This window comes from Magnolia sinica, chromosome 8 (genome assembly GCF_029962835.1).
Source record: "Magnolia sinica isolate HGM2019 chromosome 8, MsV1, whole genome shotgun sequence".
Taxonomy (NCBI): domain Eukaryota; kingdom Viridiplantae; phylum Streptophyta; class Magnoliopsida; order Magnoliales; family Magnoliaceae; genus Magnolia; species Magnolia sinica.
Genome location: NC_080580.1, coordinates 19416649 through 19488737, shown reverse-complemented (window position 1 = coordinate 19488737; position 72089 = coordinate 19416649). Strand labels below are relative to the sequence as shown.

The 72089-nt window shown below is 38.8% G+C and overlaps 4 long non-coding RNA genes across 5 annotated transcripts; all 4 read right to left on the bottom strand.

The window, feature by feature from the left end:
- Positions 1 to 43218: 43218 nt before the first annotated feature.
- On the bottom strand, positions 43219 to 45191 carry LOC131253033 (uncharacterized). Its single transcript, XR_009174797.1, has 4 exons — positions 45110 to 45191; positions 44476 to 45004; positions 44259 to 44369; positions 43219 to 43337 (listed from the first exon to the last, which is right to left on the bottom strand). It is a non-coding gene; the product is annotated as an uncharacterized LOC131253033 (long non-coding RNA).
- Positions 45192 to 45790: 599 nt separating this feature from the next.
- Positions 45791 to 49502, bottom strand: LOC131253035 (uncharacterized). Of its 2 annotated transcripts, XR_009174800.1 has the most exons (3): positions 48665 to 49502; positions 47593 to 47723; positions 45791 to 47451 (listed from the first exon to the last, which is right to left on the bottom strand). It is a non-coding gene; the product is annotated as an uncharacterized LOC131253035 (long non-coding RNA). The 2 variants fall into 2 exon arrangements; XR_009174799.1 differs by lacking the exon at positions 48665 to 49502 and having other exon boundaries at positions 47593 to 47927.
- A 10178-nt stretch (positions 49503 to 59680) lies between these two features.
- Positions 59681 to 60054, bottom strand: LOC131253036 (uncharacterized). The gene is made up of 2 exons (XR_009174801.1): positions 59994 to 60054; positions 59681 to 59876 (listed from the first exon to the last, which is right to left on the bottom strand). It is a non-coding gene; the product is annotated as an uncharacterized LOC131253036 (long non-coding RNA).
- A 6922-nt stretch (positions 60055 to 66976) lies between these two features.
- LOC131253034 (uncharacterized) lies at positions 66977 to 67812 on the bottom strand. Its single transcript, XR_009174798.1, has 3 exons — positions 67680 to 67812; positions 67383 to 67581; positions 66977 to 67126 (listed from the first exon to the last, which is right to left on the bottom strand). It is a non-coding gene; the product is annotated as an uncharacterized LOC131253034 (long non-coding RNA).
- Between the last annotated feature and the right edge of the window lie 4277 nt (positions 67813 to 72089).

Below are 72089 nucleotides of genomic sequence, written 5' to 3'. Positions count from 1 at the left end.
TTAGCGATGGATCCCAGATTTCAGAGTAACGTAGCGCTCACTAATCTACACGTTTAGAGCCATGCAGATACAATTTAAAGTGATTGATGTGAATTTCACAAGCAATCGAGTAAAGCGCTAATTACCCCAAAAATAACTACTTAAGGAAAGATTAGCACAAAAATTCCAAGGTCATTACAATCCACCCCCCTTAAAGAAAAATTTCGTCCTCGAAATTCATACCTTCATATAATCCTCGAGGATCAGAGGGTAGGTCTTTCTGACCTCAGCTTCAGATTCCCAAGTAGCCTCTTCCACACCATGATGCATCCATAGCACCTTCACAAGAGGGATAACCTTGCTACGCAATACCTGCTCCTTCCTATCGAGAATACGCGTCGGTCGCAGTACATAAGTGGCATCCTCACTCAACTGCACTTGCTCCCAACTGATAATATGCGAAGGATCAGGAACGTACTTCTTCAGCATGGAGACATGAAATACGTTATGCACGCCCGCAAGAGGTGTGGGCAAAGCAAGGCGGTATGCTACCGCTCCCACTCGATCCAGAACTTGAAATGGACCAATAAATCTCGGCATCAGCTTTCCCTTCTTACCGAACCGCAAAACTCCCTTCATAGGAGAGACCTTCAGAAAAACATGGTCTCCCACTACAAACTCAAGCGGTCGACGCCTCGTATCAGCATAACTCTTCTGCCTGCTCTGCGCTGCCAGAAGTCGACGTCGAATGATGTCAACCTTCTCTGAAGTCACCTGCACCAACTCTGGGCTAAGCAAACTACGCTCACCAATTTCTGCCCAACAATGTGGTGCTCTGCACGGGCGACCATACAACGCCTCATAAGGAGCCATGCCGATACTCGCCTGGAAACTATTATTATACGCGAACTTTGCATACTGAAGACAATCATCCCAACTGTCTTTGAAATCCAAAACACAAGCTCGCAACATATCCTCCAGGACTTGATTCACGCGCTTCGTCTGCCCATCTGCTTATGCGGATGAAACGCGGTCTTGAACTTCGCCACACCCATCGCTTCTGGATACGAGTCCGTAAGATAGATGTAAAACGCGTGTCTCTATCGACACAATCTCCAGGGGAACTCCATGCACACGCACTTCTCCTCGATATACAACCTAGCCAACTCGTCTGCAGAGTAAGTGACTCGATCGGTAAGAAATGCGCCGACTTCGTTAATCGATCGACGATCACCCAAATAGAGTCAAATCCCTTTCTCGTCCTCGGCAACCCGTAAATAAAATCCATAGAGATGAAATCCCACTTCCATTCACTATGGGCATGGGGCAACAACCCAGGAGGTCGGCGATGCTCGCCCTTGGCTCGCACGTGAGACAACGAGAAATAAATTCAACAATCTTGACCTTCATATTGTCCCACCAATAAGACCTCCTCATATCCTGATACATCTTCGTGCTACCTGGATGCATCGCAAGTTTAGAACTATGGGCTAACTCGAGAACCTCACGTCTCAAGTCAGGGATGTCAGGAACACATAACCGGCCACGAAAACGTAGGCCCCCATCAGAACTAACACTCCAGTCGGAGTTCTCATCTGTACCAACCCGCTGCCTCATCTTCACCAAAAGCTCATCATCTGCCTGAGCTGCAACGATCTTCTCGTCGATAACGGGCTGTACACGAATGTGTGCGATAACCTCATACGACTCAACTACCATAAGCTTCTGCTCAAAATCGCGCATGAACTCCAACATATCCCACTTTGCCATCATCAACGGAGCCGCAAACTCCAAAGCCTTCTTGCGACTCAACGCATCTGCCACAAGGTTCGCCTTGCCAGGATGGTAAGAAACATCGAACTTGAAGTCCTTCAATGTTTCCATCCATCTGCACTGCCTCATATTCAAATCACGCTGTGTGAAAATATACTTAAGGCTCTTGTGGTCGCAAAAGAGCTCGAACTCCTCACCATAGAGGTAATGTCTCCAAAGCTTTAATGCGAATATGACAGCTGCTAATTCCAGGTTGTGCGTAGGGTAATTCTCTTCGTGTTTCATCAACTGACGCGAAGCATAAGCAATCACCCTGTCCTTCTGCATAAGGACACAACCCAGACCAACGCGAGAGGCGTCAGTATATATAACATACTTAACCCCTTGCTCTGGCAATACTAGCACAGGGGCAGACGTCAACTTGTCCTTCAGCTCCTGAAAAGCTAACTCCGCCTGCTCACTCCAAGCAAACTTCAAATCCTTCCGTGTCAGCTACGACAACGGTCTGGCAATCTTCAAGAAGTCCTGAATAAAGCGTCGATAGTAGCCTGCAAGACCCAGAAAACTCCTCACCTTAGTAACAGAACCAGGCTGCTTCCAGTCCTGCACTGCAGCTACCTTGGCAAGGTCGACAGCTATTCCTTCCTTGGACACCACATATCCCAGGAACTTGACTTCCTCTCTCCAGAAATCACACTTCTTGAACTGTGCGAAAAGCTGATACTTCCTAAGAGTATCCAAAACCGCTCTTAAGTGTTCCTCGTGCTCTGCCCGGCTCGCCGAATAAATCAAAATGTCATCAATGAAGACAATGACGAATCGAAACAGGAATGGTCGAAACACCCTATTCATCAGATCCATGAACACGGCCGATGCGTTCGTCAGACCGAACGACATCACAAGGAACTCATAATGACCGAAGCTAGTCCTAAAAGCGGTCTTCTGCACGTCTCCATCCTTGACGCGCAACTGATGATACCCTGACTGCAGATCAACCTTCGAAAAGTACTGTGCCCCCTTTAACTGATCAAATAGATCATCAATCCTGGGCAAAGGGTACTTATTCTTCACAGTTACCAGATTCAGCCTGCGATAATCAATACACAATCGCAAGGAACCATCCTTCTTCTTCACAAACAGAACAGGTGCTCCCCAAGGAGACACACTGGGCCGAATAAAACCCAATTCCAACAAACCATCTATCTGCTTTCTCAACTCCTCCATTTCACTCGGAGGCATCCGATAGGTGGGTAAAGAAATGTGCGCTGCACCAGGCATAAGATCGATAGCAAAATCAATCTCACGCTGAGGAGGTAATCCAGGAATCGACTCAAACACATCTTCAAACTCCTAAACTACCGGCATACTAACCAACGCCAATTCGGCCGAATTCTCCAACAGAGAAGAATAAAAATCAATACGAAGAGGGTAACTGACCTGAACTGGGAAAGTAACAGTCTCGCCCTCAGGTCCATGGATCGTCACTGATCTCGCTTCACAATCAATCTCAGCTCGCATCCTCGTGAGCCAATCCATACCCATAATAACATCGTAGTGATAAAGCGGTGCGACTAGCAAAGCCAACAACATACATTCCATTAATCAAAATCGTCGCAATACAAGTAGTGCAGCAATACATGAATCACAACTAGGAAAGCATGAAAACAACAACACCCAACACTTCATCAACCACACCAACTACAACCACCACAAACAACTACAACAACTACAACAATTACAACACTCCAACTACAAGCCAACAACGACTACACACAGAAAGAAAATACAAACAAAGCAAAAGACGGCCACGACGACAGCTACTCGTCGGAATCAGGAGATGGAGGCGGAACACCCTTATCCTGCAAGCAACACAGGATAGACTTCAGAGTTCGAGACATCTTCTTAAACTTATGTTTAACAAGGCCTCGAAGATCAACAATATCCTGGCGTAAAGCAGTTTGCCCTTCTTCAAGCCGTGTAAGACGGGCATCTCTGGCAATCTGCTCTGCACCCTGCTCTGGCGCCACAGGAGGAGAGCTATCACTTGAATCCTGTGCCTCATCTCCTTCCTCGTCTTGCTCTGTTTCTTCCTCAGACTCCGCACCACCTTCAGCATAACTCTCTTCATCATCGCTCTCAGACTCAGCCTCACCCTCTAAGGCAAGCCGACCAGAACCAACCTCCATCAGCTTGAGAGTCCTCAGATTGATATGACGAACAGGAACCGGCTTCTCAGCTCCAAGCCTATAGCCAAACTCATGTGCGATCTTGCAAATGAGGCGGCCAAAGGGAAGCGACTCGGTCCTTCTACTCGAACGAGCAATGAGAATAATCTGGCGCAGGACGTACGTCGGCACACACAACTTCGCTTCCTGCCCCACCTGATATAGAAAATCCACCATCAGGCATGTACACTCGCTGCGATTGCTCCACCTTGGATACACATTGAACATAAAGATGTGGTGAAGCAAACGGAAGTCATCTGTCATGTGAGAAGCCAAAAGACTCCTATTCGACTGCCATTCGACCAGACGACTACACAAGAATCGGGTGCGACGATCCCTCTCGCGCACACTATCCACATTCTTCTCGCTGGCATGCACTTCCCCAAGTGGCACCTTCAAGAGTCGGGATATCAAAGCAACATTGACAATCCCCACTCGACCGCTACCACAAGGAATCTTAAACTGCAGAGGCTCCAGCGAAGGCTCCAGAATATTGGCATAGAAGGCCCGAACAGTGCTAGCATGGCGCGATACTCGCCTTCAAACAAGGGACCCCAACCGGCCCCTTCTAGGCACTCCAACAAGAAAAACTCACCAAAGAGCTGCGGGTCAACATGAGCCTCAAAAAGGACTCTACGCCCTTCATAGACTCCATGTGACAACTCCGCCAATAAAGTCCTGCTAACGGGAGCTCGAGGATCAAGGTCTCGCTTCGTCTGGAACTCGCGTGTGGCGGACGTGCTAGCGGCAGCACCTCTCGGCCTCCGTGCACGGGTTGGGCGGCTCGGCTCGGCCCGGCTTCATCCACGGGCGCTCTCTTCTTCCCCATCAAGGAAAGAAGGGAAGAAATGGAAAAAATGGCCGTCACAATCTCAAAGAGGGCCATGCGAAATGAGAGATAGAGAGAAATAGGAAGATGGTGAAGCTTCCACACAACTATTAGCCAAATAGGGAATGAAAGAGCTCAAATGAAAAGGAAAGAAGAGAAATCAGTAATGGGAAGGAAGATTTGAAGATGGGGTGATGGATTTGCACGAAAAATGGAGGAAGATGAAGATTGGGGAAAGATTTGAGAGGATTTGGAGAGGTTTTTGAAGAAAATGAGAGCTTGGGAGTGGGATTTGTGAAGGAAGTAGGTAAAAGAAAGGGGTAATAAGGTGAAACTGTGGAGAGGTGGGCCACATTAGGCCTAGGGATGATCGGCCCGCGTCGGCCCGGCCTGCCTGGCCCGACGACCGGCGATCCCTCGCCGAACCGGCAATGGCATCACCGGTCTCTGGACAGATCGGCGATGCCTCGCCGTTTTGGCGAGTCCCTCCTGGTCCCCCTTGGTCCAAAATGAGTGGTCCCCCCTGGGTCCCACAGAAAATGCCCCGATTGGCCCCTTGCGTAGGTTGAAGCCTATCGGGTCATTCTGACAGAAATCTGATTCAAATCCTAGAAGGTTTAAAGGTGAAAAAAATGGAAGATAGACCGTCTAAACTCCTTAATAGAGGGTCTAGGGAAGGTTTCGAGCCACTGTGTGTGATCAGGTAGGAGTACAGACTCGATCTCGGCGAAGGTTTTCAGGAAACTTTCGCCGATAGAAGCTACGGAGCACAAGCACAAAAGCGATGATAGACCCGCACCCAAATACACTAAAGTGGCGACAACGTGCGGTGTGTGACCATAACCCAGGTCCGGTTTAATCCAGATCATGCTCTGATACCAACTTGTAACGCCCTGAAATTCGGGGGTCGAGCATAACTCAGCTCCCGAGTTCCAAAACATCACTTATGCAACATAATTAATGAAGGATGTATGTTGACTGTATTAGTGCATAAAACATGGAATAGATTAAGCCAAAACACAGATATGATTCAGGGATAAGTGAATAACGCAAGCGGAAGACTTATAGTAAAATATGTGTACAAGTGTAAATCCCTGAATTATATATACAAGCCAGATCATATGGAAGTGTTATGTAACAAAATTATAAGTATCAATTACATCATTTCAGTTCCCAAAAATAATAATCCCAGAGATCCCGCGCAACAGACCGAGGCTCGTTAGAACCCGTCTGAAAACTGCATATAGGAGAAGGCAGCCTCGTCGTCATCCAGCTCCCGCTCTGCCTCAGACGCCGCATCCACATCTTCAACATCAGGGCCTAAGACAGAGTCTCGTGGGTGTGCAACACCGCCCCAGAAATGTGGGAGTGAGTGATCAACTCAGTGGAACAATAAGGCACTGGTTAACATGTTATCAGTTCAATCAAACAGTAATGATAAAGCAGGACAATTAAATAAATCCTAAGTACTCTTGTTAATGCAGGTATGAATGCGATATGATGCGTGCCCTCACGCGTACACCCTCAGCGTCTTCATCTTACATTACGCATGACATCGCCTCAAAGTGCGCCACATCTACAAAGCACATGCAAATGCGGTGCATGGATATGATTACTAAGTTGTTATTAGTCCATTTCACACAACAGGATTGGGAAGCTAAGATACCTTCCTCATATCACCATCCAAACAGTGATCCATACTAGGGTCGTCAATCCTAGACATCTCGTATGATCATATAATTGAGGTCGTAGCGAAGGGCTCGTCACCAATCAATGCACGCCTTTCATGCCCTTACTACCACAGATCGGCTCGTCACCTCCTTGTGGTATCCAGGTATGCTCGAGGTCACTACAAAGGGCTCGTCACCAATCAATGTAGGCCGACAGCACGAATATAGTGTCCCATACCACCATAATCGGCTCACAAGTTTGGTTGCTCACTGGTCACTACGGGGAGGCTCGTCACCCCAGCGTAGGCCGACAGCTCGACCACGGTGTCCCATACCACCATGTCCGGCTCATGAGTCTTAGCGGATCAAGTACCATAGTTAATAGGATGTCACCGGTAAGTTCAGTACCCTAGATTCAAGCAATAGCATCCATACATGGTTAACATACATCGGACAATCGGGTTACTTGACGAACTCGACTAGCATGAGCGCACGTTGAGTTGAGCGACATAGAGTGCGCAAACACTCCGCGTGGCCAAACCACTGCCGACAGCTCTAATACGACTCGGGTTCGTCTAATGCGTCCTACGTGACGAAAGCAATCTCAACCACGAATATAGGGTCAATTTCCGATTTCCTAGACTATGGCATAGTCCCAAACACCTTACACTACTACAGATACTCATATGGAATGTAAGACAGTAATGGAACAACAACTCAAATCATGGTACATACACATCTGAAGAATATCAACTTAACATAAATGTAAGCATAGATAATGCTTGAATTTAAACAACTTGGAATGTAACTGCATAAAGGAAATCATGCGCATCAATAGGAGTATTGAGAATCACTTCTCAACGCCCACAATTAGTGTAATCAGTTACACTCAGATCATTCATGCATTTCTACAAACACTTAGCATTCATGGAATAACATACATGACGTATGTTGACATACATGGACTTAGACAATTCCTTTTACCAAGGAGTTGCCATACATGCATCTAGCATACATACATGACAAATAATCATGGCAAACACAAGTGCATATTTTATACGTATACGGTACTTTATAAATACACATAGAATACACAAATCGCAATATAGCACATGCATATCAGGAAAGCAATGTAAACACAACATTTGGCATGTGAAATCTCATCCATAACAAGAATAAATCACTAACTGGCGTTGAAAGCCTTGAAAACCATAACCTATACACTTAAAGTCCGCACCTTAAGCGAAGAAAGAACCACCGAACTGATTTAGACGAGTTGTCTTCGTCAACGGCGTTAGAATACCCTAAAATAAGGATAGAAATGAGATACAACAACACCAAGTCTAATCTAAGCTCTAACACAGGTTAGGGTTAGGTTAACTTACCCCAAAAGAACTCAGAACCGTCAGAAGAATGATCCAGAGTGAAGGTTCAAAGATGAAGAAGAACAAGGAAGAATCCAAGATGATTCACCAACTTATCTCTCTCACTTACTCTCTCTTTTCCACTCTCTTTCCAAGCTAGGGTTAGAGAAAATCGTATGGAAAAGAAGACTAGGGTTTAAGGACTATAAATAGGCCTTTTATTGATGAAAATAACCCTAGGGACAAGGTATACTTAGGTTATAACCAAAGTAAGCCTCACTCGATCCAACGAAGCACTTCTGGTGGGCCTATAACCACGAAAGGTCGGACTTAAGCTCACTGACCATGGATCTAGGTCAGGCTGAGTTTCCATACCGACCGACTCTTCAGATCAGCCGTGGCGGACCACACTCAAATCAACGGTCACAGAATCTCGATCAGGTCCACAAGCACTAGGATATGCTTGGGCCAACTATCCTGATCAGAGGGTGAAATTGGGTCAGAATCTAACGGTCAGATAGCTTAAAATCGTCGCGCAAGCGACACGACTCAGATTTCAATAAAAGCTTAATAAATTCCAACCGTTCTCACACTCTTCACTCCGAACTCAAGCAAATCGACCCAGAACATCACATGGACTTAATTTTCGAGGTGATAGTCGAGCCCAACTCAGTGACCGCAACAGCCTAAGATCATCGCCATCGGACTTTCGATGCGCGGTGTGAGACCTGACCCGAGTTCACATGTTTGCATGTGTGTGTGTGAGTATGCATCTCGTGTATTTTGGTCCGGCGGTCCTACCGTTCAAATTTCGACGACCCGCGACCTTCGGATAGTGATTGCGGTCACCCTCGAGTTTGGTCACGTAGACCCGACTCGGATTGACCCAAGACCTATGCCATTGCGACTGCATCGTTGCCGTGGTTCCAGTGCCGGGTCTCATGCGTAAATCCAGCGTGTCCATCAAAAGTTATGGGCGCGCATTATTTGGACCGTTGATTGCATTTTTGGTGGGACCCACCTGATTGCACATTTCCCCATGTGCACTATTCCCCATGTAAGCCACCTTTAGCCTAGCAATGATGGCTTCTTTTCTCAAGAAAACCATGATGAGATTAGCTTCTCTAGGCAATGATGAGCCACCCTATCCCATGAGCAATGATTATTTTCTCTTTTCAAAACTCATCTTTTTCTAAGAAAGCAATCATTTCAACCTTAGAAACTCTCTCATCTCCCTCTCTCTTTCTTCATTTCTCTCTTCTCCTCTTTGCAAATGCTCTCCAATGTCCTCCATTGCTGAACTTTTCCAGCCATCTTTCCTCTTCTTTCCCCCTAGATCTAACCATCAAAGATCCATCATCACCATTGAACCCCCTTCCTTGAAGCTTAAGGAGGTGGTTGAAGAATCTTGAAGATCCAACAAGTGGGTGAGCATGTAGGATAGATTGCATGGTTCTTATTTTTCATAGATCTTTTGTTGCTTTATATGGAGAGTGTAGGACTCACCACATCAATGGTGAAGGTCCACCACTCCTTGGATAAGGTTTTTTTTTTTTTTAGCCATCACTTGCATGCATGTGATCTTGATGGGGCCATTCTCCATGGACCCCATCTTGATGAGATTTCCTTTATTCCTCTCTTCTCCACTTTCTATGGTTTGGATGTAATGATTATGTGGCCCACCTGATGTGCCATGCAACCAGAATTTTTAAATTTTGGGACATCCAGGCCCAAGTTGTTGGACACCCAGGCCCAACTGTGCTGCCTAGTTTTGCTGCTTGATTTGGAAAGCCTTTGGGCCTGATTTTATGGATTTTCTTGGGGAGGTGCTGTGCTTGGGAGTTGTGTGACACATCAGGGTGGACCCCACCTTGTAGAATCTATGATTTATTTTCCATTTATTAAATTTTTGGGCTGATCTAGACAGCAACATGTTGCTGTCCAGATTGCTGGAATTTTTTTATACTGTAATGTATGTGTTGTAGGCCTTGTTTGTGGTATCCTTTTTCCTGATTTCTTAGACTTCTCTTTGAGGTATGGACCCCACCTAAAAGTATGCTAAACCTCAGCTTCAAATGTCCCTATTTGATCACCCAAAAGGGTGGGCCAAGGAGGGTGGACGGTCCAGATTTTTCTGGACTGTCCAGCTACACTGTTTGCTGGAAACTCATAAATATCAGCCTGATTTTGAAATGGTGGGCCACCTTTGTGGACCCCACCTTACTGTATACTTGTATAGGAAGGTTGGTCTTGCATTTTTCCAAATTTACATAGACCTGGGCCCACTCAAATGGGGTGCTAAAGTCAGGGACAGCAGTATTGCTGCAGCAGGAAAATAAAAATATGGACCTTGCTGTCCATGAATTTCATGAGTTAAATAAAATATTTCTACTATCCCAAAAATCCTAAATTTTTGTAGGGAGGTGTCCCACCTATGGTAGGACCTATCCACATAATTTCAGGGCCAAGGAATCCTATTTGGGCATCCAAAAGGGGGGGCTAACATACTGGACTGCCAAAAATTTCTGCTGTGCAGTCCAGCAGCATAGTCCCATAAAAATAATATTAAAAAAATAATTTCTAAGAAGGTGGGCCATATTTCTGGATGCTAACTTTTTTTAGGCTTGATAAGGGACCTTGGGTCCAAATTTCAGGAATTTTGGAGGCCCAGAACCCACCCATTGGATGGCCCAAATTCAGGACAGTTATATTCCAGCAATATTTCACCCTGGATAGATTGTATTATTTAGATTAATTTAAATACTTTTGAGTATCCTAAAATTATGAAAATTTACAGGGAGGTGTTCCACCTATGGTGGGACTCACCTACAAATTTTTGGGGCCAATGAAGCCCTGTGTACACAGTGACAAGTGCTGGAATGGCTCACCACATTCAGGTGTCCCGATTCACCAGATTTTCTTGATAGTCTGTGTTATTTAAATTAATTAAAATACTTTTGACCGTCCAAAAATCACAAAATTTTGAGGATTCGTGGTCCACCTATGGGAGGACCATCTTGTAAATTTTCATGGCCATTGGGCCCCTGTACTGATCGTGGTGTGGCCTGCAAACTTGGGTCAGTTTTGGGCCAGATACTCAGGCCCGTAGGACTACCCATCACGGGACGCCCCTACCTTGGGCTGTTGCTGGGCCTGTATTCCAGCGGCATGGCCCACTTCTAATATGTGTTGTGCATTCCCCTCTCATCCGGTGGGACTCACTATATATGTGTGGGTCACCATGGGCTAGTAACCCATCTGAATTACATAAATTTCTGGATTCCAGCAGGCCCAGGAAGTGGGTGGGCTGAAATTCCAGTAAGGGGCCCAAATTTACTCCATAGTTGATTGTTTTGGAGCTGTTGTGGCCCACCAGATTTAAGGGAGTATTGCACACACTCCTTACCTTATTTCCTTAGACACTTTTGGGCATAATTAATTCCTCTTAAGGCCCACCTTTGTGGTGATGTTGGGGGTTAGCCTTAACCAGATTTTTGGTAGTTTGTAGGCCCAATGGGCTGGAAACCTATTTCTTGAGCCCAAGATCGTGTAGGGCCTGACCTTATTGTTTCACGGGCCCAACGGGCCGTCTACAAGCTGACCGTGTGTATTTATTAGCCGTGATGCCCTCATGAAATGCTTAATTATGGGCTGACTTGCGGGGCCCACATAAATGTATAGTGTGGAGGGCCTTGCTAAGTCTTTGGGCTGATGTGGTAAGGCCCACACTGTCAGTATATGCCTTGCCTATGTGTATTCTTGGGTTTATGGGCTGCCCTCAAGCCCACCATAATGTATGAATTGGATGACTTTTGTTTTGGGCCATTTCTTTAGGGCCCATTATGTGATATAGTATATGCATGTTTGTGTTAGCAAGTAGGCCTTGTGGACTCGGTTCTTTTGGATAGGCCCATTGATCTTGAGCCTATACTCTCCTATCTATTGTGAGGGGCTTAGGGGCAATGATACACAAGAAGTCGGGCCCTTGGCTGCCCATTAAACTGACCCTGTACTTAGGCCAAAAGTGAGGCCCAACTCACTTGTGTTAAATGTGAAACTTGCCCATGTAAATGAATTACTGGGCTGCCCATGAAGCCCACCACAATATGTGGAATTATGACCTTTGTGGTTGGGCCCAAACCTTACTTGAGGGCCCACTATATGGCTTATGAGTTGGGCTTGGTGTATGGCCTACTAGTCCACACATTGCTTGGCCTTAGGTCTTTCATTATATGGGTAGTGGTGAGCTACCTCTTGGAAACCAGTTGAGGTTGGATGTCCTCCTGGGTGATCCTAAGGTAAGCTCATAGGTTTCTCTATGGGTGGTTAAAGGCCCACCATAGACCTTAGGCCATTTATTTAAGGCTCAATGTGCATGTATGTGGAATCTACCTTAATGCATGTTTGGTCCAGGCCGTCCAAGCCTTAGATCGCCCGATTGTGGAAGCACTCTCTGCCTTGGGTTGCTGTTGGACTCACAATCCAGTAGCAGGCCCACTTGATCTTTTCATGATATATACACACTCTCCATCTGGTGGGGTTCCCCAGTGAGTATAGTTGGCCTTCATGAGATTATTTCCACATACTCAACTAATTTCTGGACCTTAGCAGGCCTAGGAAGTCAAATGGGCCAAAAGTTTATCAAAGGGCCTTCGATGTACAATTTTATGGTTACAACTTTATTTGGCTGTGGGGCTCACCATATTGAGAACTTGTGTACGTGTTACATGCTTATGCTTTCTTATAATCCTTGGGCTTAATCAGTGCATTCTTTTGGGTCACTTTTAGTGATCTTATGAGGACCACCATCTTAAGATCAGAATTTTGGGACATCCAGTGAGCCCAGATTGGGCAGGGACATCCCAGCTTGGCCCAACCATACATTGGGCCGACTTCCACCATTTTGATGGACTTGTGGGCTGAGGCAAGGATAGTATTGGGCCCTCGGTTGCCTACTTAAATTACTAATTATTGGGCTGATGTAGTGGGGCCCATTTCATCCAAACTTAAACCTATTTTTGGGCCGTATATTGTGTACGCGGGCTGCCCACCAAGTCTAACTTAATGCATGGATTCTATGGCCATTGGGAATTGGGCCTTGGGCCTTAATTTCCCTCTTAGAGCCATGTTGTTAAAAGTGGTATTATATCTTTTTATGGCCCATTATGAGGAATATATGTATGTGGTTACTTTTATTTTTATCTTAAATGTAGGCCTTGGGCCTTTTATCCATATAGTTCATGGTAGATATGCCTTTTTGGGGAATGGTGGTTAAATGTCCCCATTATGGACCCCTCTAGGTCTGATTGTATTTAAAAGTGATTGGATACTTATCTTAGACAGTTGCTAGTCTCATTTCTATATTACTTAGACCCGTAGTTGTATGCTTAGTCTCGTGGGCTACCCCAGGTAAATGAGCCCCCACTAGAGGTGGGATTCCTTATGGATATTGTCTAAGTACCTAGTCTTGATTCCTTCTTGGATAGGAGGAATGTAATTTACTTTGTATATCGCCGCATAATGCGCCTAGACCCATCTTCATGGCCCATGTGCATCATTGTATGCTTGGATGACATTGTGTGTGTGGTTATGATTGTGTCATTGGGCATTGCATGCTGTCTTCCCGAGGGACGTAACATTCCCTCTTGAGCATGTTGGATGCTTGGAATTGATGCATAGTTGATTGTGTGATTCATGCATCTGGCATTGCATAATATGAGCATTATCACCCTTGCTTCATCAGGGTTGTAGCCTCCATAGATACATCATGGATGGCCATGTTTGGACACTGGAAATGTTACTTGAGCATACTGGGTGCATAGGATGCCCATGGGTGAAATTCCCAAAACTTTCATGGTACCAAGGATCTGCTCCAACGCCGTGACCGGGTGGAATATATGAGCGCACGAGGGCCTTATACCATTAGGCCGCGACTCTCACTGTCGTGTAGTCGGTTGGATAGGGGTGTGGCCTTACTCGCCTGATGTAAGAGGGCATTGCTAGGCTGAGTCTGACCAGCTCGTGAATGGGTCCGCTACCGTCGTCCTCTGGTGATTGGTTGTCCCTAGGCGGGTAGTGAGGTCTCTTACGCTCGTTTGATCTGCAGAGCGGCAGTGCAGTCATCCAGCAGTGTAATGGACCCCGGTGATTTCCTTATGATTGGAAATATACTTGACATATGGTTTGGTTATGAGCACTGGCATTACTTGCATCGCATTTGTATTGGTTATGTAAGCCCTCTCATGTATTACCTTGGTATGACGTCCAGTACTCATTGCATCATATTCATGATAAGCCTTGGTAAGGCTAGTGATATTTTCATTGAGCATGTCTCCTTCCTGTATCTCCTATTATTCTTCTGTACACTATTATCACACACTTACACCACCCTCTAAGCTTCTATAAGCTTATGCACGATTGATGCGTGCAGGAGATCCTAGGCAGGTGTCGCAGTGGCAGAGTTTGGATTAGAGCTGAGCTTGAGGACCCAGTATTGCATCCTTCCTTTCTTTCTTCTATTATCTTATGTATGTCCTTTTGGACCTTACGTAACTTGTAAAAGTTCAAATTCATAGTGGATTTTGTGATATGTGCCTTTTTTATTCTCAGATTTACTTGTTATGATCTTGGGTATGCTCGTATTGGAAATGGTTATATTGTTGTGGAAATCCTCCTTGTAGGATCCCAGGATCGGAACCTGCTTCAGGAGTCGAGAATGGGGTACTAGGGAGGCTGTTGCGGCCAGAACTGGCCATCGGGTTTCTTGTGAATCCGGTTACCGAGTCTGGGGCGTGACACGTGGTCCAGGTCCGATCCAGATCTTCCAAAAATTTCCCAGAACAACTGGATTTAGCGATGGATCCCAGATTTCAGAGTAATGTAGCGCTCACTAATCTACACGTTTAGAGCCATGCAGATACAATTTAAAGTGATTGATGCGAATTTCACAAGCAATCGAGTAAAGCGCTAATTACCCCAAAAACAACTACTTAAGGAAAGATTAGCACAAAAATTCCAAGGTCGTTACACATTAACAATTGTCACATATAAAACGATATGTGGCATGCATTTCAATTCTAAGCAAATTTAACAATTCACTCAATACAAATAATAACAAACATCAAAATAATGAGATGACTATTTTAATTGCAATGGAGAGGAAACATGTTGGGATCACTCACTTAAAATCTGGTGATGTGGATTCTGATATATTACCTCGAGATCAATCGGTTGGCAATTACCTAATTACATAGCTCAATTGGCTCACTATTTACAACTACATAAACTTATTTGATTAGTTCATTTCTAGTTAATAAATGCTACAACTCTAGATTGCCCACACGAAGAATTCAACTGACAAATTAGTCATATTGCCTTATGGGATCTACTTGACTAACCAAAATGATCTAACCATCCCATTATCTTTAAATGATCAAGGATTATTACTAATTTACATCACATAATAAAATGTCGAAGGTCTAAACAAACAGAAGATTTCAACGCATTATCGTCCAGTCGAACCAATCGGTCAACATTACCTTCGACCATTCGAGGTTCTATCGAAACTTACTTCTATTAGTCAAATTAAACCCGAATTTTAACAAAAACTAGACACTTTTTCTCCCTTTCGATGGGTCGAAGCTGCTTCTTCGATCGGTTAAAATACCCTTTGATCAGTCAAATTTCCCTATCAACTGGTCAAACACATTCTGGTTTTTGTGATTTAGTTGTTGGACCATTCAGGTTGTTTTCAACCGGTCAAAATGAATATCACTCGACCGATCGAACCGACCCTACTGAAATTTTCTAGACAATCCAAAATTTATGACTTTTAAGTTTTCTTGTTTTTCTTAATTTTTCTTGTTTTAAATGATCATTTAATCATATGAGAAAGATTTGAACCACCCACTGACATCAAAAAGTCTCCAATTTGGGAATGGGTCATTAGATGGATTAAATCTGATCTATCCACACTTTCAAAATTTTAATTCAAAGTGTAATATGTATGATTCTACCATTTTATCTTTATGGCCATCAAACGATCATATCTATTCATACTTTTTGGACAGTAAGTTAGATCTAACATGTAACTCATGATGGGCCCACAAAACTTGGTGACGTCAACACCAGCCAGGTTGTTGGTGTGCGGTAGACTAGCCAATGCGCTTCCCCCGCGCGCTGGCTATTCCCAATTCTATTCATCATCCTCTCATAGGGTTTACAAAACTACCATGAATCGCATGTAGACGTTTTTGTATTCCTTGAAGATTGGGCCACCACCTGGCATGTGACAAAGATGGGACCCGGTTAAGGGCCTGAATGTGTACTTTTGTTTCAAATGAGAACCCCGTGTGAGGATGTGGGTTAATCCAAGTTCATAAGGCGAGCCAAAGGGATGCGATACAAACACTACGCCAAAACTGCAAAAAAAGGACAGTCCAAAACCGTCTCAAATGACCAAAAAGGACGGTCATGGACCGTCACAAGGGCCGTCAAATTTTGACGTGTCGTATTACTTAAAGGACGGTCAAAAACCGTCATTTTTATTGACGGAAAAAAAGACGGTCATGGACCGTCCTAAAAAAGGACAGTCATGAACCGTCCTTAAAAAGGACGGTCTTGGACCATCTCTTATAACTCTTCAAAGGACGGCCATCGACCGTCCTTTAAAAGGACAGTCATGGACCGTCCTTAAAAAAGACTGCCATAGACCGTCTCTGACTAAGTCTTCAAAGGATGGCCATAGACCGTCCTTAAAAAGGACTGTCATGGATCGTCTCTTATGGGCTTCCAAAGGACGGTCATAGACCGTCCTTCAAAAGGACGGCCATAAACCGTCCTTAAAAAGGACTGTCATGGACCGTCCTTTTTATGAGGGTCACTGTACACCTGTTACAATATATTTCGTCGTATTCTTCCTAATATACACCTGTTATATAATATATTTCATCATATTCACATTCACATCCATCTAAACAACCCAAACTACGTAAATCCAACATAAACTACATTCATCCAAACATAAACTACATCCATCCAAACACAAGCAATCTCATCCACATTACATTCATCCACATATAAATACATATAAGTTTAACATCATAAATAAAAAAAGAAAAAAAATCAGCAACAATTTTCTTTTTGTGTCTTTCACCTGAAAAAAAAATATTAAACCAACAAAACATTATAATTCAGAATCATGAAGAATTGCATAAACTTCTTCCAAAAATGTGGGCACTTTTTAAAAATAAAACTGATCATTAAAATAGGTTTAGGTTTAAGTTTTAGGTTTAGGTTTAGGATTAGGTTTTAGGTTATAAGTTTAGGTTATAGGTTATAGGTTAAGGTTTAGGTTATAGGTTTTGGTTTAGGTTTAGGTTAAGGTTTAGGCTTAGGTTATAGGTTTAAGTTAAGGTTTAGGTTTTAGTTATAGGTTATAGTATATAGGTTATAGCTTTAGGGAATTGAGAATAGGTTAAGGTTAAGGTTTAGGTTTAGGAAATCGGGTCCGAGTTCGGGATCAGGTTTAAGTTTGGGTTATCAAGTTTAGGTTTAAGTTTAGGTTAGGGAGTTGAGATTAGGATTAGGTGTAGGTTTAGGTTCAAGGATTTGAGAATACATTTCGATTTTAGGTTTAGGTTTAGGTTTTAGGCTTATGTTTAGGTTATAGGTTTAGGTTTATGTTAGGTTATAGGTTAAGGTATAGGTTTAGGAAATCGGGTTCAGGTTCAGGATCGGGTTTAGGTTTGGGTTTTCAAGTTTAGGTTTAGGTTTAGGTTAGGGAGTTGAGATTAGGATTAGGTGTAGGTTTAGGTTTAGGGATTTGAGAATACATTTTGATTTTAGGTTTAGGTTTAGGTTTTAGGCTTATGTTTAGGTTATAGGTTTAGGTTATAGGTTTAGGTTTAGGTTAGATTATAGGTTAAAGTTTAGGTTTAGAAAATCGGGTTCGGGTTCGGGATCGAGTATAGGTTTGGGTTTTCAAGTTTAGGTTTAGGTTAGGGAGTTGAGATTAGGATTAGGTGTAGGTTTAGGTTTAGGAATTTGAGAATATATTTAGGCTTTAGGTTTAGGTTTAGGTTATAGGTTTAGGTTTAGGTTTAGGTTAAGCTTTAGGTTTAGATCATAAGCTATAGGTTTAGGGAATTGAGAATATGTTAATGTTTAGGTTTAGGAAATTGGGTACGGGTTCGGGATCGGGTTTAGGTTTGGGTTTTCAAGTTTATGTTTAGGTTTAGGTTAAGGAGTTGAGATTAGGATTAGGTGTAGGTTTGGGTTTAGGGATTTAAGAATACATTTAGGTTTTAGTTTTAGGTTTAGGTTTAGGTTATAGGTTATTGGTTTAAGTTAAAGTTTAAGTTTAGGTTTAAGTTTAGGTTTAGGTTATAAACTATAGGTTTAGGGAATTGAGAATAGGTTAAGGTTTAGGTTTAGGAAATCAGGTTCGGGTTCGAGATCGAGTTTAGGTTTGGATTTTCAAGTTTAGGTTAGGGAGTTGAGATTAGGATTAGGTGTAGGTTTAGGTTTAGGGATTTGAGAATATATTAGGTTTTAGGTTTAGGTTTAGGTTATATGTTATAGGTTTAGGTTTAGGTTTAGGTATAGGTTATAAGCTATAGGTTTAGGGAATTGAGAATAGGTTAAGATTTAAGTTTAGGAAATCGGGTTCAGGTTCGAGATCAGGTTTAGGTTTGGGTTTTCAAGTTTAGGTTTAGGCTAGGGAGTTGAGATTAGGATTAGGTGTAGGTTTAGGTTTAGGGATTTGAGAATACATTTAGGTGTTAGGTTTAGGTTTAGGTTATAGGTTACATGTTTAGGTTTAGGTTTAGGTTTAGGTTATAGGTTATAGGTTTAGGTTTAGGTTTAGGTTATAAGCTATAGGTTTAGGGAATTGAGAATAGGTTAAGGTTTAGGATTAGGAAATCGGGTTCGGGTTCGGGATCGGGTTTTGGTTTGGGTTTTCAAGTTTAAGTTTAGGTTTAGGTTAGGGAGTTAAGATTATGATTAGGTGTTGGTTTAGGTTTAGGGATTTGAGAATACATTTAGGTTTAGGTTTAAGAAATCGGGTTCGGGTTCGAGATCGGGTTTAGGTTTGGGTTTTCAAGTTTAGGTTTAGGTTTAGGTTAGGGAGTTGAGATTAGGATTATGTGTAGGTTTAGGTTTAGGGATTTGAGAATACATTTAAGTTTTAGGTGGTTGTTTAAGTTATATGTTATAGGTTTAGGTTTAGGTTTAGGTTAAGGTATAGGTTTAGGTTTCGGTTTAGGTTATAAGCAATAGGTTTAGGGAATTGAGAATAGGTTAAGGTTTAGGTTTAGGAAATCGGGTTCGGGTTCGAGATCGGGTTTAGGTTTAGGTTAGGGAGTTAAGATTAGGATTAGGTGTAGGTTTAAGTTTAGGGATTTAAGAATACATTTAGGTTTTAGGTGTAGGTTACAGGTTTAGGTTTAGGTTTAGGTTATAAGCTATAGGTTTAGGAAATTGAGACTAGGTTAAGGTTTAGGTTTAGGAAATCAGGTTGGGGTTCGGGATCGGGTTTAGGTTTTGGTTTTTCAAGTTTAAGTTTAGGTTTAGGTTAGGGAGTTAAGATTAGGATTAGGTGTAGGTTTAGGTTTAGGGATTTCAAAATACATTTAGGTTTTAGGTTTAGGTTTAGGTTATAGGTTACAGGTTTAGGTTTAGGTTTAGGTTATAGGTTACAGGTTTAGGTTTAGGTTTAGGTTATAGGTTATAGGTTACAGGTTTAGGTTTAGGTTATAAGATATAGGTTAGGGAATTGAGAAAAGGTTAAGGTTTAAGTTTAGGAAATCGGGTTCGAGTTCGGGATCGGGTTTAGGTTTGGATTTTCAAGTTTAAGTTTAGGTTTAGGTTAAGGAGTTGAGATTAGGATTAGGTGTAGGTTTAGGTTTAAAGATTTAAGAATACATTTAGGTTTTAGGTTTAGGTTTAGGTTATAGGTTACAGGTTTAGGTTTAGGTTTAGGTTAAAGTTATAGGTTATAGGTTTAGGTTTAGGTTTAGGTTTAGGTTATAAGATACAGGTTTAGGGAATTGAAAAGAGGTTAATGTTTATGTTTAGAAAATTGGGTTCGGGTTCGGGATCGGGTTTAGGTTTGGGTTTTCAAGTTTAGGTTTAGGTTTAGGTTAGGGAGTTGAGATTAGGATTAGGTGTAGGTTTAGGTTATAGATTTAGGTTTAGGTTAGGTTATAGGTTAAGGTTTGGGGAATTGAGAATAGGTTGAGGTTTAGGTTTAGGAAATCGGGTTCGGGTTCAAAATTAGGTTTAGATTTGGGTTTTCAAGTTTAGGTTTAGATTTAGGTTAGGGAGTTGAGATTAGGATTAGGTGTAGGTTTAGGTTTAGGGATTTGAGAATACATTTAGGTTTTAGGTTTAGGTTTAGGTCATATGTTACAGGTTTAAGTTTAGGTTTAAGTTAAGGTTATAGGTTATAGGTTTAGGTTTAGGTTTAGGTTATGGTTTAGGTTTAGGTTTAGGTTATAAGACATAGGTTTAGGGAATTAAAAATAGGTTAATGTTTAAGTTTAGGAAATCGGGATCGGGTTTAGGTTTAGGTTAAGGAGTTGAGATTAGGATTAGGTGTAGGTTTAGGTTTAAGGATTTGAGAATACACTTAGGTTATAGGTTTAGGTTTAGGTTATAGATTTAGGTTTAGGTTAAGTTATAGGTTAAGGTTTAGGGAATTGAGAATAGGTTGAGGTTTAGGTTTAGGAAATCGGGTTCGGGTTCAGGATCAGGTTTAGGTTTGGGCTTTCAAGTTTAGGTTTAGGTTTAGGTTAGGGAGTTGAGATTAGGTTTAGGTTTAGGGATTTGAGAATACATTTAGGTTTTAGGTTTATGTTTAGGTTATAAGTTATAGGTTTAGGTTTAGGTATAGGTTTAGGTTTCGGTTTAGGTTATAAGCTATAGGTTTAGAGAATTGAGAACAGGTTAAGGTTTAGGTTTAGGAAATCGGGTTCGGGTTCGGGATCGGGTTTAGGTTTTGGTTTTCAAGTTTAGGTTTAGGTTTAGGTTAGGGAATTGAGATTAGGATTAGGTGTAGGTTTAGGTTATAGATTTAGGTTTAGGTTAGGTTATAGGTTAAGGTTTAGGGAATTGAGAATAGGTTGAGGTTTAGGTTTAAGAAATCGGGTTCGGGTTCAGAATCAGGTTTAGGTTTGGGTTTTCAAGTTTAGGTTTAGGTTTAGGTTAGGGAGTTGAGATTCGGATTAGGTGTAGGTTTAGGTTTAGGGATTTGAGAATACATTTAGGTTTTAAGTTTATGTTTAGGTTATAGGTTATAGGTTTAGGTTTAGGTTTCAGTTTAGGTTATAAGCTATAGGTTTAGGGAATTGAGAATCGGTTAAGGTTTAGGTTTAAGAAATCGGGTTCGGGTTCGGGATCGGGTTTAGGTTTGGGTTTTCAAGTTTAGGTTTAGGTTTAGGTTAGGGAGTTGAGATTAGGATTAGGTGTAGGTTTAGGTTTAGGGATTTAAGAATACATTTAGGTTTTAGGTTTAGGTTTAGGTTATAGGTTACAGGTTTAAGTTTAGGTTTAGGTTAAGGTTATAGGTTATAGGTTTAGGTTTAGGTTTAGGTTATGGTTTAGGTTTAGGTTTAGGTTATAAGATATAGGTTTAGGGAATTGAGAATAGGTTAATGTTTAGGTTTAGGAAATCAGGATCGGGTTTAGGTTTAGGTTAAGGAGTTGAGATTAGGATTAGGTGTAGGTTTAGGTTTAAGAATTTGATAATACACTTAGGTTACAGGTTTAGGTTTAGGTTATAGATTTAGGTTTAGGTTAGGGTATAGGTTAAGGTTTAGGGAATTGAGAATAGGTTGAGGTTTAGGTTTAGGAAATCAGGTTCGGGTTCAGGATCAGGTTTAGGTTTGGGTTTTCAAGTTTAGGTTTAGGTTTAGGTTAGGAGTTGAGATTAGGATTAGGTGTAGGTTTAGTTTTAGGGATTTGAGAATACATTTAGGTTTTAGGTTTAGGTTAAGGTATAAGTTTGGGTTTCGGTTTAGGTTATAAGCAATAGGTTTAACAAATTAAGAATAGGTTAAGGTTTAGGTTTAGGAAATCGGGTTCGGGTTCGGGATCGGGTTTAGGTTTGGGTTTTCAAGTTTAGGTTTAGGTTTAGGTTAGGGAGTTGAGATTAGGATTAGGTGTAGGTTTAGGTTTAGGGATTTGAGAATACATTTAGGTTTTAGGTTTAGGTTTAGGTCATATGTTACAAGTTTAAGTTTATGTTTAGGTTAAGGTTATAGGTTGTAGGTTTATGTTTAGGTTTAGGTTTAGGTTTAGGTTATAAGATATAGGTTTAGGGAATTAAGAATAGGTTAATGTTTAGGTTTGGGAAATCGGGATCGGGTTTAGGTTTAGGTTAAGGAGTTGAGATTAGGATTAGGTGTAGGTTTAGGTTTAAGGATTTGAGAATACACTTAGGTTATAGGTTTAGGTTTAGGTTATAGATTTAGGTTTCGGTTAGGTTATAGGTTAAGGTTTAGGGAATTGAGAATAGGTTGAGGTTTAGGTTTAGGAAATTGGGTTCGGGTTCGGGATCAGGTTTAGGTTTGGGTTTTCAAGTTTAGGTTTAGGTTTAGGTTAGGGAGTTGAGATTAGGATTAGGTGTAGGTTTAGTTTTAGGGATTTGAGAATACATTTAGGTTTTAGGTTTAGGTTTAGGTCATATGTTACAGGTTTAAGTTTATATTTAGGTTAAGGTTATAGGTTATAGGTTTAGGTTTAGGTTTAGGTTAAAAGATATAGGTTTAGGGAATTGAGAATAGGTTAATGTTTAGGTTTAGGAAATCGAGATCGGGTTCGGGATCGGGTTTAGGTTTAGGTTAAGGAGTTGAGATTAGGATTAGGTGTAGGTTTAGGTTTAAGGATTTGAGAATACACTTAGGTTATAGGTTTAGGTTTAGGTTATAGATTTAGGTTTAGGTTAGCTTATAGGTTAAGGTTTAGGGAATTGAGAATAGGTTGAGGTTTAGGTTTAGGAAATCGGGTTCGGATTCGGGATCAGGTTTAGGTTTGGGTTTTCAAGTTTAGGTTTAGGTTTAGGTTTTGGTTTTGGTTTTAGGTTTAGATTTGGTTTAGGTTATAGGTTTTGATTTAGGTTATAAGTTAACGGTTTAGGTTATAGGTTTTTGGATTTGAGAATGGGTTCGGGTTTAGGCTATAGGTTTTGGCTTTGGTTTAGGTTATAGGTTTTCGTTTAGGTTATAGGTTACAGGTTTTCGTTTAGGTTTAGGTTTAGATTATGGGTTATAGGATTTGAGAATGCGTTCGGGTTTAGGATATAGGTTTTGGTTTTGGTTTTGGTTTTGGTTATATGTTTTGATTTAGGTTTAGGTTATAGGTTTAGGTTTAGGTTTAGGTTTAGGTTAAGGTTATAGGTATAGGTTAAGGTTTAGGTTTAGGTTATAAGATATAGGTTTAGGGAATTGAGAATAGGTTAAGGTTAAGGTTTAGGTTCGGGTTCGGGATTGGGTTTATGTTTGGGTTTTCAAGTTTAGGTATAGGTTTAGGTTAGGGAGTTAAGATTAGGATTAAGTGTAGGTTTAGGTTTAGGGATTTGAGAATACATTTAGGTATTAGGTTTAGGTTTAAGTTTTAGGTTTTAGGTTAAGGTTTAGGTTTAGGTTAAGGTTGAGGTTTAGGTTATAGGTTAAGGTTTTAGGCCATAAGTTTTGGTTTAGGTCAAGGGTATGGTCCATGCAAATACAGATATAAACACGGCCATCCGACGCAAATGGCCAGGCCCTTCCAATGCTGTCCATAAAAAATGGACAGCTTCATCATGGTCATAATAGCGGTTCCCTCTTTACAGGGAACCCCGCTCTTCCGAATAGCTCCGACGCACATCCGGGTATACTCCATTAATTTCGATCAAATACATAAACACGGCATGTCCAAATGGTCAGGCCCCTCCAATGTTGTCCATAGAAAATGGACAGCTTCATCATGGTCATAACAACGGTTCCCACCTTCCAGGGACCCCCGCTCAACCTCCGGATAGCTCCGACGCACATCCGAGTCTGCTCTATCAATTTCGACCTAATACATTTAAAAACAACATAAGTATATCTAAAAGTATTTGGATACCTGAGGAAGGCCTCCCATATTTGTATTGTTGGTTACTCATCCCTTTGTCTACAAGCCACAATCGACTAACAATTTCTATTCGCTACCTGTACTCTGAAACCAACACAAATATAACTGGGAAACAATATAAGGAATAAGATTATATATGTAATAAAATTATATGTAATAGGCATAACCTTTAAACCCTATTTTAGAAAAATGGTTGGGGTAGGGTTTGGAAAAAGAACTGACCTGCACTCTCATCCTGAACTGAACATAGATCGTCTTTCAATAACCCCGCTTGTATGAAAGTCTGAGAAGCAGAAAAAATAAAATAAAATAAAATAAAATGTTGAACTCATTAGCAAACTTGATAAAACAATTGAAGCAAAAAGCGGTCAATAACAATGACGAAGACTTATGATCAGCTGTTTCAAGAATGTTGCATTTCATTCTTAAGAAAAGCTATTAGCGTAACATGAGGAATTGCGAACTCAAATTTCCTTCACTAGGAAAGCCACAATTCCTTTTCTGATAGACACTAAGTAAAGAATAACTGACTCAAACAACAATGGAAACATTAATGGCAAGGGGCCAATGGTTTTTGGACATGTATCAAAGTGCAAACAGCCCTATGATCTGAGTAAGTTGAAATTGTACCACACTGCCCCCAGTCCCATGCATTAACCATGTACTTGGTATTCTTTGTGATGAAGATCAATTTAGTTTGAATTGAATAACCATCCAGACCCTTAAACAGACAAAATATTAAGTCCTATGATTAAGTTGGCAAGGTGTCATTTGACAATGTCACTTTCAGGAAATGTGTGAGGTGTATGTCCTATACTCTCGGCACATCTGTCGCATGTGGACTAGAGTTTGACCACCAAATTATTGCAAGTTTTGCCCACTGAACATGTACGTACAGTTGCTCTTTTTGGGTTAATTGTCCGCTTCAGACCACTGAGCAGATGCTTGGCTAGAACAGTCAGATACCATTGCTTTTCAGGTCCACAAAATCGATGAGCTGATCACCATGCATAGGCACCACATGTAAATTGGACATATTCCGATGTACACTTCACAGAACTCAATGAAGCATGCTACCGTGGTAGAATTCCTCAATAATAAATATTAGCAAATGAAAATGTGAAAACCCTTCTTCCTGAAGTAAAATTTCTAGAAAAAAAAGAATAATAATAGGGGAAGGTGCAATGACAAGCATACCACCGGATGTGAATAAATAGTTGCCAGAGAGCGTGCTTTTACATGTTCATCACCCTCCAATTTGGGTAGTGGAAGTGAGTTTTTTCCCTGAATCAATATATACGAAAGGGCTAAGGCATTCAAATGAACCTGGTTTCTAGTGACCCCTTAATTTGAGCATAGTGAATGTTACAGAAAATGACAAACCTTCAGTAAAAGTAGCTTCCACAGAATTCCGTTCACCATGTTACCCGCACCAGGCCTAAGTGCTACCTTTGCAAGCCTTACATTCTGGAGTTGAAGAGAAGATACCATCAATTACATGGCCATCATCTTCTTTGGACTGAAAATATATTAATTATGACCATGAAGGGGCGCATCAAGAAACCACTTTTGGGTCCACATATACCAAACACAGAAAACATGACATGAAAAACAGTTCATAAGTCTAACCCACATGAGTAATGCCAAGCACTAAATAAGCTTCAAGTTGTGAGGAGCACTTGTTGGGCTACTGATACGGACACTTACATTGCAACTTGCAAGCCATATCATATGCACTGGATAAGTATTTATTCTAGGTACACCAAAAAATGTGGTGCCAGAAGTATTCATCAAAGAGAATGTTCAAAGGATGCTAATATTGTTACTTTCAAGTACCTACCTTTTTCTCATGTGCAACAGACACAGTTTCATGGCTGTATTTCCAACCAGCACAGGCTGAAGCCTTTCAATAGAAGATGGAGATGCACATGCTAGCATATAGGGAGCTGATAGAGCATATGCATACAATTGGGATCAAGGTATTCAAAAACTCTACTGGAATGGTCATAAAGGCCGTTACATAATGGTAACAGTGGGAAGAGTTGCGCCTTACAGGGCTGTAATGCCCGTTCTAGGGGGGAAAAAATGGCCTGCAACAGTGCGTCCAATGGGAAGGCTATTAACAGAGAGGAGAAGACGCACAATCAATATTGCTTCAAGGGAACGAGTCCAATGGGAATTTACATATCCACAATGACCAGATAATGAAGCATTTTATCAAATACAAAATGGACAACGCCACCCCATGTAGCATATAACATGGAAGTTAACCTAAGTTTTAAGGCACCCACCATTAAGCAATAAAAACCATCCATCAGATGGACACACATCATATATCCATATTTCCTCCACATTAGGACCCAATAGATTGACAAGAAGAGACATCAAAATCCTCAAGATCCCTAAAATTCTAAAATCCCCAAATCCCTAATTTGTAATATCAGAAAATCCTTGAATCGGGGTCCACATGCAAATCTATAAGCCCTAAAATCCCCAAATCCCTAAATGGGGATCCGCATCGAATCGGGAATCCACAAATTACTAAATCCCCCAAATTCATAAATCAGCATAGAGATTGAGAGAGATTGAGAGAGATTGAGAGAGATAGATACCTCTTTGGATCTTGAGCAGGGCGTGCGTAGGTAAGGAAGGCATCCTCTCGGCTCCCTCCCTTCTTTGGATCAAACACCCAGAGAGAGATGGAAACGGAGACGCACCACTCAGCATGCTCACAAGGTGGGTGACGGCCATGGGGATGGCGCTGCCGGCGCTGCAGCTCCTCGATCGCCTCCCGAAGCCGGTCCTCCGCCTCCCGGATCCGGCGCTCCACTGCACCGTCGATGCTATCTTGCACATGGGGTGGTGAGGGGGAGTCAGAAGTGGAGGGGATGTGGCCCCGGTGGAAAAAGGGAAGGAGGGTTTGGAAAGATCGGGCACATCGGACAGAGACCGGACGATGCTTTTCGCATCTGCGGATGGAGGAAAAAATGGGGCCGGAAAAATGAGGGAAATGAAGGAACAAGGGCAGAGGGGAGGAGTGTGTGTGTGTGTGTGTGTGTGTGTGTGTGTGTGTGAGAGAGAGAGAGAGAGAGAGAGAGAGAGAGAGAGAGAGAGAGAGAGAGAGAGAGAGAGGGCAGAGGGATTGGGCGCCCATTTTTGGGCGAGACCGCGCCCATTTTTAGGCGAGATCATGAACGGTGCTCCGTGGGCACTCCAATGATGTATGTGTTTCATCCATTCCGTTCATTCATTTTTAAAGACCATTTTAGAGGTTTATGGCAAAAATTAGACGGATATAAATCTCAAGTGGTCCACGCCAGATGAGAACAATAGTGATTGGATATCCACCATTAAAATCCTCCTAAGGCCCACTGTACTGTTTATTTGACATCCAATCTGTTGATTTAGTCATACAGGACCAGATGAAGGGAAAAAACAAAAATCAGCTTGATCCAAAACTTTTATGGCTAACAAAATGTTTTTAATGGTCGATGCTCATTCAACACAGTTTCGTGTAATGTGGTCCACTTGAGATTTGGATATATCTCATTTTTGGTCTCATATTGTAAAATTATCTGTAAAAATATATGGACGGCATGGATGAAACACATACATCATGGTGGGAGCCACAGAGCATCGACCACCAGCCATTGGATGGTGTCAGGGGGAGTAGTTAATCCGCTCCCAAGTGCACCGAGTCAATCCCGTGGGGCCCACCATGATTTATTCATTTTATCCACTCCATCCATCCATTTTAACATATAATTTTATTACATAAGCTAAAAAATGAAGCCTATAAAAATATGAAGTGGGCTTACCATAATTTTCTTTTTCAAAATATCAATTTTTTAATTTTACTTTTGTTATATAACTTTTCAATTTTTCTTGTCAAAATTCAAAAACTAGTTTTCTTTTTAAAAAAATATATTTTTTTACAATTTGTCAATTTTTTCACAATTTTGATCAATTTTTTCACAATTTGTAAGTGTAACGAGTAACTCACTTAAATATAGTAGAGAAAGGTTTCCTTAAAACATTCATAATCATATATTAGGCTTGCCTAAATGTGATTCACATATCTAACCCGCTCATTACGTGTGTCCCACTTGGATGAGGGGTCAAATCAAGTTTCAATTGCATCCAAAACTCATGTGGGCCCCACCAAGTGCTTTTATATTTTTTAGGATATCTTCACATAGTTTTAAATGGTATGGCTCACTTGAGTTTCATTTACCAATGATTTTTGAGATATCTCATAACCTAAAGGGGACACATCAAATCCACAGTGTTGATGTTCAACACACATCATGATAAGGCCCACAAAACTTACTAACATCAATTCTTAGGTTCTCACGAGGTCAGTAAATTAGGTCATAATTTTAACCAGAATATTTGGCCCATTTTACATGTCTGGTCCATTCATGCTATTTTACTAATCAATACTCTCAATTTGACTAGTTACTCGCCTCAATCAGACTACATATGAGAAAGATATTAGGCATACAAGATTGATCAACAATTTTAGTGAAATTTGATTTAAACATCTGAAGTTATTTACTCTTCAATTTGAACTGATTATATTGTCCAAAAACGATTAAAGGTTCAATTAGTGGATGTGCCTGATAATTTAGTAATTTTATTTTTCACAAATAAATTTAACATTTTTTTTTTCAAAATGTATATTTTTTTCTCTTTTAACTAAATATCATTTTTATTATAAAATATTTCAAAAATATTTAAAATACAATTTTTGAATTTTTATTTCAAAATCTTAAAAATTTTCTCATATTTTTAATTCTTTCTCAAAAATTTCAAAATGCCAATTTTTTTTCTTCAAAAGCATTATTTTGTTCTCAAAATTTTTCTTAAACATAGTTAAAATTTCTAAACTTTTCAAAATTCTTTTTCATGTGATATTACAAATCATTTAAATATTACCTTTTAATTATATATAAAAAAAATTTCCATTCATATGATATAAAAACTACACACACACACACACACACACACACACACACATACATTTTTACCAACAAAAATTTTTAAAAATTAAAACATTTTTACATTATTACCCGGTCCAAAAATGGGTTGGAGAAATATAGGGGCGGCAAGGATATACAATACATCATCCTAAATGTGGGTCACACCACATAATATAATGGAGGGGTTTCCTTAGATCATTCATAATTATATATTGGGTCTGCCTAAATGTGATTCACATATCAACCCAATCATTGCGTGTGTCTCACTTGGATGAGGGGTCAAACCAATTTTCAACTGCATCCATGTCTGTATTAACTTATAAACAGGTTGGATCTCAAATAAACATCGCGGCGGGTCCTAAGAAGGTTTCAATAGTGGGTGTCACTATCCCACTCTTTTTTATGGTGGGTCCATTTGAACTTTGGATCTGCCCCGTCAATCAGATGCACCATTTCATGGTGGGCCACGACCTTAAAAATAATCATTTATTGGGCCCACCTAGATGTGGTTCATAGATCCAGCCCATTCATTATGTGTGTCTCACTTGGATGAAACACATACATCATGGTGGGACCCATAGAGCACTGACCAACATCCACCAAGTTTTGTGGGGCCCACTATGATGTATTTGTTATATCCACACCATCCATCCATTTTGAGATATCATTTTATGTCATGAGCCAAAGAATGAGGCAAATAAAAAGTTGTAGTGGACCCCACCATAGAAATCATAGGTGCACCACACCACATGAAATCAATAGTAATTGGATATCCATCATTAAAATCTTCCTAAGGCTTATTGTACTGTTTATTTGACATCCGATATGTTGATTAGGTCATACAGGGCCAGATGAAGGGAAAAAACAAAAATCAGCTTGATCCAAAACTTTTATGGCCCCAAAATGGTATGACATCCAATATTGTATTGTTTATATATTTTTATGTCTTCACATAGTTTTAGATGGTAATTAACACTTGAGTTTCGTAAACGGATGACTTTTTAGATATCTCATGAGCTAAAGGGGAGACATCAAATGCACGGAGTTGATGTTCGACACACATCATGATGGGCCCATTTTACATGTCTGGTCCATTCACTCTATTTTACTGATCATTACCCTCAATTTGACTAGTTACTCGCCTCGATCAAACTACATATGAGAAATATATTGGGCAAACAAGATTGATCAACAATTTGAGTGAATTTTGAGTTTAACATCTGAAGTTATTTACTCTTCATGTCCGGATTGATCAAATTGTCCAAAAACAGTTAAAGGTTGTTCATAATATCAAAAATATATAAATGAATAGAAAACACAAACATTAGCTTGATCTAAAACTTCTATGGCCTCCAAGAAATTTTAACTGGTAGAGGTTCAATCACACTATTTCCTGTGGTGTGGTCCACTTGAGCTTTGGATATGCTTCCTTTTTGTTCTTTAGACCTCAAATTATCTGTTAACATGGATGAATGAAGTGGATAAAATAAATAAATTAATAACGGTGAACCCCACAGAGTTTACTCTTGTAAAGGTAACGAGTAACTCATTTAAATGTAGTGGAGAAAGGTTTCCTTAAAACATTCATAATCATATATTGGGCCTACCTAAATGTGATTCACATATCCAACCCACTCATTATGTGTGTCCCACTTGGATGAGGGGTCAGACCAAGTTTCAACCGCATCCAAAACTCTTTTAACTAAATAAATTTAACATTTTTTTTTACAAATTTAGTTTTCTTTTTTAATATATATATATATATATATATATATATATATATATATATATATATATATATATATATATATATATATATATATATATATATATATATTACAATTTATCAATTTTTTTACAATTTTGTTTAATTTTTAAAATTTTCTTTTTCAAAATATCATTTTTTTTAATCTCACTTTTGTTATATAACTTTTTAATTTTTCTTGTCAAAATACAAAATCTAATTTTCTTTTTAAAAATATATATATTTTTACAATTTGTCAATTTTTCACAATTTTGTTTAATTTCTTAAATTTTCTTTTTAAAAATATCATTTTTTTAATCTCACTTTTATTATATAACTTTTCAATTTTTGTTGTCAAAATATAAAATCTAGTTTTCTTTTTTAAAAAATATATTTTTTTACATTTTATCAATTTTTTCACAATTTTGTTTAATTTTTTAAATTTTCGTTTTCAAAATATCATATTTTTATCGAATTTTTTTTTTCAAAATTATCAACATTATTCAAAGTTCTTGATTTTATTTTTTTCAAAATCTAGATTTTTATAAAATTACAGTTTTCATTTTTCAAAATTTAAAATTTTCTTAAACGTTGTTAATTAATTTTCTAAGCTTCTAAACTATTAATTTTTTCAAAATTCATAATTTTTTTGAGCTTTTTCATTTTTGACCTGAGCATTAAAGACGGTCTTTGACAGGGCTATAAGACGGTTTAGGACCGTCTCTAATAGAGACGATCTTTGCCAGTCTCTAACAGAGACGGTCTTTAATAGGGCTTTAAGACGGCGAAGGACCATCTTTAATAGAGACGGTCTTTGATAGTCTCAGATTGGAAGTAAAAGACGGTCAATGACCGTCTCTAATGTAGACGGCCAAGGACCGTCTCAGATGACCGCATATAAGACAGTCAAGGACCGTCTCTAATGCGGACGGCCAATGACCGTCTCAGATAACCCATATAAGACAGTCAATGACCGTCTTAAATGATTTGTGGACGGTGAAAATTTTAAGACAATATTAAGGACGGTCAGGGGCCGTCTAAAATTTTAGAGACGGTTTACGGCCGTCTCTAAAGTGTCTTTAAACCAAGCAATTTTAGAGACGGTCCAGAACCATCTCTAAATCCGTCCTTTTTTTCCATTTTTCACGTAGTGAAAAGGAAGTGGATTACTGTAGAAAAATACAGTCATGGATGTACGCGGTTTATCCACACATCAATCCATTGTTCTGTGTAGCTTGGCCAGCCATATTGAGTCATCCAACAAGTTCAGTTTGTGTATGGCATTTGACCAGCTGTCCACATGGTTACCTTACGATTGAAAGTTGGACACATAAAACCACGCTAATAAACCATTGATTGGAGGGCCACCATGTGAATTTGAAATCTTTAATTCGTTGTCCATTGTTCTATGTGGCTTGGCCCACCGTATTGAGTCATCCAACATGTTCATCATGTGAGCCCCACCGTGATGTTGTGATTTTGGTGTGTAACCTATGCATTCAATTCAAATCAAATCGATGGTCAAGAGTGTTGCACATACTTTAGAGATGTTCCAAACATCTTGCCATATCATGTGTTGCATGGTTCTGTTTTCGGATTTACGTTTGCGGGCATACTAGAATTAGAATTGCGTTTCAGTTCAAATAGAACAACTATGACCCTAAGCACCAAGATAGGCAGATACGTAGTGTATGACCGAGATCTGATGAGATCGGTCATCTATTCAGCCATTCGCTCAATATGTAAACAAGATCAAGCGATATTCAGAGGTGGGGTTCGTCCTCTGATGATGGGTTGCAAATTTGCCTTTTGTACGAAAGGACTTTTTGATATAGATAAATTAAAACAAGAAAAAGAGTCTTACAGTCGGTCATGAAGAATAGATGCAAAACACATTTCCAAATGAAGAATTGAATCTAGTGTGCGAGCATAAACAATGAGCTGAAAGTAAAGAATTACACTATTTGGCCCCTCGCTTAATATGTAAACAAGATCAAGAGATATTCAGAGGTGGGGTTCCTCCTCTGATGATGGGTTGCACATTTTCCTTTTGTAAGAAAAGACTTTTCGATACAGATAAATTAAAACAAGAAAAAGAGTCTTACAGTTGATCATGAAGAATAGATGCAAATTACATTTCCAAATGAAGAATTGAATCCAGTGTGCGAGCGTAGACTCAAATTACAGCTAAGATTACTAGCTACTTGATTAATGCTACGGATTACAATGAAGAATGTAAACAACGAGCTGAAAGTAAAGAATTACACTAAGAAGTGTAATTAGCTTGACAAGAAAAGTAATGGGTTACACTATGGAATGCAAATTGATTGATAAATGAAAGGATAATTGAAATATAATGTTTGGTTTGATTAGGTTGGTATGAGATAACTTTTCTTGCTGAATTCCTCTACTATTTATAGCTTTGATCCAGTCATCTGGATCCTTCTCACGTTCTGACGGTTGTCATAACCTTTTGCCACTAGTTTTCCTGCTAAATTCCTCTGTTTCTACCTTTGCCATTTGTCCTGTAACCATTTTTCACGATTGCTTCTTCATCGACCGCTTAGAAATTAACTTGGCACTATTTGATACATATCAACTGTTGTTTGCTAAGAAATTTTTTCAAATCTCCAAATAATCCACAAATTCATATAAACCACACGTAATCTACTCTGATTGGCTCTTCATAGGAATGACGATAATGGGGATGAACATCGCCCCTACGTCACTTCACCTTTTGAAAGAGGTGAAAGTGATGTGCGACCCCTCATTAATGTAGTATTTATTGCCTATACGTGGCAGTGACCCGATAACCGTCTTTGGCCAATTCACCGTAACAGGTTAATGACGGCTGCACTTTATCGAAGGGGTCCAATCCAGTGTTGACTCATTCTCTTACATCGTTTCTTACATAATCGTAATGATGTCCTAATAAATGCTCTCTTCTCTCTGCCGATATAAGCACTGTATCAAATTCTTTTCATTCTTACGCTCTCATTCCTTATTCCTCTAAGCAACTTTAAATTCTGACTCTCTCGAGCAATGCTTTCCCCCCCCCCCCCCCCCCCCCCCCATCTTCTACTTCGTCGTTCCAGCAAAACCATCTTGTTACAGTGATGGATGCTCTTACTGATAAGTGCATCGATAAGATAGTCTTTCAATCGCCCATCGGCAATTACTACTACTTAGGCCCAACATTCACTCTGAAAATAGGAGTTGAAGAAGTTAGCATGATGAATCCTTTATTTCCCATCTATCCTGGCAAAACTCTGCTGATCCAATCCAAGTCTATTCTTGATTCCGCCAATGCCATAAAGAATACTTGATCATGAATGATGCCCCTTCCAAAATGGGATGCTTGGTTCACTGGTGTCTCATTTCAACATGAGGCAATGTGGAGAGCATCGGATATTTATGAGTGTATCAAGATCTCCTTCTATGATTATCCATCAAATCAATCGCTCCTCACAGCGTCAACATTTTGGAGTTAATCGACCAATACATTTTTCTTCAACTACGATCCCATGAGTCCAACCATTTTTTGTGTTACAGCTTTAATCCAATTTCTCCCCCTTTTGTGAAGTTGTTTATCCAGGTTTTACACATAAAGATACCAAGCACTTCTTAAACAAGGCTGGCAAGGCTTATTCTCACTTCATGCAGGCCTACCGTAATCTCAGTAGACTGGTTGATTATGAGGAACACATCTTTCATGCTACTTTGGATATGTCGATATCTGCTCTGCGTGAACGCTCTACAAATAACTACTGAATATGTTTATCTGGCCGAGGCCCTTGCTCATGGTAAAAAACTTGCCCTAACTCCTTACGTACTTGACCAACTGTACAGAGGAATCTACGAAGTTACCAATAAAGGTCTATTTCTTAGAGGAGGACCACTACGGCTTCTTCATATGTGAATCTACAAGTACTTCCATCCTTCTCTTGTTCATCATTCCATTCATTCCAAAGCCACTTACACTTCCTATGACGAGCGCATCATCTATTCCTTCCAAGAAACTTAATCTTTTTCAATGTATATGAATACATTGATTTTCACTTTGGGCAGAAGTAGACGTAATCAGTCGTTCACTCTATTCCACCATGGAGAATATGGTCCCTATTGTTTTACTGGCCAATATGTACAGGAGAACGATCATGAGGCATCCTAGATGTAACTTGCTTGGGAAAGCAACCTCATCGATCGAGACCTTCTATATAGAGGTTCAATTAATTCCGGCAAGAATGCCAAGGCCGGGATCGAACAGTATTGCCCAAATTCGTTTTCTTGGAAATTCGGTTTAGTTTAGGGTATATCCTATCCATTTACCCAGAAAACTTGTAACTAGCCCCATTTCAATTGACCGGTCACCAACAAAGTCGAGCTCTATCGGTCTCTCCATTCTGCTTTTTTAGAAGCCACTTTAGCTCAAGTTAAAGAGCCATTATCAGAGATTATTAAAGAAATCTCTAGAAGATATTATAGCTCAACTTTTCTTAAAGCTTGAACCAAAAGGAAAGAAGAGGGCAACACCCTCATCGACCGGTACACCAAGCCGACAAACAAATAAGCCGAAGAGAAGATCGGCCGCGACATCTTTCCCTCAAACTTCACTAACTGAAGCAACAATTGCTCCTCCCAAGCACCAAAAAGTCATGGCAAGTATTTTTGTTGTTCCAGCACCTCCACCAGTCTGCAAATTTCCATCAGCCTCGAAGAGAATTCTTGACTTGGGAGCTCTACTTGGCCCACCTCCAAAGCCTCCAGTCTTGGTTCTCCACCGTGTCGACCCATCTCCTCAGTCAATAAATGTAAATCAACAGTTGCCGATTCCATCAAAGCCGCGATGGACATCATGTACTTTCTCAGCCGAGGCCGTATCCTCCTTTGAAAAATATTTCAAAACTAAGTACTAGCCAGGTCTCTCCATCACCAATTACTTAAATGAAATTAAGGCTTAAAATGTCATCAGGAAGCTCATTATAACAAATGTTGGAATAAATGCTTACAGGATAGGGAGATATAAAATAATCATGATCTTCCCTTTCATGAAAAGTACCCTACTCCATATCATCCCAATCCGCCATCATTGCCTACTTTGAGGGGAGCGTTGGCGATGATTATAAAAAAAATCCTCAGGTTGTGGACACACGATCCATCACTTATGCGATCTATTTTGATTTAAGTGGAAATTACTTACCTATATATAATTATCTTAAATTTTCTCAATTTTTATACTGATTGATTATGCCATTTCCTTGCAGTTACTCGGGAATTATCGGCCACTAACAAACAGATCATTGTGGTGCAACTATTACAATAGTGCCCACCACCGACCAATATCCCTGAGATAGCTGATGTCCAAACCGTTGATTCTAAGAACACAGTCAGCGCCAAGGCCCTCCCATCCTAGAATTCTCCTGAGGTTACAACTCTTCCCTCTGAGTCTGAATATATGTTCGACATACCTCTAACACCTTCTACTGTGGTCGATCAGGGAGAAGAAGAGGAAGAGGTGTCACTCCTTCACCATTAAACCATCTTCCCAGCCAACAATTCCTTCACTTAACGAACAAGTTCCTCCAACAGTTGAAGAATCTTCAGCTTATGAGGGAACTGTCATTGTGGCTAAGGAAGTTGTAGTGATCGATGTCCCGGAACCTAACTTGCATCTGTCACCTAGTCCCATACCGACAATGGCAGGTGATGCTCTGACTCTCGTCGCTTCTGACAAACATGAGCTTTAAGTCAATGACATCCTTTGTTCCCTCAAGCAAGTTTTGGTTGAACACATTGTTGTGGCTAAGTCACCCTCTCTCTCGACTAATCTACAAAGCCTTCAAGAAGAATTTCAAATTCTCCTAAAAACAATGTTATCCAAAACCTTGACAATAGAGGTAATCAATGGACTCGACCAATTTGTTGAATCCTACAATGCCTACTCCTACTCAAATCACAATGTTATAGTTAAATTACCAACCCTTAGTGAGTTTCTAGGATTTATTAAAGAGAAACATAGGATAAGCACTGTTGTCGACTGTCTTAAAGCAGAACAAGCCGTAACAAAGTCTCAATTGACTTCTGTTAGAGATGTTGTCAGCTAGCTCTCGACCATCACTGCCAAATTAAAGTTATCTGAGGCCGAGATGGACGGGATGGAGGCCAAAATAGTAGCTATGGAAATGAAATTATTAACCCTAAAGAAAGGCTATGCAGAAAAACATACTATGCTCGGTCATCAGAAGAAGAAATTGGTCAAGGACTTAGTGGCGCTTACTAAAGCTCAGACAACAACAATTGATCGGATCTATAAGGTTGTTGTCAAACATGAAGTTATTTTGCATGCATCGAGGAGACAATTAGAGGAGATGGGGGCATCGATTCAACAATTTTTTTTCTAACTTGTAGCTAATTTCTTATAATGATTAAGTCTTATCAATGCAATCGCCCATAGAGCCTCTTTTATTTTTTGATGACTTAGCTTTTCTATTTTTTTAAGTTTGTAACTAACTGTTGACTTGGCCCTTAAACCTCAAGAGTTTGTGGGCTTATCCTGAATCTAAATCCTTAACCACTACACGTTCATGGTTGCTCAGAACATGTAGCGATTTACTAGATATAACCACTACGAATCGTGGGTGCCAAAAAACATCTATTTAAATTGATCTAGCCCTCATTCAAAATCACACTATGTAACATCCCGAATTTTCACAGCTAGAGTTTATACTCGTGCCCGAGAAAACCGGGTGTTAATAATGTAAAACTTGGATGTTTTGAAAATCACACCATATTTTTTTTCGTTTAGATCACATCCAGATACATTTCTAAAGGTAACATTCACAAGAATAAAATTAATTGTATTGATTATTTAATCAGAGTAAAGAAATTCAATAAATAATCAAATGGCTTCTCAATGGAAGCTTATTACATTAATCAAGTTCGCAGCAGAAGTATAAAACTAAATCATAAAACAGTATTCTTATTCGTTCAACATAATCTTCCTTATGGAGGTTATTCATTATGTCTTCAATCTGCACGTCACCTGTATAATCTATACGGTTTAGAGAGGGTCAATGCCCTACTCATAGTGATGCTTATCCTTTAAGATTAATTCAAGATATTCATAAAAGTATGTAAGGGTTCTGATATGTGTCGTAGTCTACTAATATGAGGATATCAGAATGCGTAAACAACCTACATGAGATGCATGCCTAGAAAAGTGTGTGAGGCTCATCATATGTAGTGATTATTGTAATGTGAAATATGATTTATAGAAAACCTAGCTCGACCAGCATCCCATAACTATGGATATTCGCCGGCAGGGCCAATGCTACCGTGGATTTACGTGAACTCCTCAAGGTGCACAATACATGAGCTAAGTGAATTGTGTGACACGACTTGATCATGGAGCGACTATTTACGGCATCCAATGCCGGAAGTGATGTGACACTACATTTGCGAATTACACACATCAATTTATGCACCACTACCCAAATGCCCATGGAATTACGTGACGACCAGGAGGGCATCGACCCAAAGCGCATTACGTCCATGATAGAATATTTGAATCACTAGTTGTGATACATCTTACACATCACTTACACTTATAGAGAGATAGATTGAATTATGGGAGTTCTGCAATATCAAGACACATGCCCAAGTAAATAGCATAAGACCAATATAATAAAGAGAAGAGTGGCAATGGCAACTCAACAAAGATAAATGTGGCAATGACCAACATAATATAAAGGAGAGTAGCAATGGCTAACTTAACAAAAAGGAGAGTGGCAAGGGCCGACTCAATAAATTGATAAAGGTAAGGGTAAGGCTTGTATCCATGGCCCCACATAAATTCATCAAGTTCACTTGTAAGCAACATTATACTATAATCTCAAAGGGTAGATAATTGATGGTAAAACATATAATTGTAGGAAGAATTCAAAGTAACACGAGGCATGTTAAAGGCAAGATGAAACAACATGATGACATGTAAGGGCAAGATAAATATAATAACTTAAATTAATGTAAGCCTAAAGGATAAAACCCTCACCTTTGGTTATTTGATGCCTGCTAGTAATGTTAAAGGCCTGAGTAATCTTAAGATCAGAACCCGTCTCCTGCACTAGCTTACACGGATTTAAATGGATGAGGTTAGTGTCTATTATTTTACCTTACCCGAGTATAATGATTCTAAACGGTGTGAATTATGTTCTACCTTTGTTGTTGTCAAAGGATAGAAAAGTCTAAAGGGAAGAAAGGGAAAGAAAAGAAAGAGTTGATCTGGACTTGGGTTGCAAACTCAGGTTACAATTTCTTTCTCCTTCTTGCTCTTCTTTCTCTATTTCTTTCAAGCACCCTTCTTCTTCATATTTATACTAGTATCGTGAGGGAGGATGCGTAGCCGAATAGCCATTCTTTCTTCGCACTCTTGGTTTTTCGTAGGGTGTTACGCAACAGTCTTACGTGAGGCCCAGATTGGTGAGGGTATAGTGTTGAACGATCCCATCTGCTTCTTTGGTTGAGATCCCTTCGAAGGGAGGTTGTGCAAGGAACGTTTTGTGGTCGTTCCATTAGCGTGTGATCGGATGGACAGACAGACGTACGGTTTCCATTCTGCGCATGACTTCTTGCTGCGAAAGAAGTTTTCTGAAAATCTTGTGGACACGGAAAGACGTGGTTATAGTCGGAATTCATTCCACTAAGATCTAGACGGTTTAGATTAGCTTTGGATTCCCAAAACAGGAAGTGGTTTGCGGTGAATTTCTCTTACCAACACGTTTTTTCGGGTGGACTCTTTTGAGTGTTGTAACACTGTGTTGAGACTCCTAGCCTTCCGATCCAATTGTAAGGGGTAAGTGGGTCCACTTATGGTGTTTCTTTGAGAAATCCGCACCCTTCATCAGTTTCCTCACCTCGTGCTGGCCTAAAAGCTAAAATATGAGGCCAATCCGACTTCTAGATGGCCCACACCATCGAAGTGTGGAGAGAAGATTACGTTAGAAACTCCCTTTCGTCACACATTTTCATCCAAATTCTAATGATAGGTGGGGTCTACTATGATGGCCTCTCAGACGATCCACTCCATTTATTTATTTTGTAGGATAGCGTTAGGCCGAGGTCCAAAATATGGAGTAATTCCAAGTCCTAACTGGGCCACACTTTGTAATAGTGCGTGGTTAATGCTTACCATAAAATCACTTACATAACAAATAGATTGTTGCTACTGTACATGTTAGTATATGGTTTAAACTTCTATATCTACCCTTTTCCTTTATTCTAGCTCTCATCATCCGTAACTCGCAACTTCGTCGTTCAAAAGAGACAAAACTTCATCACTGATCGTTATTTCTCAAGATCTCCTAACGAGTTAAATTTGAGCCCTGATCTCTCAAGGATAACCAAGATGCTCTTTTAACGACTAACACACTCTATATTTCCAAATAATGTTTGTACGCATCTAATTGACAAGCTACCAGGTAGTTTGGACTTATACCCTAAGATATTCGTGATCATCGATTTATCCTCATATTCGGATGGCCCATTTGGCAGATCCAATTATGATGGGGTGGTCATATGACTTGCTAAAAATAAGAGAACTTGATGGTTAGCACTCTGGTCATGTATATAGGTTGATGTATGGTCAGTTTTGTAAACGAATGAACATAAAATGGGTTTCTGGAGTAATTAAGGGTAGGACATGTATACCGTTAGATTCGAGTGACTTGTTCATATGTATAAGTTTCTCAGATTATAATTTTAATGGTGGGTTAAGCATATTCATATGGGGTGAACAAGATGAATAAATCAGAATCTTGATCTGATAAATGTACGGACAGATGTAGAGGTCAAGTAGATGGTTTACTATGATCTAATGGCTGAAATTTAACATGTATGCTTAATTTATAATAATTAGGCCTAGTATAAAATTTCACATAAAATGGATCATGAAATCATGTGATTTGGAATTTGGGGGTACAGGTTGATGGCATTTTCATAATTATTGTTGATCTAAGAGTTTTGTGAAATTCAATGGTTCTACATGGTTGTTTGTATCCTTCTAAACAACTCTTACAAATGAACTTACATATGGATCACTATGGATAAAGAATTATTCACCAATCTAGTCAAAGGGAGGTACATACGTCAAATCACATGAGGGATGGTCTTGCCTCAAAATCGATGGTCAGATTGCTTGATCTATGAACAGAGATTATTCCCAATGGTTAGATTCATGTTGGAGAATGGATGTAAGGTAACGATAGCTAGATTGGTATCGTACACATGTTCGTATTACGTTAAATTTCTTAGTAACGCTCGAGAACTTTCAATACTCGGGTATTGAAATGTTCGGGGCATTACACACTAACCTCATCTTTATACTTTTATATTACTTCCATGGCTTCCAACCTTTCTTCTTTCATTGTTAGTGCTGAAAGTTATTTGAATGAGATATTTGAATAAGGCTTAGCAGAGTTCTATCAATCCTCATTACTCTTTGATGCAAACTATTTCGTCAAAGAGGCTTTGACAATGACCGAATCAGAGGTCGTGCTCAGAGAACTCCAAAAGCTGAAGCATCTGCATTCTGTGGGATGTCATTATCTCAAGCTTACCTTCGATTCTAAACTGCTCTATGGATATCTCCGCTAGCAAGCATCGGCCAATGAAGACTTTGCAAAGGTGATCAGCAAGGCTCATGAACTGGCTTGACATGATCGATTACGCTGGGTTCAATCGCACCAGTTCAATCACAACATGCTCTGGGCGTTATAAGCTTACCGGACTGGGCTAACAAAAGAACTCAAGGAATGATACCATTCATTTTTTACCAAGGACATAGTCGTCCCAAAAGACCTCTCATTTCTGGATGAACAGATCACTATCTACCAAGTGTGGTCGAAAATTAGTCTCTGCACGAAGAAAGAAGCTGAGAACGGGGCTTCTTCAAACAACATCTTTGTCGACCAGCTAAAAGAAGTGAAGAACGAGGCTGAGATGCAGGCTCTCCTCAAGGAGTTCGAGGGCATGAAGATTTAAATCACTCAGTTGTCTTAAGTTTCCATTTCTATTTCTCTTTCCTGCAAGTGTAATGCAGTCGATGACCGGTAATGTTATTAAATAAATCTCCCATTTTTATTAATAAAATTGATATTCTGGCAAGGTATGGGATATTTTCTTTTCGGGTACTAAATCTTCTACCATTGGTCACAGCTAGAGATGTTATGAAAAGATAGCTGGTTCGAACAGCATTCCCATAGCCGACTAAGTTTCTTTATCACCAATCAGTCACTCAACACTTAGTCATTTTTCCGTTCGCATATGCTCTATCATATGTTGACTCAGTAGTAGTAAATATGCCACATTGTTTGAGGAACCTCATTTATTCTGTTGCATCCCCTCATATTCTCAAAAACAAATCGCTAACCCAGTTGTCTGCTTCGGGTTCCAAACCGTCAAACTCTATCCAATAATGCATTTATTACTCATTCTGATGTCTATAAAAAGCACTCCCCACTTAGATTTGTAGCACACCACGAACAGGAAACCTCAACAACTAGTCTTGATGCCATGACTTCTTTTACTTTCTTCTCTTAATCCTTTAAGGGTTTTAGAGAAAATCTTCGAAGGATTGACTCCTCCCATTCCTCCTTTGTTCGCAATGCTCATCCCTTAGGTATGCTACTGAAGTAGCCAAAACTGACGAATCTTTACAAGAGGTTCTTAAGGTCATTTCGGACCTCCAGAGGCTTGGAGTGGCATACTCCAAGGCCGACTCTGAACTCCAATGATGCGTTGCTGCACTGATGGAACTCTCAGCCCTCCATGTCAAATCCTCGACTCTTTTAACTCGCTATGATGCATCTTTGAAGAATCGACTGCATTGGATTTGTCAACATTGCTTCAATAAAGAGATGTTACACTATGCCAAAATTGTTGATTTGCGATGGACCAAATCCGTCGTAAAACCAAATAAACGATGGACTTCATCCGTTGCGTGGTTCGTCGCTGTTTACTGGGTCGTTTTTTTTCGACAGATAAAATTCGTCGTTTAATCGGCAACGGATAAGGTCCGTCGCATCATAGCGATGGATTAAATTCGTCGTAAAAATAAAAAAATCCATCGGTAATTTTTAAAAAATTAATCGTCACTAAAAACATTAGCGACGGATAAGGTCCGTCACTAATATCGGTAAGTGACAGACCTCCCATCGTTGATCTTCAACGATCAGAAATTAGCGACGGATAAGGTCCGTCGCTACTATGAGTAAAGCGACGGACCTCGAATCCGTCGTTGATATTCAATGTCAGAAATTAGCGACGGATTTGGTCCGTCGCTAAAATATCTGTAAATAAAAAGAATTATCTATAAATTATTATTATCATTTTTTTAATCTTGCACCTGATAGTCATTCAAAAAATAATTCACACTATTGTTTGATAAGAATCCTATTCACAAAACTGGTAAAAACTCAATTCAATAAAAGAGGTAATGACCCAAGTGGCCCACTCCAAAAATTGACTTTAACCCTCCCCCCCCCCCCCCAAACTAGGACCTATACAAAAGAAATTGCCCGGAACTTCAACTATTGGCTATGCCTTGCCTTGAAATGGCTACTTGGTATCTTCTCTTGTTCAACCTTCTTTTGAGCCCTTCCTACATATATTACAAAGAACCAGATTCAATCCAAGAAAAGACTAGTTTAGTCAACCCTTCATATATTACAAATAACCCGTTCAAATCCATAAAAAGTGAATAGTTTAATCAACTAAAACCAATTAACAAAATAAAATATTAGAATTTGGGTGCTTGGGTATTGCCCTTGCTTGTCCCAAGTGCGGCACAGTCCAGAGCTCTGAAGGGACCATAACCAACATATACTTATTTATAGCGTGTATAGTTGTACATGTACAACTATAGACAATATCCTGTACTCTAACAATGACTACTTTGAAGGTAGAGCAATCTAAGATTGCATGCATGCCCAACATTGAGTGCCAAAACAAGAACGCAGAGAAGCAAACAAAGAGGCTTTTAAGAAAAAGGAAGATGGAAGAAAAACAAAAACAAAACAAAACCCTTCAAACTAGTCAACATTCCATAGTCTTCATCATACCAACACAACCCAAGAACAACCACACATTAAAAAAATTCTTAAGATCCTCCAAAAGAAAAGAGTGTTTCCAAAACAAGATTACAATACAAATTAGAGTGCACCTATCAATGGTAAAGTAAGATTCACAGTTCATTGATACCTGAATTCGATGAAATTTCTACTTGGATTTTTACAGTCATAAGCCACAATCTTTATTAAGAGAAGGAGAATGTGATTTACACAAGGGGGGCAAGAATCCCCTAATACATAAAACTTCTATCGGTTCAGCACAGCTGGATGCTATATACATGATGCCTCAGTTATTGCAATTTATATTTTTCTTTAGATTATATAGTTCACTGTTTCCTACAGATTTTTTTTTTTAAAAAAAAGCCAGTGAAGAACATTAGAATCTTTCTTGAAAGTCATAATCTACTATTGCTGGGAGGTGAAGTTGAATTGAGATCAATGAAAGAAGTTACCTTTGCCAATCTGGCAATACTTCGTCTTTTACGCTTTTTGTTAGCATCCATGGAGCTCTTGAAATTACCAACCGAGTTCTTTTCATCATTTTCTACTAGCAAAGAGGACTCCTGCACACATGGGTCCAAACCAAATTGCAATTGAAACCAACAAAACCCAGATATGGAAAAATTTTGGAAGCAAATTGCCAGTTTGAAAAGTTAGGAAAAAGCACACCTATGGCTCATGGATGAGAGTTTCTGAATCACCCATGTCATTCAAATGCCGCATAATGCCTTTCTTCTAGAAGTTCAGCACGCAAGGATCGGATCATGCCCGAAAGGTTTCTGAAAATTTGATAGATTACCTGTAGGTTCTTCTTCACAAGCACCACGAGAGACTTTTAATTCATTTAAAAAAAAAAAAAAAAAAAAAAGGCAAGATTCTAAAACATTCAAAATTGAAATCTGCATGGCATGATAGAGTGGGACAAATGGGCGTGGCGTTTGTTGAGCCTCCAGGTGTCACTCCATTTCCATTCTGAGACCCACAGAACTTGATTATGTTGACTTCATTTGCATTAGTACATACAGGATTCCCTTGAAGCCTGATCATCATGTCAAACAAATCACTTAAATCACCATGGCAACCAAGTACAATATTTCATAATTGAAATACAATTCATTGGAAATAAATCACTTAAATCACCATGTAAAACAAATCATTCGCCGTGTGTTATTGGAAACTATCATAGAAATAAGAGGGGCTATAAAAATTCAATATGTTATGGATCTTTTATCTGCACTTACCAAGAAAATGGTGAACACCTAAATGATCATTTGGGAAAAAAAATGGAAAAGTGATTACCCACTTGCAGAACTTCCTGAAACAGCATAAATTACTTCTTCAGGCTGTTGCTTGAAAGGTCTTTCTTCCCATAAGGGCTGCTCCAGAGTGCTAGGACATGAGGCCTAATGGCCTCCACAAAAGCTACATTAATAGCACCGTACTCCACAGTAGAACAGTGACAAGGTTACAATCAAGAAAGAAAGAAAGGAAAGAAGAAGAAGATTTTCTTTAGTAGAGATTTTCTTCCACTGTGAGATCCCTTGTCCAACAATCAATTTGGTCCTACAACCAGATATGTGGCTCGCAAGTAAGTTGATATCTATCAACAAGGACAACATGCTAAAATAACCTTAAAACTGCCCAAGGATCCTATTTTTAAGCTTAATTTACTCATCAATTTGTAGGGGAGTATAATGGATCACTTGCAGTTCTAAAGAATCAATTTTATCAAACCTACCAAAAACGAACCAGATGGATTGCATCATCCAATTACTGTTGAATCTTCAATGGTAGCCAATGAAACATGTGCTGGTCATGACGGACAGTCCTAACTGATAGATCGGACCATCCATGAAATGTATGCAAGTACTCTACCTTGGTCTCTTTGAGATTTTACCTACTCAGTTTCAGGCTTTTGACTTTCAAAAAGAGGAGAAAAACACACTAGAGTTACAACATAGAGAATAAGCAGTGACCTGAAAGATTTTATTTTTTTTCTAGCTCTTTGAAAGGTGGGTGATAGAAACAACTGCAACACAAGATTCTTATGCCACTGCACAATTCCGATCCCCCTCAAACATGGGACATACTATAATCCAACCATAATACACATTAGCACTACCCTTTGGTAGGTATTCGAAACCTCTACCCTACATAACCAAGCTTATCAATCAAGAAGAATAATGCCTAGGAAACAAAGGAGAAAGGTGATTGTAAATAACAATGGCATGACTTAATGAAACTCATGTGATTTGAGAAAATTAAAACAGTCTCATCATTAACACAGGCAATATAAGAATAAGTTCAAAACGCACATGATGTACCGGGGAGCAAGACAGGTGCAAGGCTACAAAGGGATATCCCGCAACAGAACAGACCGCAATGAATTATTTTACAGATGGAGGCACCACCAAGAACATGCAATATCCCAGGTTTGTTATTTCTTCCATTCCATAATCATTGTGAGTTCTAAGAATCATGTGGAACAAGTAACATGGTCTGCTTTAATCTCATCTTTGATGTCTTTATTAATTCAATTGATGCACACTTTTTATTGCTAACTGATCCACCCATATGACACCCAAAAAAAAAAAAAAAGTGACCCACTCTTAATTTTTGTGGTTCAACACATTGACCCTAAAAAAGTTCACAAGAGCTCAGTTAGCTAGCAACTGTGTTTCTTGAAGCTTACCATTAATGAATCAGGAAGGAATGTAGAGAAAGTTTCTTCTTCTTCTTCTTCTTTTCTTTTGCATTGAAGGAATTTCAGTTTAAGCCATGCTTGAATCGAAGGTTACTTCAAACATGAGGATTTTGAATTCACAAAAATATTGTTTAATTTTCCGTATACCTTTTTAAACTCTAGAAATTCAGTTAATTTTACTTATTTTTAGCTGGTGAATCTCTGATTTCAATTTTTCCAAAAACCCATTTTAGGATTCTTTTCCTTATGCTTGGCTGATCAACTGGATTCCATGATTTAATCCAATCAAAATTGCATGGCACACAACTGGAGTTGAAGAATGTAATATCAAAAGATTCTCTTCTCAAGAATGTAATATAAAACATGACAGAAAAAAGATCCTAGAATGTATATTTGTTGGAATTTCACTACAGAAATTGGTAGGTTCTGGTAATATTCTCCCATTGAATTAGGTGTGAAATATTCCTTTTCACTATCTGTTTGAAGGTTACCAATTAGATAAAGCAAGGCGTGATTTCAGAAATCTACAAAATCTGCATTTAAAATAGAAGCCAAGCTAGCATTGCAAGGCCCAGCACATTTTCACATTTTTTTTTTTTTTTACTGAAATTTCTATCTAAGCTGTCCCTAAATCATGTGGTTGGAAAAACTTTTAGGAAACAAGTCATCCATGGGCGCCTTAGAATAGGAACAATTCATAAAGAACTCACATTCAACAAAAAAAAAAAAAAAGCAAAAAAAGAAAAGCCTATAAAATAGTGGCATGGCTCTGGATCATTTGGTTTTTATGATTTCGGACATATGAAGTATCCACAGTTAGGTATAATAGATGAACGGTTTGGATCTCATACATATGTGCCTTACGTACTTGACATAAATAAGATATTAGCACCTAGCACTGGATACTTGATGATTCATACAACAATGAAGCACTTTGGCATCTGCAAAAAACAAAATGACAAGTGGAATTCTGCATATTACTGATTGGAACAAATAACCAACCAAATGGAGTATAAAATGAAAATTAAAGAACGAAACACATTGAAAGAATAAATTTTCATTAGTTAGAGGTTAAAACTTACAATTTCCCAAACAATCTTAATTTGAGGCCCTGCCCCGTCTAAAGATGGGCCCCCATGGTTTGAGTTTGGATCAGTACATGTATGCCCATTTTATTGAGCCTGACTTGTATTAGGCTGAAGTGTCCTGTTACCTGTTACAAGTGTGGCCGGTAGTTGTAAGATATAAACTTTAATTTTGATAAGCTCTGTCAAAGAATATAGAATATAAATATCAATTGTTTAGGAAAAAGATGGACAATGATTAGAGAGAATCATGATCTACAAGAGGTCTGTGCACCCCACATGGACAATTACACACAACTTGTGCCAACTTGGCATATTTGAGGTTGTACAAGCTGGAACCAGCCATCAAGATGACCATATATCACCAAATTTGAGGCTACACAAGGACATCTAAATAAAACATGCTAGATGCTACGAGGATAATTGATTTGTCATAGCAAAAGTATATGGTAAGGCCAAAAAAGCATGATTTGTCAGAGTACCAATCAAGACTGATTCGTCAGGTTTATACAATTTGTCAAAGTACCACTTCAACTTAAAGTGGGTGTCACACAATTGCCATTTGCCACATTTTCCAATGGGCGCTTGATAACACAAGTTTGAAACACATGATGTTCATTTATCCAAACTTCTGCAATTGGCATCTCAGAATTTTCAAATTTTCCAATTTAACTAATTAACACAATTCACTAGTTCAGATACAATTTTACAAAATTCATTTCACACATTTCCAAAGAGGCTATTAGGCATCACAAAAAAAGGAAAAAAGAAAAAAGAAGAAGAAGAAGAAGAAGCATCTGCACGATAGAAACTAATGTATGGCCCCAAGGCATAGGGCATCTCTTTCTTCGAATTGCATATGTGCTCTCTTTTTTTATCTGATGAGTGAATCATGTATGCCCCATTGTTTGGCAATGTATCTCAGCTTAGTAAACACCCATTCTCAAAGCAAACAACAATGTCAGGAACCTAGAGAAAGAAGCCCTGGCAGTTACATTGTTTAAGGAAAGAGGCCGCTATTTTGACAAATGCATCAAAACATCAATACACAGCACTTGTTTAAGCTCACCAGGACAGTTGACTTGATAGGCAATCAAGTGGATGGATCATATCTCAAAAAATCATGTGGAGGAAGCTCATCAAAACATCAATACACATTTCTACTTTTTTCTCTTTTTTTTTTTTTTCCTGGAAAATGAGTATTGTTCAGTTTTCACAGGAAAAAAAGAAATAGATCTTCTAAAATATACAAACTTTTAAACATAAAAGCAATTATACAAGTATTTCTCAAAGTTACAAGTTTAGAAAGGAGTTCTGCTAACCATGATTATAGCAACAAACTCTAGGACATTTACAGTGAGTGGATCTGGAAAGGGACAGAGCCATCTACCATGTTCTTCTAAGAATAAAGATAAACTCCAACTCACTCACTGCAGAAAATGCAGATTTCTTAAGGAGCAATATTGAGATTTAAATCTCCATCTTCATCCAAGCCATGAAACTGCTGCTGCAAATTCTGCTCATATTGAAGGGAAGAATAATCCTACCAATTTTCCTCCCAGCATCACTATGGTAGACCATAGACCCAAGAGACCAAGTCATCAATGATCTCCAAAAACAAGTGGTTGCTCTTATAGCATTGGTTCAATTCACAACTACAAAATAGTAGCCAGGTACATCTACTTCAGAAAATTATGCCTCTTAATTCCACTCTCATTCCTCCGCACCCTTTAGGGGCCTCAGATCATATGACTAGTAAGAAAGATGAGTTTATTTCATATATTCCTATCCCTGGTGGTATCAAACTTGCTGATGGGTCATTCTCCAGTGTAATTAAAAAAGGGACTCATCAACTTTCTTAGTCACTGTCATTACCTTCAATTGCACACGCTTCTCTATTCAAAAGCCAATCCCAGAATGCAAGTAAATGGTTCCACAAAGAATTGGTACCATGAAGTTTTCCAAAATGTCCACTTTGGATAGCTTGGGTCAATAATTCATGACAGTGGAGAGACTAAATGGATATTGTCCATAGAATTCAAACTAGCTGGAAAAAGGTGTAAATAGAGTTTTATGTGATCGTAAAGGGAAATTTTATAGGATTGCTATGAGGCCAGCCATGCTTTATGGGAAAGAATGTTAGGCAGTTAAAGAAGAACATGATCTTAGGCAGTGTAGTATGAGTAGCAAGATGAGAAATTATAAAATTATAAATGAAGCATTCAAGGGAACTTAGAAGTAATACCAATAGGTGACGAGGAAAAGTAGATTTGGCTGGTTTGGTCATGAAGAGCTGATACTAAGAACCATGCTGGTTAGTGTTCACACCCCAAGTGCAGGGTTGTGATGTAGTAATAAACTCGGTAAGACCGAGGTCGAATCCACAGGGACTGATACCTGTACGTTATCTGAAACCAAGTAGAACTAGAACTAGTCGAAGATGCGATCTAAAACAAATAGAATTTAGGAAATAATTGCGGAATGATTATCTAAAACTTAAGTAACTCAGAGGAAGGAAACTAGGGATTCAGAGGATCCACTTGTAGAGATCAGGGAGATCTTATGCCTGCATCAAGGATTATGGAATTCAAACTGAACTTACTTGATCTGGTTTTCAAGAGATGAAAGGTATATGAATTAGAATGGATTCCATCATCTAACCATGCCCAGGAGACAAAGCAAACAACAGGATTAAACTAATTACCAACCAATCGACAATGTCTGAAGATCAGGAAGGGTACTGTCATCCTACCATGCCCATGGAACAATGGTGAACAACATGGCTTCCTGACTTCATAAACATAAAAAAAAGGAAAAAAGAAATATTCAAAGCCATTGCAAATCCATTGTAATTTCAGTCACAACAGACCATTAAATACTGAGAAAATATTTCTTGAATTATCAACTTAAAAATCAAGTTAAGTTCAGCAATTTTAAATTAAATGCATAGAATAAACTCTCCCATCTCGCTACAGCTTCACCTCTTAGCCCTAGCTAAGAGGTTTAGCCTAGCAGGATCATGCTAGGACCCCTTAGACAAAGTAAATAAACAGAAAAAAAAATAGAAGAGAACAAGAAGGAAAGAGAAGAACAGATCCAGCCTCACGTCAGCCACCTCTATTTGGATTCCCCTGAATGCTTCTCTCTCCAGTCGTGGATAGCAGAAACCAAAACCGAGCTCCCACCGTTTCTGCTCAGCCGAAAAAAACCACCTGCTGCTTCCCACGTGCAGCAGCAGCCTATGTCCAGCAGAAAACCCTCCTGTTCCTCTCCGTTTCTTCTCTAAAACTTCTTCCTCCAATCAAGCTCCCGTTTTTTTTTCCTTTTCTTTTCTCTTCTCCCCTAATCCTCTCGTTTTTCTCTTGCTTATATGGTGGTCTTAACCTTCCTCGGCTGGGAGTGCGTAAGACACTGCGGAATGGTTGCCGCGAAAACGTTTCGCAACCAGTTTGCAGGTTTCGGGATTCCTTACGGAACATACCAAGCTGCGATCGACTTTTTGGATTGCTGATTCCTTCAGTCGAAATTCCGACGACATAGCTAGGATCATGGCTGACCTGCGCTCCTACTAGACGGATCAGATCAACCATCTGATCAACAGGGGTGGACCACATCGTCCCGGATTTTTCGGATCGCGCGAACAGAGGTGCGCACGTCCGAGCGCTGTACTGCTGGTGGGGCCCACTTCACTGCTGGTTCGAGGAATCCACGACGTCCACTGTATTCTACTCACAAAACCGTTCGGATATGGTCGGTTTTGGATCGACGCTGAAGCGGCCCACCTGATTTTTCATATCACCGTTCAACCTGCGTTTGAATGGTATTATCCTGTGTATGCAAGCATCGATTTGGAAAAAACCTCATGTGTACGGTCGGTTTGACCTTCTGAAACAAATGGACGGTCCGGATGAGGTTTATCTGCGATGATGATGGCCCACCTGAAGTCACCCGCAACTCCCTGTTGCGAACAGAGACGATTTCCGTTTCCTTTTGAATAAGGTCGGTCAAGACCGACTTTGACCGCCCTTGACGGTCCGGTGCACAGCGGGTATACACTGGCTGTGCACATTCGCCTTTTGAAGTGAGGTCTATCTTGATGTTTGTGGGAAGTCGGATCCACTCGTCCCTTTTCTCATCTCATTTAATGGATAGAGTCCAATTTTGAAGCATATCTGAATATCAGGTGGGCCTCAGATCAGTAATTCGTGGGCTGATCTGACCGTTGGACCACTTTCAGAGGGATCCAATGGCTGAAATTTTACGTGTACGGTTCATTTATGGTCCTCAGGCCACATATGGAGTTTTGAACTGATCAGATGGTGAGAACCCTATGATCTTGCATTCTGGACACTTTTTCAGGCCACTTGAGCTTCAATTTCTCAGGTTTTCTTGGATCCTTGGCGTGCAAATCTGTCGATCTTGGTCTCCTAGGGTCCGTCGCTTGCCTTGGTGCCTTCAGATCGTTAAATCCATGCTTTTAGTATCCTTTCCCAGTCCAAGCTCGCAATTCCACCTTGCAACAGAAACATGATTAAAATGAGCTATTAAACGGTGCCATGTTCATAAATCTAGGCAATAACTGGGTCTGATATGCAATATTTGACCCTCAACAGTTAGGAATGAGTAGGTCCAAGTTGAAGGCTTTAAAAGGGCCAAATAAAGGCTCAAAAGGCCACCTATGGTCTAACTGAAGGTCTAGCACATGATAGAGTAGCTGAGGAAACATGATTCATGGAGCTGACCCCAATGATTTGGGATAAGGCTGAGTTGACCCCAATGTGATTGGTTGACTGCCTAGCCTAGAAGCCCTACTTTGAATATTCTGTTGCTTTTTGTACATTTCTATGTGCTGAGATGTGTTCTAAGATGTATTGTGAATAAAAGGTAGACTTTTGGCCTCGATTCCTATGCAACTGAGGCTAAAAGGTAGACTTTTGGCCTCGGTTCCTATGCAACTGAGGCTAAAAAATAGACTTTTCGCCTCGGTTCCCATGCAATTGAGGCTAAAAAGTAGACTTTTCGCCTCGGTTGCTAAGGAATTGAGGCTAAAAGTTCATTTTTCGCCTCAGTTCCTATGCAATTGAGGCTAAAAAGTAGACTTTTCGCCTCAGTTCCTATGCAACTAAGGCTAAAAATGAACTTTTAGCCTCAGTTCCTTAGCAACCGAGGCTAAAAAACACATTTAGCCTCCATTTTTTCAACTGAGGTTAAAAAATTGTGGCTAATGGCCTGTTTTCTTGTAGTGAGCTTTGACTAGAGTTCAAATGATTCTTCTATAACAAATGATAGAATTAATGCTGAAATTACAATTATGTTAGTGTCATTTATTATAGCAAGGATTCCAATCCACTAGAGATAATTAGTCTTTAGATGAATAGAAGATCGACAGCCCTTGCGTAACTTGCATCAGTATTAAAGAACTGAACATGTATATACACTAACGAGATGTACATGTTAAAGATGTTGGTGGATTTTGAGTAGAGTTAGAGAAGGTCACCTCAGTCAAAGCTCAGAAAGAGATTTTCTAGAAGGTCACCTCAGTCAAAGCAGTAGTAACAAAAAGAAAATGCTCAATACAAGTGTAACAGGTTTATCCTCCTTTCTTTTTATTAAGCATGGTGATAGGGATATTCTTTTCTAACAGATGGGTGTAATCTATTTAGTCCCATACATGAAAGTAGACAAGACCAAAATCTGAAAATCCTAATCAATCTAACAAAAACCAACAAAATCCAAAACCCAAAATAAGATTCAAAACAAACTTGATTGGGCAGTCAAAACTGAAATATGTCCAATGGTCTTACTTGACAAACAAGTGTCCCAATTAGTTTAGAATTATTCAACCAATCTGACTTATGAACAGGAATTTGGCTCACTTCATGTACAAACTGAAAGATGAAACATACCATGAAATCTCTCTACTCGAGAAATGATTGCATTAGATTTAAAATCAACAGTACACATTGTTTACATTCAACCATTATAAGGTCATGATATGATTTCTAAACCCTGTAAAAGAAAATAAAGCAAATAGATGATAGACACACAAAACAGTAAACAAAACTTGTGAAAGAATTAAATACATCAGCAGCAACTCATAGTGCCCATCTTCAAAAATCAAAATTAGGGAAATCAACATGTACTTTCTCCTAGTGTTATCCTTAAACCGGAAACCATCTCAGCACCAAATCTCACCATTTGCAATAGTTTATCTTTATTAACAGCATCACCAAAAGGACAAGTGTAAATGGAAGTACTTGAGTTTGTAAAACCAACTTGTATTAAAAGGTGCAAAAATACCCCAAGCAAGTATGGATTTCAAATGTTGGGAAAAGGAAAGGTGGATCCCTTATCATTTTCCTTGTGCATGCATAGAATGTTAGTGTGATTTATCATCACTAACACACACAATGCCTATCCTGTGGAGGGGCGGAGGATCTAACTCGTTCAAATGGGTTGGGAGGAGGATCCAACTCGTTCAAATGGGGATCCAACAATGGACAGGAGGTGCCCTAAAAATAATCCTATGTCGAGTTTGTGGGCTGAGGTACCAGCCTGGGATAACAACAAACGTCGTATATGACAGACTTGTTTTGCTAATTCCATACATGGCCAATGCAGGTACATGTGTGAATGTGCAACAGATGATAAGATTGTATCCGCTCATTTGTCCATCTGATGGAAGCTTGGATGTTCTTGATGTGTGGGAATCATTGGTACGTGTGGGAATTAGCAAAATAAGATGAAAGCATGACTGGAAACTAAGAAAAACATGGCTATCAGCAGTTTTAATTTGTTATAGGAATTTATATAACTCACAGGAATCAGTTGACTTCCCACCTAGGGAAGATCTTCGAGAGCTGTCCAATCCACCGGTCAGTGATTGCCTCCTCAACAACCTTGCATTGGCTGCCTTCCCATCATTAATATTACTTTTGCTGTAGATAGGAGAACATGTTTCCAACGGATCCCAACGATTCTTGTAAATCAACAGGTTACTATTTTAGACCCACCATGCTAGATTGGACACATACTTATGTTAACCCCACAAACAGCTCCATGTTATAGATATGCCCCACCATGCTAGATCGGCATGGTGAGCCACACGATCGGAACCATGCACTGTTAAAAACAGAAGTGCACTCCAGTGACACCAGTACAATGGTAAAGTTATGGTAGTACCAGGGAGATATGAGGCCCACATGATGTATGCAGGAAATCCAACCTGTCCATCAAATGCGTGAGTTTGTAAAACCAACTTGTATTAAAAGGTGCAAAAATACCCCAAGCAAGAATGAATTTCAAATGTTGGGAAAAGGAAAGGTGGATCCCTTATCATTTTCCTTGTTCAAGTATCTTGCACTCCTGTTTCTACAAGGATCCACCTATCATAGCTTTAAATGTGGATAACTGTCGCATTTGCATGTCAAAAAGGAAAAAATAGACTTGATGGATTGAAAAGATATCTTGGGCATGGTTCATCAATGATAGGGGCCATCAAGTTAACGGCTTGGATAAACCAACCATGGGCATTGCACGTGCAAATTTGGCAACCAAGAGGGAAGTTCCCTATTCATCACGAATAGAGAACTTGGCCCCAATTCGCGCACACTAAAAAGAAGAGATTGACATTTATAACTAGGGGTGTGAATGAGCCAAGATGGACAGGCCAATGCCGGTCCCAGCCTAGCACGTGGGCAAGACATTCTGGTCCATGTCAAGCCCAACAAGCAATCCCGATCTGGCCCATTAGTTGAGTACGACTTCGAATGGCATTAAATGAGTTGGGCTAGAACAGGCTATCATGTCAAGCCTTTATGCACATCAAGATGACAGTCCCTTCGAATTAGTTCTCTGGCCTCAAAACTCATGCCTAAGTTCAGCCCTTGGAATTTCACCATCAGACCAAATCCAGTTGAGCGCGCCAACTGGGCCCACTTTCACCACTGTTTAGAACAGAGGAGGGACAAACAAACAATTCCCTCTGAGCTAAGGCGTCAATCTCGAAAGTACCTTCACTAAGATTGTTAGAGAACCGCGATCCTAGAAAAAAAAATCCCTAATTTCACCCAATTCTCCAATCTCCACTAATTAGAGGGATTTGCGGGTCATGCCCAGTCAACAGTGGGGTCCACTTGGGAATGTTTGATCTGATTTACTTACATGTACTCCACAATTTTGAGTGCATGCATGTGAACCATCACACCCTACCAGAGTATTAATAGAACTCCCCACACAGGACTTCCATTATTCTTGCCTGAAGGTATGCGTTCTATCCCAGAGCCTTGAGACTAAAAAGTGGAGTCTATGATTTCGCTCTCCAAAGATAGACCACACCCCAAAAAAATCTGGGTGTAAGATCCTAAACATCCAATTTGGGTAGTTTTCTCCATCGAATATGGATATTGATAAATGATTTTTACAACCACATTAGAAAAAAGAAACCTTAACATTTGATTAACAAAGATATGTTTGTCAAATCCGGACGATCAACTGCTTTTCATCTCAATCACCCATTCAACTGCAACTGATCGTGTATTTATAATCGTCCACGCTGAATTGGGATTTGGATGGTTCAGATAGAGGTACCCGCTCACCAGTGGACCATCACAGCCCCATCAGCCACACACATTTAGAAATAGAAAAACCAATCCACACCGTTAAAACAACAATCCCCTCTACAATGTACCACAAACCGAAAAAACACACCAATCGGAAGATCCCAACCAAGAAAAAGAAGGGGTCCCCACAGACAAAAGGATCAGGAGCGTACATACCTTTTGGTGGGGGTCAGTGCAATGGCTGTCTCCAAGCGCCACTCGATGGAAGAAGAAGCCAGGCCACTCGAAGGAAGATGACACCTCGCCACTTGGAGTGAAAATGTGAAACGAGGGAAGGCGCTCGTTATTTTGCAAATCCTCTTCTGAATTTTATAAAATTTTGAAATACGAAACAATGTGCGTTTACCACTATTTATAACAAATACTCTGTTAACAATTGTACATACAAGAAGGACCATTTTCTGGATGGTTAAGATCGTATTATATAAAAAAAAAATTATAAATATTAAACAAATACAACTAGACGGATTATTTCAATGGTTTGGATAACTTTATATCATTGCCACTATTTTCATGAATGAGTCACCACTATTTTACATTTTGTATAAAACTCACAGTTTTTTACAGAAAAATAAAAGGGTAAACAAAGCTTTGGAAAGGGGAGGGCTCTATGGGCCCCACCATGATGGATATGCTTCATCCAATCCGTCCATATATTTTTATATATCATTTTATGGTATGATTTAAAAAATGAATTATATCTCAATCTCAAGTGGAACACATTACAGGAAACAGTGTTGAATAAATTTTGACCATTAAAAACGTTTTAGGGGTCGTAAAAGTTTTGGATCAAGCTGATATTTATTTTTTCCCTTCATCTGGGTCTTTATGACCAAATTAACAGATTGGATGTCAAATAAACAGTACACTGGGCCTTAGGAGGATCTTAATTGTGAATATCCAGTCATTATTTTTGTCCTATGGTGTGGCCCAACTAAGATTTATATCCCTATCTTCTTTTCTTTCTTTTTTTGCATCAAGCACTAAAATGATCTGTAAAAATGGATGAACGGAATGGATGAAGCACATACAACCTGTTGGGGTCCACAGAGCACCAACCACCAGCCCCAGTAGCCAATCCGTTATAGGGATGTGGATTTCATGTTAAAGCCTTTCTTAGGAAGTTACTGTGCATGGATGCTGGGTGGGGCCCACCACCATGTTTGTAGGAAATCTACTCCGTTAATCCGTTTATAGAGATCATTTTAGAAAAAGATACTAAAAATGAAGTGTATCCAAAACTCAAATGGGCCACACAAGATGAAACAGTGGGGATTCAGTGAGAACCGTTGAAACATTCTTACGGCCATAAAAAGCTTTGTTTCAGGCTTTTTCTTTTCTTTTGTATTTTCACTTATTCCCAGTGTTAATGACCTTATAAACTGTTTGGATGGCATATAAACATCAAGGTGGAGTCCAGAAGGTTTCAACTATAAGTATTTGTTTCCCCACTGTTTCCTCTCGTGTGACCCACTTGATTTTTGGATCCAACTCATTTTTGGTCTCTTGTCCTTAAATGATCTCTAAAAATGGATTAGCGGAGTAGATTTTCCAAACACATGATGTTGGGCCCCACCTAGCATCCTTGCGCAGGATGCCAAGGGCTTTAGCAGGAAATCCGCGTCTCGTTAAAAAGTGGCCACCAGCCAATGGCTGGTGGTCGGTGCTCTGTGGGCCCAACATGTTGTACGTGTTTCATCCACGCCGTCCATCTATTTTTCCAGAAAATTTTATGGTATAAGACCAAAAATGAGGTATATCCCAATCTCAAATGGACCACATTACAGGAAACAGTGTTGAATGAGCGTGGACCATTAAAAACCTTTTGGGGGCCATAAAAGTTTTGGATCAAGCTGATCTTTGGTTTTTCCCTTCATCTGGTCTTATATGACCTAATCAACATATTAGATGTCAAATAAACAGTACAGTGGGCCTTAAGATGGATTTTAATGGTGGATATCCAATCACCATTGTTTTCATGTGGTGTGGTACACTTGAGATTTATGTCCCGCTAATTTTTGGTATAAAACTGTAAAATAATCTGAAAAAATAGATGAACAGAATAGATGAAACACATACATCATAGTGGGGCCTACCCGTAGAAGATGATTTTAATGGTGGATATCCAATCAATATTGTTTTCCTATGATGTGGTCCACCTTAGGTTTATATCCCTATCATTTTTTTGATCAAGCCCTAAAATGATCGGTAAAAATGGATGAACATAATGGATGAAATACATACATCATGTTGGGGCCCACATAGCACCGAATACTAGCCAACGGGCCGGTGGCAGGGGAGTAGCCAGTCCGTTCTCATCCATGCTGGTATTTGTGGTGCGGTCCATTTAATCTTTGATTATGATTCATTTTTTAAATAATTCTCTGAAATGATCTCGAAAAATGGATGAACGGTGTGGGTTGATCCCAAATTTTCGGTAAATCCAAAACTCAAGTGGACCATGCCCAACGAAACAATGTGGAATAATGATTTCCACCATTGATACCTTCCTTGGGCCCACAATAATGTTTATTTGCCATCCAACCTATTGATAATATCAAATATATATGAATGAAGAGAAAACACAAACATTAGCTTGATCTAAAACTTCTATGGCCTCACTACCAGAAAACAGGGCAAAGGCTACGGATAAAAACCATAGCTAAAAGTCTATGGCTACGGTTAAAATCCGTAGCACGACCATAGCCATTGGTGCCATAGCCATAGGTCGAAAAGTTATGGCTATGGATCAAATCCGTAGCCATAAATATAATGGATATGGATTAAATCCATAGCCATTGCTTCTATAGCACTAAAGTATTTACAACTACGGATTATATCTGTAGCTAAAAGTTGAACAAGAACCGTAGCAATAGGCTGAAATTAGCAACAGCTACAGTTTTTAGATACAAGGCTACGATTAATAGCCGTAGCTAATGAAACTATAGGTACGGATTAGATCCGTAGCAATATTGTCCATAGTTTAAAACTATCTACAATTACGGATTTTATTTGTAGCTAAAAGTAGAATAAGAACCGTAACAAAAAGCTGAATTTAGCAAGAGCTACGGTTTTCAACAAAGGGCTACGGTTAATAGCCGTAGCTAATGCTCATTGTTAATAAAATATTTAATTATAATCATTCATTCAATTACCACCTACATAATCATTCATTCATTCAATTACAATCATTCATTCAATAATGAATCAATTACAATCCTTCATTCAATCAATTACAATTACAACAGTTTAGTTAAAGTTTTCAAAACAAACTTAATCAAACTGTTACACAACATTAGGTTCCACAAATAATACAAAGTCACAACGCAAGATTTGGATATGACTTTTGCTTGGCTGATGAACAACTACAGCTTGTTCGGCTGTCTGAAAGCATCTGCAAAGAAGAAGAACTCGGCATTAGCCATAATTTATAGTGAAGTACTTCATGAAAAACATATTACACATAAGACAACAAAACAGAACAGATGAACAACAAAACTAAAATACACCATTTCCATTTCTTGGAAGAAGAGGGAAAGTGGGAAACCACCATGCCACATCATGAAAAACTAACGCAAAGAAAAAGGCATAACCCAAAGAACCTTAAAAGCTGACTGGATGTAAAACCTGGACCAGACTGGATGAATGGACTGGTTTGTGCTGGAACCAAGCACGGAAACAATTATCTTTGTGATTCACAATACCAAACAAATATAATTCTAAATATGAAATACATAAAAAAGTAAATTAGAGAACTCTAGGAAAATAGTTACACACCAAATAGATGGGCTGGCATTTGCAATAAATGTTGTTTTTGAATTTCCACCAAGAGCGTCCTGTAATCTAGGACTTGTATTGAGGAACAATCAATTACAAGCAAATTGGACCATAAGCTCATTTTATGAGGAAAATATAGACTTATCTTGTAAATCATGAGATATATTGTCATAATCATATCATCCACAAACTCAAGGGATATATTTACCAGTAAAGTATTTCTGCAGAGGTAGCTTTTAGGAATAACAACTTTGGCAAGATGTGATGGTTGATATATGTGGGATACAAGTAACTCAAATTAATCTAAGAGTTAGCGATTTTGTTATTCCTAGTTGTAGAGCTTCCAAGATCCTATAGTATAAGCATGGCTCACATATATGACATGTGACTTACAGTTAGGAAGATATATAGGTAGCCTGACTGTAGGAACAACAAACCTACATGCCTTCAATGTTGTTGATACCAACACCAATATCAGCCTCTTGAATCATGCCAAACAGCTCCAATCCAGTGAATATGCACCAGCTGATGCATACTCGATTTCATTCTCATTCTGGGATACATCTAAACATGTCTTCAAATACAATACATAAATGCAGTTGGAGTACTGGGATATTAACATACAATACACAAATGCAAGTAATGGTGGATTTTACTACATTACAAGCACAAAGAAATACCCTATAATGAGAATTTCAAACTTGAGATGTTCCAAAACTCAAAAGTTGGGACTCATACAAACATAAACACAACCTGAGATGTTCTGAGAAGGCTTAGGACTTTTTAACGTCTGATTTAAGATAGACTATTACTCACAATTTCTGTACCAATGAAAATAAGTGTAGCTTAGGGTGCAGTTGGTTCCACCAAACATCATGAAATTCGGTTTATACCATTGAAAACTAACCTTCCACTTTAATCTTGCCAACTACTTTCTTTGCCGCTCCATATATTCACTCATATCCAATTGTATCATGGCTGCCACCTAGAACAATGTCAGCAAAAAAATGAAATTAACTATATAGTTAAAAGAACCATTGTAATATAGAAGTCTCTCTGGCCATTAAAAAAAGACCAGATTTATTTTTTTAAAAAAAAATTCCATAGCACTTCTACCTAGATTTTTGCATTTTCCACCACCTACATAAACATAATAAAGACGAGATCCATAATGAAGCTCTAGCTAAACCATCAAGAACCCAAATTCCTCAGTTTAAAAATGATGAATAGAGTCATGGTAATTACAAAGTAGACTGCAACTCAAGCCAACACCTGAAAATCTATAAACCCCTTGATGGGGTCTACTCCAATGGCTTTCAAAACCTAGCCAAATGAACATGAAAACCAAGCCATCAACAAGCTCGTCTGTCCTTCTACACCATACTGAAAACAAAGACCATAGCAGCACAAATTGCAATTCAAAATTCAGTATGGTGTGCTATATAGAAAGTGGCTGAAAGATAATGACAGTGCACTCGTTGTGTTGTAGTGGATATATCCTCATGAACAACCATGCATACGTGAATTTCCAACTATCGAAAGAGAAGTTGGTTTTTCAAACTATCACCAATGAATATTTTCTCCTAACAGTCCCAGCCGTGCATGTGTCGCTGGAAAACTTGAAAACACAATTTTATTCTCTTAGTACCAAAAAGAAAAGAAAGAAAAAAAAAGAAGAAATGTGAATATCCAGCAAAGGATTATAATCCTGTCAAAACAATAAAACTCAAATCTTTGCTAGTGCATTTTTCTACTCTAAGACGAGCATGGTCTTTGACAGGCTGACTCGGACCAACTCATTCCATTGATGAATAAGTCATGACTCACCCATTTCAAGGGCTGACAAGTTCCAGTCGAGCCTATTTTCACCACTGACTCGTGGTGTCAAGCTCGACCTTATAGGAACATTTCCCACACACACATACAGTGACATTACCATGAATCAGAATATTAAAGAGGTACTCTCCAGTGCATGTGACACAGTACTTACTTGACTGTCCATTTCTGGAAAGGGTGTTTGTCACCCAAGATATATGGAGTTTCAGTACACAATGAAAATCTGGAGAAGCATCTCCACTTGTGCAAGTCACAGCAGCTGCCCACTTGCCATCAGTCCTCCCTTACCTGGGCTTGGGACTGGCCGATGTATCACTTCTTAGCATTTTTTTTTTTTTTAAAAAGGTAAAAGAAAAACCAGCACAAACCATAGTTCAATTCAGTTGAAAAAGAAGCAGCAAATACCTACAAGAGATGGATATCTCTTGACAGAACAGCTTCTTTTTGGGTGATGGTATATGTCCTTCGAGTCGAACTACTCTAAGAAACTAGATGTATTTTCCATCAACAAAGAAAATGAATCAATGCAAAAATAAACAAATAAAATAAAAATAGGGAATTCACATTATGAATACAAACTCAAGAGAGTTGCCACATTTCTCCTTAGAGATTCCTACAAATTTTCTATAACTGAAATTTCAATAAAAAGAAAGATGCACTTTTCATTTAAAAATAAAAAAAATAAAATCAATAATGCTGTTAACAAGAATGTCTATTGTCAATACCTTGAATTTGTTTTGATGAAGGGGAATCCAAACTCTGAAGTTTCTCTACATCACACCATGTCTTGTTGAAAGATGCACTTTTCATCTTTTTTTTAAAATCACTAATGTTGCTTATGACAATTATGGGAAAACATACCATGAGAATGAGGCAACTTACTTGATGAAAGTCGTGAATTAATCTATTTTGATCAATAGTTGGTTGAGGGACAGAACGCTTAGCGTACTCAACCCATTTTGAGATTCCTCTCACAAACTCTTCTTCAGAGAGTTGAATATCTTTCGACATATCAAACTCATCCATTACCTTTTTCATAGCATCATCCCTATCAAAATCTATCTTGTCAAATTTGATTCCAATGATCAGTGCTGTTAACTCGTGAATTGATAAAAATGTGTTGTTATCCTCATCGATTCTCTTAAATAATTTGTAATTACAACAGGAAAGAAAATAAATATCAAGCATGTATAAAAAGATGTTGAAAAATGCAACAAGTATTTGTTGGGAACTAACTTCTTTATGATGTTTGTGTCAGGCTGATCACCTTCTTTGAGGAGCCTTCCTAGAGCAGCTTCCGAGTGCACGTGCCTTAAAATTCCTGCTATTACATGCTTATGTTTTGCATATGCTAGTCGTCTCTTCTGAATCCAAGGCTAAAAGACCTGGGCAAGTGTAAAGAAGAAAGCCATCAGTCTCAAACACATTACAGTCCCACCTGGGCTCTCAGATCTGACCATGGCACATGCTCACACCAACACCATTCACAAGCACATTACAGTCCCACTTGGTAATCTGGTATTGATTCCTATTACCAACTATAAAATGCACACACCTATGGGCAAGCAAAGCATGGTAGGGTGATGGAGGGGTAGTTGCTAGGCAACTACATGGTAATTTGGTATTGATTCCCAATAACAACTATTACATGCACACATCAAAGGGCAAGCAAGCATGGTAAGGCCATGGAGGGGTAGTTGACAGGCAAACCGCTAGGTAAAAAAGCACCTTGACATGTAAAACATCATGTCAACTCAAAATAGCCGGGAACCCATTGATGCATGATTGTTAAATAGGACTCACATGCAGACATGGTCAGTCACCAGGCCATACCTTAGAACCAGTGCAGTGCCATATGAATTACCTTGAGCAAGGTAATATCATTATCAATGATTGAAACATTGGATATTTCTTAACCATGCAAAATGAATATGCTACAAACAAGAAGACCTGAAAAGAAGCAAGGTAGATTAAGAACTGAGTCACCTTGGAGATTGTGAGAGCAGGGCTCCACTGCTCCTTCAGAATGTCGAGGCAGATGCTACTGTTACTATTGATGTTTGGATGCAAAATTTTGGTACGGAAGGCAACCTGAATAGTGGATAGATTCAGTCCTCTTATTTAGTTTCTTAAAATTAAAAATAGGAAACTAACAAAATCTCATTGTCACATTAGTCTTCCTCAAGATAATAGATCAAATTGAATGTTAAAGAACTTTTACCACTGCATAAACTACAATAATAATAATAATAATAATAATAATAATAATATAAAATAAATAAAAAAACATTTGACATCAGTGACAAAACTTCATGGAAGGTGAGAAACAAGGACAATATCCTTTCAAGATATAAATAATAAGAGGCAACAACAAATAGAGCAAGACTTTTTTTCTTTTTCTTTTTGGTTAGCACAGTAGTACACACAACCCATTGCTAGCCACAACAACAAATAGAGTAGGACTAGCCACACCCAATTTGACTTATATCATCCACCATGGAATTTTCTTCTGAATGGAGTAAGTTAAAGGAGATAGACCATTTGTTTCAGTAAAATAACTTCCACTTCATCCTGAATAAATAAACCAACCTGTCTAAAATAAATATATTCTATGTTTTTTTCTTCTACCAAGATCTGAATGTCAGTACATGCCAAAATTGTCTCCAAGTTAAAACTTCAAATGTTACAAATATTCCTGATTTCAAAGTTTCCTTAAGCATATAACCTTTTCCTATCCCCTAAACTTCAAAACCCACCTTTCTTCATTCAAGGTCCCCAACTGCTCACTAAAATGAGAGATCAGCTGTAGTCACCTTGGGAGGCTTGAAGGGATAATCATCTAACCCATGGCATGGTTAGCTCCATAGAGTAGATTCCATTATTAAATAAAGGTGAAGTTTACCTGGTTAGTCAGTTCCTCAGTTTCCACTTCAGCCTCATCATCGTCTAAGACATTGTCAAGCGATTCTGACATCATCTCACTCTGCATGGAGGCATGCACTTCAACTAATACATGCTTAAATTGAAGAAACAACAAATTTTTTGTCATTTACTTACTACAAGGATTACTAGCCAATAGAGACGATACCTAAGAAAAGTGCGGAAGGTTTTCCTGGTCTCGACTTGAATTCAGGATGAAAATGGACACCAACAATGTAAGGATGACTTGGCAGTTCAAGAATCTGCAGAGCAAAAATACAGAAAAATAGTAATAATAACCAAGGGGACCAAGCCCTATCCATACACGACTAGGCCACAGCCATTGCCACTCCTATTCAATCATACACATGGGATAATTGTCCCGCAATCCAGACCGGCCAAATTGCTGATACAGCATAACCTAAAAAGAGAAAAAAGAAGTGGTGTGTCTTGGACCAGCAATGTCCATGTTCAGCGATTGCTGCTTTCAGTTTAGAGTCCTCTTCTTCAGTCCATGGTTCCATATTTAAAGACGGATCCAGAGTGTTGACCCACCTGTCACCACAGTCAAGACTCTGCAATTTAGTCAAATCAATGGTTCGTTCTTATATATAATAATAATAATAATAATAATAATAATAATAATAATAATAATAATAATGATATATGAATGAATCCTACAACCCTTGTTTTTTATGCATGTGCCTCCCTTTCGACTATTTGTGGTATTAGAATAGTACTTTAAAATGCTCAGCTACTACCAATAAGAAAGAGAGAATCTGTATATCAAAGATAGGGGCAGAATAGTAACTAATGGTTTTAAGCAATTGGTCAGGTTAAATTTTTTGGAAATTATTTTGAAATACTTCTCTCTACATTGAACTTGAGTTCGGCCAGGGACAAACTGAGCAATTTTCATCCAGTTTTTCTACCCGAAAAGCATCACAGCTATTTTCAAGTGCTTGTTTTCATCCACAGTCCATCTCCCTACCCTTTTCCTAGAAGGGTGAAGTGTCTTTCTCCATTTGCATTCAATAGGATCACATGATTGACTTCAATGAAGAAAGTTCATGACACAACCCCTATCAGGGACTGCATTGTTTCAATCTTCTGGCCTAAAAGTTTCAGGCTGTTCCGTTGAAACAAATTTTCCAACCGTGCATTTGTATTGTATGCTGTGACCCACTTGAGGTATGAAGTGGCCTAATTTCTAGGCCAGAAGATCTAAATAGTGCATCCCACCTGATGGAAAGCTCAGAACTTGCAAACCTGCTCTACCAAATGAACCTGCATAAGGATGAGCAGGGCTCCACGGCATGGATATTAGAATATATATCTATCTTTCACACACCATTGCTCTAATTCACCTAACCCAAATTTCACATATTCTCCATTGCTGAAGGTGCAATAGTCACGACGCTGGAGAAGGTTGTAGCAACATTATATAGTTCTCCAATATCAGAAATTTGTAGACACTCTCCTGAAGTCGAGCATCTAAACGAAATGCCCATGATGCTTAGAAATCTCATTAGGACCAACATGCTTTACAGAAAAAAAGAAGAAGAAGAAAATGAAGAAGAACAATAAAGAAAAGAAAAAGAAAATCTATAAAATTCTCATATTTTTTCATCAAAAGAAGAACAACCCAAAATTTGATTTTGTGACTGAAACTACAAATGAGAAATATGAAATATACCCATTAAAAGAAGAACAACCCAACATCAGTTCGCAGTGTCATCAATATACAATGAGGAGAGAAGCATCTTCTTTTCAACCAAAATGCAAAGGATTAAAGAGCATATACTGACTTATGTTTATGGTCATGTTCTTCATGATCATGGTGATGATGATGTTGATGATGGTCATGGTTGTGATCATCCATCGAACATTCAGCATTGACAACACTCTCTATCCTAGCAATGTTTAAATGAACAATTAACATAATCTAGGAAAAATGTTAAGATATTAAAGAAACAGAACAGTTAGCATAAGATGTGTGATGAAACCAGAAAGCATGTGGATTTTAGAAAAAATGATAACTAAGTAATGGGAATGGGAGAAGTTCAAGAGAGAGAAATGAGCTGAAGCATGATCTATCAAGCAGCCTAGCTATATTGTCAAAAATCCCCTGCGCATCATCCTGCCACAAATCTCAAAATCCATCAAAATGAGAATAAACATATGCCCATTTAAGAAATTCATGTATTTGACAATGTCCAATAAAAAAATCTCTGATTTTAAAAAGTTACCAGCAAGATTTTTTGAAGAACATGTATAAGCTCTTCATCTTGATAGACTATATTGTCATCGAATTTTAGCTCAATGTTGAAGCCCTGGTTTTTGGTACATGGTGGGTTTCTTCGATGAGGGCCCAAAAACTGCAATCGCATTTGGATACAATTTTGAATTCAATTGCAATTACTGGTCTAGTAAATCAGGGAAAAGAAATAAAAAATAAAACCCAAATTGGCATTTTTCTTTAATTTGGACCCAAAAAGCACAATGGCATTACTTATCAAATTAGGCATAAAAGAAATGTAACTGCAACACGAGGGCAACCTCTTTTTTTATATAATTAATTTCACCTTTGATTAAACTGAAATTTCACATCCAAACAGGGCATGAGCAACTTACAAATTTCAAATTATGTTGATGATATGCTGGTGCAAGTGGGGCTTGCTCTGAGCACTCAAAAACCCAAAATCTGCTAAACAGGTAGCCAATTTTGGGGAGCCAATTACCAGAGCATTGCCAACTCTTTCACATATAGACTGCGGAGTTTGAACATGCGAGCTTCATTATCAACAAATTTACAGCATTTTCCTGTTAGAATCTGGCAATTGCATCTATATTGTTAAACCCTATTCAAGATCAAATAGATGGAGTACATTAGAAAAAACATCAACCGAAGGAGAAAACGAAAATGCTAACCATTGTATAAGTGGTGATGGACAGCTTCACTATCCTTGTAGACGAGATTCTTTTTACAAATAGCTCTTTAACTCCAAAACATGGATGGATTCACATATGGGAACGAAATGTAACTAAACCAACTCAAAATGATGTGCATTTTCAGATGAACCATTCTTCATCCATGTAACCATCTCTGGTACATGGATTCCATTTTCAAAAAAGGAAAACATATAAAATACTAACCCTAGAAACAAATGAAGGGAAAAAAAAATCAAATACCTAGCTCGACCCAAATTTGCTCAACCTGAACCCAACCAAAATTCAAATTAGGTTGGCATTTTCCAGCTCGAGGAACTTGACAACCTGACCCAAACTCAAGTTGGATCTTTGGGTTTAGGTCAAGAAAGAACCTTTGTAGCATTGCAACAGTTGGATTTAATTTAAACAATGGTTGCTTAGAAAACACGTGAAATATTACATATTGTTAAAGTTGATTTAGTAAATTAAATTCAAACCTCAGTAACTATACTATGGATTCTGAATCCAGGGTGCCTAACACAACATGAGGATTTCAAATCTAGGATGCCTAAAACAATAGGAGGATTTCAAATCCAAGGTGCACATCTCAAGAGCTGAATTTTCTCAATTTATTGAAAAATATGTAAATATGTCATAGCCAGTACCATCACAAAGCAAAATGCCCTGATAGATCAACTCATATAAGCTAATATAGATAAGAATTGAAAACAACATTAACTGTTAACTGTGTGATGGAATTGATGACAAAGCACTATCATTTGAAAAAGGAGGGCAAAGAAAAATGTTGTAATAAGCTTAGAGCTTACCTAGAGTAACATGGAGGCCTTTGCACAGAGACTGCCTTCAGGATCCAACACTGACCAGCCATCATCATGGAATCCATTAATGGCATCATTGAAACCCTTATCAAAGTTAAAAAAGAAAAAAGAAACTCAAGGTGCGCACTTATAATAGAAAATAGAAATATATTGATGATAAGAAAAAACTGAAACAGCTTTGTTTCCAATAGAATCAAGCTAGGAACCTAACTGTACAAATAGATGAATAGATCTAGAAACATATATGCTTCAACAACCCAGGTTCGATTCTACAGATAGAGAAAGGATCTAATTGAGTCCAAAAGCATGAAAACCAGACATCAATCAATCACCAAAAACATGCAAAATAACACAATCTAGGTTAAAAAAGAGAACAAAAACCATCCAGCATCCAAGATTGAGAGAGACAGGGGTGAGATCTGATACCAATAGTGGGAATGGTGGTGACGATCTCTCTAAGCTTAAGCTTGTAAAGGATTGTTGTTTTACCGGCAGCATCAAGACCAACCATCAAAATCCTCATCTCCTTCTATGTGAACAGATGGCTGAACAACTTTGTAAACGTGAGCCCCATTTTCACCTTAAAATCCAAAGCTAAAAAAAAGCAAAATATAGAGATGATCAGATCAAACAAAAGGAAAGAAAGAGATGGAAGACAGAATATCAGATCTGATTAGATCACTATAAATAAGAAGCAAACGAGAGAGAGAGAGATTAGAAAAAGGGGCGCGGGAGATCGAGGGAGAGAGAGGGATGTGAGAGAGAGAAAGGGAGAGAGGGACGTGAGAGGGAAGCAGGAGATTGAGAAATAGAGAGAGAAAAGGGGTGTGGGAGACCTAGAGAGAGGAGAGAGAGGGGGAGAATGAGGTTTTTAGCAAGGTGTGGAGGGAAATGAAACATTCCGTGAGAGGGGGAAAAGAAAAAGGCAACGCGGATTTCGCATTTTTAGTTGCTACGGTCCTGCTACGGTTTTAAACCGTAGCTAAAAGCCCTCTGGACCATAGCCATTACACCATCCTTCGTAGCCCCTCTGCGTTCGCACGTCTGACGGTGCTGGACGGACGGTCTTGTCGAGAGCTTTGTGGGGTCCATCGTGATGCATTTGATATATCCACTCCGTCCATTAATTTTGTAATTTTTTTATAGGGAATAACCTAAACATCTAGGCAAATTAAAGGTTCAATTGAACCACACCATCAATCAATGGTAGGTATTAAATCTCCACTGTTTCCTACCGTGTGGTCCACTTGAGCATTTAATCTACTTCATTTTTTGGACTCTTGCCCTAACATTCTCTTTCAAAATGGATAGACGTATTAAATGGAGTACACACATTTTAATGGGCCTCATAGAGTCTCTTATGGGGCTATCCCAGGCTAATTGAATGATTAAAAATGTTACTTTTTAGCTACGGTTTGGGATCTTTTAGCTACGGTTTTAAGCCGTAGCAAATTAGCTACGGTTAATATCCGTAGCCAAAAACTAGTATAGTCTGTAGCCTTTGGTCATTTTTTTGGTAGTGCCTCCAAGAAATTTTCAATGGTAGAGGTTTAATCACACTATTTCCTATGGTGTGGTCCACTTGAGCTTTGGATATGCTTCCTTTTTGTTCTTTAGACCTCAAATTATCTGTTAACATGGATAAATGGAATGGATAAAATAAATAAATAACGGTGGACCCCACAAAGTTTACTTTGGTAAGGGTAATGACTAACTCACCTAAATGTAGAGGGGTTTCCTTAAAATATTCATAATCATATATTGGGCTTGCCTTAATGTGATTCACATATCCAACCCACTCATTATGTGTGTCCCACTTGGATGAGGAGTTAGACTAAGTTTTAGCCGCATCCAAAACTCGTTTGGGCCCCACCAAGTGCTTTTATATTTTTTAAGATGTCTTGACATGGTTTTAGATGGTATGGCCCACCCGAGTTTCATTTACGGATGATTTTTGAGATATCTCATAACCTAAAGGGGACACATTAAATGCACGGTGTTGATGTTCGACACACATCATGATGGGGCCCACAAAACTTATTAACATCAATTCTTAGGTTCTCGCAAGTTCAATAAGTTGGGTCACAATTTGACAACAATATTTAGCCCATTTTATATGTCTATCCCATTCACTCTATTTTACTGATTAATATCCTCAATTTAACTAGTTACTCGTCCCAATCAGGCTAGCTACATATGAGAAAGATATTGGGCATACAAGATTGATCAACAATTAGAGTGAAATTTGATTTAAACATATAAAGTTATTTACTTTTCAATCTAGACTAATTCGATTGTCCAAAAACGGTTAAATGTTCAATTAGTGGATGTGCCTAATAATTTATTAATTTTTTTTCACAAATAAATTTCAATTTCCATTTAAAAATAACATTTTCTTTTCAAAATGTACATTTTTTTCACTCTTAATTTTTCTTTGAAAACTTTTAACAAAATATCATTTTTATTATAAAATATTTCAAAAAATAAATTAAAATACAAATTCTGAATTTTTATTTTCAAAATATCTAAAATTTTCAAAAAATTTAATTTTTTTTTTCCCAAAAAATCAAAAGCATAATGTTGTTTTCAAGTTTTCAATTTTTTTTTAAATTATATACATTTTTTCAAAATCTTAGTGTTTTTTTAAATAATTTTCTTTTAATTTCGAATTTTAAACATTTTCAATTATTTTTCAAAATCACAAAATTATTCAACTTATTTATTTTTCATTTCAAAATGTTTGTTTTTTGATAAAGTATCGATTTTTTAATATTGTTTTATTTTATTTTTCAAATTTCAAACTCTCATTTTCTTTTTAAAAATATTTTCATTTTTCAACATTGTGAAAATTTTCACATTTTTTAAAATATTTTTAATTTTCTTTTTTAGGATATTAATTTTTTCTCAAAATTAAATGCTTTTTTTTTTCAAATTTATCAACTTTATTCAAAATTCTTTTTTGTTCCCACAAAATAGATTTTTATTAAATTACGATTTTTATTTTTTCAAAATCTAATTTTTTTTCTCAAACATTGTTAATTTTTTTTTAAAACTTCTCAATATTCTTTTTCATGTGATATTACAAATCATTTAAATTAAAAAATAAAAATAAAAAATCCACTCACTTGATATAAAAATAGAATAAATTTTCTTTTTGCATTCAATCAATTGTTAAAAAATAATCTTAGATATAAATATGTACAATTAAACCACCGAAATTCTATTAAAAAACAACTATTAGACTGCAAAAAAACTTAATTTTCCACCATATTCTTTAAAAAATGAAAAAAATTAATGTGAAGGCAAAAGTCCTTTTACAATGAACCATGATCCATCGCAAAAGCAACTGAAAAGCCTGCCATTTGGTGTTTTGGGCGGGAATTTAGAGCTGTGACAAAATCAAATTTTGTGACGGATTTCGTCCGTTGCCTATTAACGACGGACCAAAATCCGTCGTAAATACGTTGTAAATTAGATTTTAGCGACGAATTTTGGTCCGTCGCTAAATTTAGCGATGTTCAGACTGGATTTTTGAGAAATATGGGATTAGCAACGGACTTTTTCCTTTAGC